General features: G+C 39.7%; 3 protein-coding genes across 3 annotated transcripts; 1 reads left to right on the top strand and 2 right to left on the bottom strand.

The window, feature by feature from the left end:
• Positions 1–1462: 1462 nt before the first annotated feature.
• On the bottom strand, positions 1463–4095 carry LOC135467176 (uncharacterized). Its single transcript, XM_064744942.1, has 2 exons — positions 3818–4095; positions 1463–3635 (listed from the first exon to the last, which is right to left on the bottom strand). Exons 1-2 carry the CDS (start codon positions 4093–4095, stop codon positions 1463–1465), a joined length of 2451 nt encoding a protein of 816 aa, XP_064601012.1.
• Positions 4096–9800: 5705 nt separating this feature from the next.
• On the bottom strand, positions 9801–35702 carry LOC135467923 (uncharacterized). Its single transcript, XM_064745852.1, has 17 exons — positions 35611–35702; positions 32414–32505; positions 31914–32098; positions 31113–31186; positions 30644–30762; positions 27696–27760; positions 27097–27188; positions 26365–26458; positions 25337–25493; positions 20302–20436; positions 17382–17511; positions 16268–16433; positions 13086–13322; positions 12547–12703; positions 11848–11940; positions 10766–10924; positions 9801–10286 (listed from the first exon to the last, which is right to left on the bottom strand). Exons 1-17 carry the CDS (start codon positions 35631–35633, stop codon positions 10177–10179), a joined length of 2088 nt encoding a protein of 695 aa, XP_064601922.1. The 5' UTR covers positions 35634–35702; the 3' UTR covers positions 9801–10176.
• Positions 35703–37424: 1722 nt separating this feature from the next.
• Positions 37425–51085, top strand: LOC135467175 (golgin subfamily A member 5-like). Its single transcript, XM_064744941.1, has 14 exons — positions 37425–37989; positions 38573–38812; positions 39866–40085; positions 41143–41266; positions 41837–41933; positions 42518–42624; positions 42966–43133; positions 44458–44586; positions 45122–45220; positions 46013–46162; positions 46751–46826; positions 47307–47403; positions 47923–47986; positions 50720–51085. The coding sequence occupies exons 1-14, from the start codon at positions 37425–37427 to the stop codon at positions 50819–50821; spliced, it is 2238 nt and encodes a 745-aa protein (XP_064601011.1). The 3' UTR covers positions 50822–51085.
• Positions 51086–55694: the final 4609 nt, after the last annotated feature.

The following is a 55694-nucleotide window of genomic DNA, read 5'->3' as shown; positions in this document are numbered from 1 at the left end:
TAAGGGTATATTTTAGTCTGGCCAATAGTTCATAATTTTTAGCTGAAGGAACTGATTGAACTTCATTTCCCTGATTTGTATATATTTACTCATTCATATGCCACAATGTGCAACATCAAACTCCATATCTAGTGATTTTTTACAAACTTTCCTTCCGCTTGAGATCAAAACTCTGTCAACAACGTTACCGACAAACTTCTACCTGAGAGAATGCCAAACGTCGATAGTGCATATTTACATACCCTATGATGTTAATAATTAAGTGTCCTTAGCACGATATCATATGATAATGTAACCTGGATTTTGGATGGTTTTGATATTTTGACTATTTATACCCAATTCAGGACCCCAAACACAATATATGCACCCAGTCAATGCACTCAGAAGGCAGACAATGTCAATTCTGACAAAGATGTTTATACAAACAAAGCATTGTACGGAGACGCTGTAAATGACACCAGAGCGTTCAATGTGCGCTTATGCATTAGTATTGAATAAGCGTTTTATGTGTGGTAACGTAGTGGACAGCTCTGGTAACATAGTTGACACCGGTAACGTTGTTGACAAAAGTAACACAGTTTTTCTTACCAAACAGATTTCAACATACAACAGGGTATTGATTTGACTGGTTGTTATTTTACACCACAACAAGAATTTTTCACGGAGTCTCACATGATAGCGACCAGTGTATCTGGAAAGTGGAGTTATGAACCACACGTGATGTGCAATGGACCTTGTTAAAGTACAACTCCACGTACAGCCACATGCAGAGCAGCGCCAACACATACATGTATATTGCGATTCAGGCCCAAAAATAATTTCAAGCAGAGGAACTTTGGACACTGAAACTGCGATCTTGTTCATGGTGGGAGTCTTCCAAACATTATAACACCGGTTAACATCGAAACGATATAAAAATAGCAGAATTCTACATTGAATGAATGAATGCTTAGGGTTAACGGCGTACTGGTACCAACAATATTTCAGTCACATGACGACGAGGAGTCATTAGGGTATGTGCACATGTTATGTACCTCCTTGTTGCAGGGCAGATTTCCACCGCTCTTTTATAAGGTGCTGTGTCACCGAGATGACTTGCCAAAGGCACCAAACAAACCCTCTCATCCGAACCATTATACTGGTAAGGCCAACCAGTCGTTTCACTATCCCCTAAATGCCGGGCGTTTGGCAAAGGAAGCTGCAACTACCTCTTTTAAGGTCTTAGGTGTGACCTAACAGAGGTTTGATCCTGGATCTCCCGGACCTGAAGCGAGCGCCTTTACCAACTGAGCTATCGGGGTTGGTAATTCCGCATTGAGGTTTCATTCATTTGAAGAGAATAAAAGAGAGTCATCATTTAATCTGTAGGTTACACATACTTTATTTCTGGCCAAAGACGACTTGTGCAACTTTACTAACACACTCAGAAAGAATTCAGATAAACTTATTAATAAATCATTGATCAATTTATCTTTGACCAGATTTCTTTATCAATCTGCAGGTGACGTGTGCCAATTTTACACGGTTCGGGAATGGTGCAGATTACGTCCTCGTGGCGATACCAGACGACATCGTCAAACCTTGACCAGAAGAATCTGTTTTCCCCAACTGCCGACATGCACTTCACTTCCACATCCTCCTCATCCACACCTGTCACAATACCCGGGTAATATTTCCCATCGTACATATACTTTACCACACACCATTTTCCGATAACGTCAGGGTCGGTGATGTCGAGAGGAGTCAGGCCGGTGTGTGAAGGCTCATGAGTCGGTTGTTGAGGAGTAGTCATTTCAGATGTCGGAAACACAAACTCTTTGGCATCATAACAAGAACAGCGTAAGGTGTCTGGATGGCTACAGAAGCAACTTATCTGTCTGTAATACATTGACCCCATCTTTGTTGTACATATCTGATGAATGCCCATTGTACCAGGAACGGTTACTATGTTCTCGGGAAGCATCTTTGTAGCATTGGTAACAGAAGAACTGTCAGTGAAAAACATTTTCACTTTGGTTTCTGACTTCGTTAGTTCACCAAACATTTTTTTAGCATCAGGGATATCTATGCCCGCATTAACAAGGCGATCTGCTGCTCTTTTGATGGACCCACCTACTCCATCAGGGGCGCCCTTACCGTGCCCAGCTTCAAAGAAATTCCACGTTGCTGATGAGAAACCGTGCTGGTATATTTTGGTACAGAAAAGGAAAAAGTTTTTCTTTTGTCTGTACTGGGTGGACGGGCCATCGCTGTAGAAGTGCAACGTGTCTACCTTTGGGAACTTGGTTTTAATGTACTGAAAAACAGGCTCTAGGTATGTCCAGATTGCAGGTGGGTCATGCTGCAGCGATGGGGACATAGTGCACATAGCTATTGCCTCTGGAATGTTTCCTACCTGAAGCACCACGTCATGTAAGGTAACTTGCTGGTGTGAGGCTCCAAAGTGTGCTGACTGTATTTCTGTGGCATATTGACAAAGATAATTTTCAGCGAAATCAAGCTGGATTATGCATTCATTATCCTTAAGGTTTTCCTTCAACTGTCGTAGAGAGGCAAACTGGTGACGTATGTTAAATAAATGGCGCTGAAATTGCTTCATCTGTTTCTGGAACAAATTAACCACATCCACCAGTCTTTCTGAAATTTTATCCTTTGACGTCACCCTCTGTTCCTTCACTTCCGAGGACTTTAGCACTCTCTCTGTCTTTTTGGAAACCCATTGCCAGTATTCTACCTGTTGTAACTCATCATAGTTTTCTGCCACTGGAACTTGAGCCGAGACGCATGATGCGCACTCGCCGTACATGCACGCCTTTTGATTTCTGTCACAAGCCATGTTGTCTGCCATTTGACATAAGTCGGATGTTTGTAAAAGTTTTAAGTCACGCAATTTTTGGACAAGTAGGTTCAAGTTTTCATGTGTTTTACACAGACAGGTTTCTCTGTCCTTTGAGGACGGTATAATTACCCAAAACGGTCGCAACCGACAGAAGAGAGAATATGATATCTTCATGTTTGGGCTCTCTGAAAGAAATTTCATGTGAAGCACCTTCAAGCTGTCGCATAGAAAGCGTTTCTGCATTTTCTGCTTATTTCGGGTTTTTGTCTCCTTTTTCCCAGCAGTTATACGTGATACGTCATCCCGGATGTAAAAGGATCGAACTCGTGATGCAAACTTTGAGGCCCACGCTGCCATCTTCCGTTTCTTAAAATCAAAAGGGTCTGCATTACACGTGGAGCCAGTGACTAGATGTTTCCATCTTCTTTGGGAAAAGCCAAAAATTTCTTCCGCAAATTTCTGGAATCGATACTGTTTGACTATTTTCCCAGTCAAAAGTCGTGCCACCATTTGTTTCCTCCTCTCATGATGCGACGCCTTGTATTTGGCTTTCAGGTCGCTGACTAGGGCAAAGTGGAAATTTAATGTTTGTCTGACAGATTTCCCAACATGAAAGTTCCTTAGTAACTGACGAGTTTTACTTCTAGGGCTGTCTGATGTGCGATTGAGAAGACGGTTGTATCGCTTTCTGTAGCGCTCTGCACGCCTCCTTTCCTGCTGTAATGCTTCTGTCAAGTCTTTCATGTCCTTAGAGCGTTTAGCCCGAGCCCTTCGCCTTCTAAGTCCACTTTCTCTTCTGAAACACAACCATGAGAAATAATACTTTAGCTTTTGTGCGCACGTATATACTAAAACTCTAACTGTAACAAAATCAAGAATTCATTTTGGATTGCCATATCTGCCATTTGTCAGCTTTTGTAATACACACGTTGGGCCTATCTCACAGGAAGACAATACAACTTAATCAGCTACACATACCTGCCGTTTCCATTATCGTCAGGGCTGCATGGAGGGGTCATAATATTTCGTGCTGACTTCTGCGTTGCCCTATGAGTTTGTTGTTTTTTTCTCCAGTACTTTCGTCTATTTCGCCTCTCCCTGTCAGTCAACTGATCAACACTCAGTCTGGATGCTGACTTTCCTTTGTTATCATGCCATCTCCGTCTTTCCTTCTGTAAGAAGTTATTCCTGCGCTCAGGATCTGCATCTCGACGTTGTCTATATCGACGCTGCTTTTCTGCAGCAGATAGAGGCATATTCCTGCCGTATATGCTTCTTGAAAAGTTCTTCTGCAACAAAAACAGACTTTTATGACGCACTGCTCTGATAAGAATAAATAGTATTAGGTTACGCTTTAGCTTTTAATCTAAAATGTCAACAACGTTACCATATGTCACCCACGTTACCAGGTACAGGGTAACGTAGTTGACAGTAACGTTGTTGACAGAAATGCACAAAAACAACAAGAACTCCGTGCTGTACACAGACAATGGAAGTTACTTAAGGTGAAAGGCATTTGATTACATCAGATATATTAGACTGTTAATTACTTTTTCAGGTAAAACCTTTGATTGGCAAAATATCATGGTAACATAGTTGACATATTTAAGTGACAGACCATTTAGGTTGAGCCATTAATCAACAGTTTTTGGCGAAAAATGCATAGAAACTTACCAAACCTGACTTTGAAGATCAGCAATTTCCCGCCTTTGCCCTGGGGGATCTGGTTGTCATCAAGGGCATGTAACTCTTGTTAAGCTCACCAGAAAGTGTCATGGTAACGTAGTTGACACAGCACTAAGGGACATCATTTTCACAGGCTGTATTTAATGCATTTGTACATTTTCAACGTAGTTTTCTTATAAAATATATTATTCAATGCTAACGGCAACAACTGATTTTGGCTGGAGATAGAAATTCCACAAAAAAAGAACATTTTAAGTAATGTTTTAATACAAAACTCACTGTGGGACATGTCATTTTACCAACACCACAAAACCAAATCAATGCATAAAGCATGTTATTTGCCTCTTTTTTAAAGCCAAACTAGTACATTTTAGCAGTTATTGTCTTGTATTTCATACTCCTGCAAATCTTCATTCTCATATTGAAGAAAATAGTCTTGTTTAGCGCTGTCTGAGCCTTAGGACATAAAATATACTGTTGTGGTAGAATGACCCATACATGTGGCAGGATACCTGGAGTCCCAGTGTTCCAAAGTGCTTTGGTTTCAACACCATTAATTTTGCACTGTACATCACACTGCTTTCCAGTCAGTCGCGCTACCACATGATTCTTGCGCTCAAACTTGACACTGCAATGAAGATTGCTCGTTGTAGTGTATACTTTCGCCTTCGTGCTCGGTGGAGACTGGGACCGTTTGTGTCCAGCTGCACTTGGTCTCCCCTGAACACCTGACCCTAGCTTCCCTAGTTGTTCACAGGATTTTGTGGCTTCTCCTATATCGACCAATGTTCTTTACTTCAACACCGAAAGCAATGGTCACAGTTACGGGGATTTTCAGCTTTTCTGCACCAAAAAACAACCGATTTTGTAACCTCTTTTCTTCTTACTTTATTTTCCACTATGGTTCTTTGGCACCTTGTATGTGTTTTGCAGAGAAATAAACACTGCTATCCAGCTTGTTGGCTATGACTTCTATACTGGTCAACTTTCAACTCCTGTATATGTGGCGGAAGGGAACTGTTTTGTTCCCCCCCCCCCCCCACACCTTTTTGTTTCCTGTCCAGTGATGGATGTTTCCATCGTCAAGACATCCTCTTCAGATGTTACAGCATGGACTTTCACCTTGCTTCGACCAGATTTCAACTTGTCGATGTTCAATTTCACGGGAGGAAACTTTGTTCAGCTCCGACAGAAGATCCTCATCAGCAGTTCCTCCAGCCTCCAGATGAATCCTCATCTCCTGACGCGCGACATCATCACGCACACCGGTAAGTACAGTCCGCCGGGAAATGCTGTCGACCAGATGATCTTCAGAACGAACGGATGCTAGGTCAGTCTTTGACGCCAATAACACTTTCTCTTTCAGGTCCACTGCACGTATCATGAACGTCTGAGCACCCTTGCTACAAACGTACATTCCTATTACAAGTCTTCACATTTACTTTAGTACTTTATATTTTTCGTTGATAATTCTGTCAGACTCACACAAGTGATATTCCGCTGCTACAGTGATTATTCTTGAATGCCTTCCCTTTAGATCCCATTTCTGCACCCTTAAGTAATGACACTTTGATTTCTTTATGCTTTTCAGAAGTAAAAACGTGTTTTCAGTCCTGTTTTCTGTTTTCAAAGCCGGTCAATATATTTCCAAGGCTGCTATCAAATAAAAGCATCGAAACCAACCGTTTCCCAATTAGTGTCAAATCAATAAAAACAACTTAATTTTCTTCTTTTTAATGAACTAAGGTATATGTTTAATTGCCCTTGGATTGGATGAAAATTGGCAAGATGGGAAGTTAAGGCTGGGACTTTGCTTACAAAGACTGGCATTTCACCTTTAATAATTCTTTTTCATGTGGAACTTTTAGAATCACAGCTCTTTATCGATTAAAGGTATAAAAGATACGCAGGGCGTGAATATGAGTGAGTGAATGAGTGAGTGCTTGGGGTTTAACAATTACTCAACAGTTTTTCAGTCATATGACGACGAAGGAATCCTTAAGCTGAGATTCCTTACATGCGGTAGCGGTATACGGTACGCGGTATGCGGTACGCGGCAAAAAATCGAAATAGTTAAAATAAGTTGCAATGATTCCATAGGTACGGTCGCGGATCCGTTTTTTCATGCGGAAACGTATACGGCAAAATCAATCGCACCATGTAGCGATCGGTGCGGTATGCGTTTTCAAAACCGGACAGAGTATCCCAAGAAATGACGTCACTGGTGGGGTGTTTCCCCGACACGTGGTCGGAACTTGTTTAAATTGTTCTCTGGTTAGACGAAAGTACTGTTGGAATTTTTCTCCATCCAGCTGCAATTCCGAGACCAAGTTATGTAAAGCTCCCTGCTGAGCCGCAAAATACTGTGGACCCACCATCGGTGTTTTCTCTTTTTACGCTTCTTTAGTTGCAACAACTTATATGACATTGCTATTATGGCAAGGTCTGAATCTTGCTTTAAAGCCACACGTCGTGAAATGGAGGAATGCGACATGTTTGCTCTGATAAAAACGCACCATGAATGAAAGAAAACGCATAGGTTACCGCATAAATGGAATCAGAGAAAGCGCATATCGCATGCCGTATCCGCGTACCGCGTGGAGTATACCGCAAACCGCGTGTATGGAATCTCAGCTTTAGGGTGTATGTTATGTGCCTCCTTGTTGCAGGACGGATTTCCACCGCTCTTTGATCAAGTGTTGCTTCACGGAGACGACTTACCGAAAGCAAGAAAACTGCAACGCCCGATCCATTCTAGTGATACGGGGCAACCGGTCGTTGCACTATCCCCATCATGCTGAAGGCCAGCGAGGAAGTTACAACTTCCTCTTTTAAAAAGTCTTAGGTGTGACTCAGTCCAGGATTGATCCTGGACCTACGGCTCCCGAAGCGGGCGTGAAACTGAAGACCACAGTACCACTACCAGGATCTGGCTATCTCCCCAACAACATTAGGCCGGAGTGCCCACTTGGAAACGGAAAACCAATTTCATTAAGAAATATTTGGCACCCAAACAAAAATTTCGACATCTTACATCTCCCCTTACAAGTTAAAATATTCGCTTTGCTCAAATATTGCAGGATTTTATCTTTAAACCTGAGGCGTCTGAGTTTTGGTTAAAATATTCGCTTTGTTCAAATATTGCAGGATTTTATCTTTAAACCACAACCCGTGACACGAACTGCTGGTGAAACTGTTGGACTGCACATCCAACAGGTCACCATTGACAAATTGGTGACGTCTTTGCGCAGAAGATGTAGCCCGAGCGCTCTTTGTGATGCTAACAGTGGAAACGCTCAGTAATGAAAGCTGTGAACTGTGATTACCGACAACTCTGTTTTCACGATGTTGCTGGATTATTGCTCTAAAATGTGAAAATGTGGTGGAAACTAAAGCCACAAATGATAATGAATACTTGCCCTAATTGTTTAGTAAAGACCTTACTTAATACTGAGAGAAAATTGCTTGGTGCGTTTATATTTTTGTAAGGAAACGCAATTTTGGCAATCTTCAAAGCTAATAAAGAACCACATTGGGTCATGCAAAGAAGCCAATGTGCTATTTCTGAGATATGAAGTTTGCCTCAACTGGTTCACCGCCATGTGGTCGATACACAGGATAACCATATCATACATTTATCATATACCTATGCTTATACCTCACTGGCCACAAAAATGTTGCAAGTATAAATAGTTACGCTGTTGCTTCTCACGGTATGCTGGAAAAGATGAGCAACATCATTCCAAATACACCCGTAACACAGCCTTCCGCTACGAGCGTAACTCTTCCTCCTCAACCTCCACAGAAATTGGTGCAGCTGTCCCACCATCTTCTACAGTGCAGAATGATCTGTTTGTTTTACAGAATTTCACACACAATGTAAACCATGCCACTACACCATGTACAACTGCCGGTATTTTCCAGGGTGCATCCTTCTCAAATTGCACGTTTAACCTCATTTCTGCCACAGATCAGCTGTTTATTAACTGTTTGTTTTTGACAAACTCTTTCAAGAACTTGTGTCCACTTCGGGTTCGGTCGATACGGCGACGCAACCGCAGAGAACTCGAGCAGGTACGACGATGCAGATCAACAGTGTAATGATAATCTCTATGTATATGATGTTCTAACACATCTACCAAATGCGTACTACACAGAGAATAGAGAGTCGACTGCATATACATCGAACCATATATGACGTGAACTTTTTCACGCGACCCAACACGTTGGTCATGGCGTTCACCAGGGTTGTTCCAACTACAGGGAGGATTGGTTGTTACGGCACACAGTTTGACCACATGAAAACAAACTATGCCACGTCATCAACATGAAACCGTGCAATCTATATGTAGGTCAACGTGTTTAACTTGATGGCGGATTACTTAATCCACAAAAGCTGACAGATCTATGTATACTTAGCAACCACAAAGTATCAACAACGAAAAGCAACAGCAATTCTACGTATATATATAATTAAAGTAAAAAAATTTATATATATCCATTAATTTATTTACTTTAAGTTTCCATCGAAATTTTGACGATCATGTCCAGTCAAAAACGTCCTTTTCCAGGCCCAAATACAAGAACCCTAGCTCTTTTCCGATGTTTGTATGGATCTCTGGGCGCGCTGGTGACGGGGCAAGTAAGTGTCGGAAACACCCAAGCCTGCAGGCCTTCATCTAGGGCTACATGCTGTCAGTGACGGCATAAGGCAGTTCAGACAGTTTACCAAGTGCATTCACTGCTGCTGACTGCCGTTAGCTTCGTGCTTAGAGTTTGTCACCATGTTAGCTTAATATCCCGTTCATGATTGCCGTCTGTCGATCTCTTTTTACCTTTATTTCCACATCTCAACACTCCCAATCAAAACTTTCGCGTGAAGACTTACTTTTGGGAATGTCTGAAATTCATCCAACAACCAGCGCGGACATGTCATGCGCTAAATGCGGTATTCTCATTGGTTCTCGACGTGTGGACCACATGGTTGTTTAAATTGGACTCTTCCATGGAGCGATCGATGCAAGAGAATTGTAATCAAAATAGGGAGATGAACAGGTAAGCATGAAAATCTAAAAGCAGTCAAAACTGAAGATTGGTGCAAAATACATGTGAACGGGTAATGCGTCAGGATAGAAATAATGGCTTCATTCATTGCGTATACACTGTGATAACTGCAGTTAAAAAGGAAGTGTCCATTGTTTTTGGAGGAGGCCTGCAGTCATTGTTTCTTAAATATATGATATAACATGACTCCAATACAATATACTGTTAACTTTAATTAGATAAACAGTTTATCAATAACACTAACAAATTTAATGACAGAAAGGATATATGGAGGTTCACATGCCATGTCATGTAAAATGCTTTCAAAGTTTTGGTGTATTTTGATTATTATGACACATCATGAACTACATAACTGTATTCCTTGTTCATTACACAACAGTGGTTTCCAGAAATATTAACTTGACTTGGGATATCCCCTCCTTTTTTTTGAACAGTGTACCTGTATGTTATTAACAATGGCACAAGAAGATCAGTTATATACCATATAATGATTATTTAATATAATATAATATACAGTGATGCTACCAAACAATAATGATATAACATGATAATGATTATCACAAATTCATCTATTTTCCTCCACATCATCAGTGACAAACTGTGAGAACAATATCAGGAGCAGACAGCTCTAGGACTGGCACCAGACTAACTGGCACTGATGAAACATCTGGATTTTCTACCACACTTGCCTTCAGTGCTGAAACAAGAAAAAAATTTAGTGTAAAACTGTATTACAGGATTTGATGATCAAAAGATTAATAGTCCACATGCATACACTTTCAGGCTCATTTGCCATTTTGAGACACACTTCTATATTCGTCACATTACTGTTGAATGCTCTATTCCTCACATTACTGTTGAATGCTCTATTCCTCACATTACTGTTGAATGCTCTATTCCTCACTTTACTGTTGAATGCTCTATTTCTCACAATACTGTTGAATGCTCTATATTCCTCACATTACTGTTGAATGCTCTATTTCTCACATTACTGTTGAATGCTCTATTTCTCACAATACTGTTGAATGCTCTATATTCCTCACATTACTGTTGAATGCTCTATTTCTCACATTACTGTTGAATGCTCTATTTCTCACAATACTGTTGAATGCTCTAATCCTCACATTACTGTTGAATATTTAGCTGGCATTTGACAAACGAACAATAACTGCTTACCATCACTGAGCATTCTGTGTGTAAAAATGCCGCACTTGTAAAACATCTTAAGTCCAGGCAGGTCACTGAGCTGTATCTCAAGATGTTCTTCAATCTCAGCATAGGCTTTGAAAATACTGTTGATGACCTCACCTACAGATAAGGTGTCCTTCAATCTACCTGTGAGACAGAAAATACATGGAGGGTAACTTGGGGGAAAAAGTCAAGATGGATAGCTGTTTCTAGTGTGCATAATCCAGGTTTTATTGCCAAGAGACAAATAAATCCGAGTTGAAATTTAGAAAAATACATTTTAAGAAAACTGGATTAGAGTTAAATTCTTGGCTGTCACTGAAGACTGTAAAGTTGTTCCATAGGCATTAATAACCTTGTGCTGATGTTAATCCCACATATGACACGTTACACACATACTGAGGTACTGAGGCACCACTTGAAACAGCTATCTGGCTTACTTTCTTCACAACAGTTAAACCAGGCAAAAGTACTGCTGAAGAAAATGCAATCAAGTGTTAGAAAAGTTTCATATGCAAATTAGGCAATGGTGATGTCATAACCAGGCACCACTGCACTAAGAATAAGTTAACATGGGAAATTTATATATATTCTCCATATAAATAACTTCTACTGTTCATCGCTTTATCATGCCAGGGTCATATTGTTTGCATGTGCCTGTGGTGGCATCACACTTCAGATTTACAACTGGGGAAGGTGACACTTGTTGACCAGGGCACTGGCCACACTGATAGCCTGATAAAGATCTACATTTATTCCAGCAGCGAGTGAGTGCTTGGGGTTTAGCGTCGTACTCAACAATTTTTCAGTCATATGACGACGAAGGAATCCTTATGGTGTACATAATGTGCCTCCTTATCTGGGCTGGTTTCCAGCATCGAAAAACAAAAGCTAAGAATGTGCTAGATTACACATCTTTTGTGTCCTGCAAAATGTGTCTTCAAAGTGAAGGAAAACACTGTCATCAATATGGTCCTATCAAATATTCCAGTGCTAGTCATCATTTGTAATATCTGGATATAAAATGGAATTTTAAAAGTAGCACTAATATTGCTACCAAGAAGACTTACAGACATGTCCTAACACAGAGAGAGGGGTGTCCTGGTGATGTCTGTACTGCAGGCACACCCTGAAGCTTTGTTGTACTTGAGTCACTTCCCCATCTGCAACAATAATTATTATAAGGTAAAATAATAAAAAAAAACATTTAAAAAATTAGAGCAATTCAATATATCAACTGATACGTAAGCTTTTCACTCTAATTTAGGCCAATCATATTGCCCCAGTTTTGATTGATTTATTTATTTATTTGATTGGTGTTTTACGCCATACTCAAGAATATTTCACTTATACGACAATGACCAGCATTATGTTGGGTGGAAACCGGGCAGAGGCCGGGGGAAACCCACGACCATCCACAGGTTGCTGTCAGACCTTCCCACTTACGGCTGGAAACCCCCAGTTTTGACTATTACATACAACAGCTCATGCCCGCTAATTACTGTTCTGGGGACGTGAGCCATTTACAATGATTTTTAAGGAACAGTAGATATTTCAGGCCCATTAATGATTACTAACGCACACAATGGCTTAACACCATATTCAAGAAATTTCCGCTTACATGATGAGGGTCAGAATTAATGTTGGTGGAAACTGGAGTGCCAGAAGTCAACCACTTCACCAGGAATTCACTGTCTTTACTTATTAAATCCACAGCCAAATTATCCAGAGCTGAATCACCCATGGTATAAAACATTGTAAAGGCTTACATCTACATGCTGATGTTATGGAGTCACTATCAGATTCCCCATCCGGTGGGTCAGCGTAGACCTGCCACTCCACCAGGGCGTGTCGGGGCAGCTCGGGGACAACCACACATGTCACTAATGGTTCTGACCCTGGGGAACCCGCATCACAATCAGCACGCTGAAACAGACAGGTTATTTGAGGAGATTTAATACTAAGATGCCTGAGTTATAGTGTGTCTGGCTAAGCAATGGCGACTAAGAGGTCCAAACTCAATTCTCCATTGTTCTCTTGTCATGTATGAGTAATAGCCAAACAAGATAGCGTCACATTCCACACATCTTCTAAAGGGCATGATGACAGTATACAACTTCTACATCCATTGTATCTCCAAAAAAGCTGAATGAGAGTAAATCAGTTCCAGATATATATATTTCAAAAGAAAGAATTTTTTCCAAGAAGCATTCTCTTTTCATGCACTATGGTTTGTTGCCATAGAAACTAAACCATTATGATGACCACTGAAAATCACAAATCTGACAAGTCTCTTGTCACTGATCACCTGTTTTTTCAGTGTGGCGTCCCAGACTTGTAGTGCCGGTGTGATATGGTTTCTGTGAGTTATGTAGCAGATTGATAGAGTTGTACTGGCCAATCCTGACTGAGCGCCCATGGCTGTTAGTATTCTGGTCACATGACGGAGAGCTAATGCCGTCTGGTGTAAAATCCCACCCCTCACAATCTTCATGGAGCCAGCACAGAGTGGTATCTGACCAGCAACATACACTCTGTTATTCACCTGGATTAATACATAAGAATTTATGGTTATTATGATGTTTTGGGCTTACGTATAACAATTACCACAATATCATACCTGTCTGCTGATTATGTGACGGTCATCAGGTTTGATAAATGGAGTACCAGACACCTGCACTACATACCTGACAAACCTTAAAGCATTCACACAAGTGAGCTCATTGGTCAAGACCCTGACAGTCACAGTAAACAAGTGCTTCAACTTTCTCAACCAGCCACCCACTAAGAAACAATAATAAGAAAATTCGCAGGTTTCGAGATATGACGTTATGACAACAGAGTGACGTCCCTTTGTTATATAACATCGTCATTTTACGGCACAGTAGAGCCAATCTGGTAATTTTAATATGCGGTCGTATATAGAATATAGAGTACTAATTAAAAAGCATTAGACTGATCTCCTGAATCATGTTTTTGGATGGATTTGGGTTCCCAATATTGCAAAAATAATAATGTTATCCCGGTACTTTGATCTAAACACGATCAGTACCATCTTACAAGATAGGCAGTTAGCCCTACCGTGCCGTAAAGTGGCGACGTCATTTTGCAATAGGACGTCACTCTGTTGTCGTAATGACGTAACTTGAAAACTGCGTATTGCTTGATTGGCTGGGCAGTGCCAGTCTTAGGTCACTGTAATGCCTTTAATATATTAAATACTCAGAGAAAATGGTTAAGCAAAACTGATTAAAACTAGTTAATTTTTGTTATCAGCCAACCATAATCAAAATCACAATCATAGTCGTTAATGTGCTACAGCTTCACTTTTTCATATCTCTGTCATAATTTCTCTGTTTCATAATTACTTTTTGTGTCTAATCTTAGCATTTGGGTTCAACACAACCTTCAAAGGATAGTATGTCCTCATTTGGTGCGAAGTTGCTAAGCAACATGACACTCTTTCTCTGTCAACTGTACTGAGCATTATTCCCGATGCAATTTCAATGTCAACCAAAACAGGTTTGGAGTTTTATCAAACTTCCAATTCAATCAAAACAAAGGATTTCTGGTCAACCCAAACAAATGGATATCATCAAACTGTAATGAGATCAGAGCAACACCAGAAATACCAGGAATCATTTCCCCTCCAGCTGTTAACTGGGAGTCCAGAAAGTACCAGTTTGTGAGTCCGTATAGTCAGACTTAAGACAATTTACTAATTGTTAGATAACAATCCAGCATTCTTATCACACATTTTACACTCAACTTATTTGTCTGTGAGAGATATTTGTCTGCAATTCTGTAGCCGCGTCTGGTTTCTTCCCACCATAATGATGGCCGCCGTCGTATAAGTGAAATATTCTTGAGTACGGCGTAAAACACCAATCAAATAAATAAATAAATAAATCAAATAAATAAGTTCGTTCATCGATGACAGTGTGTGGATCTACTGTAAGGAAACCATCCAGTAGACGGAAAATAGACTCAGTTCCGTATTTGTGGGTGGTTATCCAGCTGAGAGTTCTGGACAAGGAGTCAAAAATTTTGGGACTGAGAGCTGAAGGCCAAATGGACAAAACAAGTGTATGCACGCAAGCAGCTACCAGGGTGAAAACATTGCGGCTACCAAGGTGAAAACATCGCAGCTACCAAGGTGAAAACATCGCGGCTACCAAGGTGAAAACATCGCAGCTACCAGGGTGAAAACATCGCAGCTACCAAGGTGAAAACATCATGGCTACCAAGATGAAAACATCGCAGCTACCAGGGTGAAAACATTGCGGCTACCAAGGTGAAAACATCGCAGCTACCAAGGTGAAAACATCGCAGCTACCAAGGTGAAAACATCGCAGCTACCAAGGTGAAAACATTGTGGCTATCATCGCGGCTACCAAGGTGAAAACATCACGGTTACCAAGATGAAAACATTGCGGCTACCAAGGTGAAAACATTGCGGCTACCAAGGTAAAAACATTGCGGCTACCAAGGTGAAAACATCGCCTGCACAATCTGGAGTATCACACACATCTGACGAGAAAGCATGTGTACCTGTAGGTGGGTCTTGCGCGGTGCTCTGGTAGTGAGCAATAGTTTGTTCCTCAGAGCCTATGCAGACAGCAACATGATCGCTGTTAGGCTGCTCACGTCATGATAATGAATAAAGTCGGTACCTGAAGGGATGGATGTAGACGGCTGTAGAGATGGATGTAAACAGCTGCACGGATGGAAATTTTATGCTATTCAATCTGGCTGGACTTGTATTGCGATTCTTAAACATGGGCCAAAAGATCTCCTGTTGTCTCTTTTGATTTTAGCAATCTCTTTTATTACTTACAAATTTTAAGATCCAGTAGCCTACAGTTAAAGGCCCAACATGTCAGCCAAAGATGGTGAAATATTTCCTAAACTGGCAAGCCCCTTTTATAGGCTATTTTACATTACTGGACTAGTTTGTGATTATTAACCTTGTGACAAAATTTATATAATGTCACAACTATGACTGTGACTCATCGTATGCCATGGAGTTGTAAATCATTGTAGTGGTAAAATACACTGTGAGGATTTCATGCACACATTTACCACAGTGGACTTTTTCATTTCATGCGAATTTCGCGAACTGCGTTTGGCAATTCATGTACTATGCGTGGCAACTGCAACCCTGTGAATGGCTGAGGTAAAACAATTTTCTTGGTCTTCGATATGCAAGTCTCTACCAACAATTGGCTATCTGTATACTATGGGTGAGCACTGCAACCCTATGATTGGCAAAAAACCGTAACCAAACTGAACACCAACATTGCCACCAACAGTATCTGATTCCTCTTTCACAATACCTCTCCTTACTTCGTAATGGCGAGCTAAACAGTGGAAATATAATACAAACTGAAAATATAATACAGTATTTATTTCACAGTGTTTATAACACGATGAAAGACAAACTTTATTTGAGGAAAAAAGCCCTCTTTGTAACACGAAAGACCTACTCACCCGTACTGCTTGACTGTAGGGCCCTATGTTAGCCGGGGCCCAGTGGGATATGCCTTGCACATGCATAGTTTTTCGCCTGACCTCTGATGCCTGTTTACTGCCCGACCACCCATAACAATCAATCTGGAGGCTGACGTCTGAGGGGAGACAGGCTTGGACACACACTCTGTCATTGGAATGAAGACCAACATACATACAAGTGTTCGACTTGTATATATAAACAGTGCATCAAAAGTAATTTCCCTCCAAAGCTGTGTTTGACATTTACCAAGATATTCACTGTGAAATTTTGCACACAGCATCTCTGTAATCAAGTCAACACACAGTAGCCAGGGTTACCCTGTAAGTACAGATGTGCTTCTATGAGCATGCGCAAATGCAGATATCTTGGTAAATGTCAAAAACAGTTTTGAAGGGAACTTACTCTTGATGCGCGGTTTACACTAAAACAGGGAATATGGAAGTCTGAGAAAACACTACATGAAAACATTGAAAACTTCAATCTAATTGACCTGGTCAGAACTGGAAAACTTTCCTTTAGTCACACTTTTAAATGATCTACTGGCCCTGGCTCTCATGTAACACTGTCATGTTCATCTCATGAGATTTGAATCAGGAACTATAATACAGGTCAACAGCTATATGTAGCTATATAAGTAAAGTATTTAACTTAGCCACTATAGCCACATGTTTACGACCCTAGTAAACCAATTTATGAAATACAATTTATATTACCAGTAACCAAATCACTGGAAATTGCAGGCTTTTCAACACAGTATTGGTCAGATCATTTTAGTACAGACTCTCAAATTAAAATTTTAACAAGAATGCTTTTGGGGACTTCAAGTTTATGTTCAATGTGTTTTTCTTTATAGAAACAGCCTTGTCTGTTGCTAACAAACTGCTGCAGCAAACAGGATTATGTAACAATTAGACATCGCCTTTCCAGTTATGAAGGGAGGCAACTGTAGCAAAGTACAGGAACACAGACTGTGCCACTGATCTGGAAACCAGTGAAATGTACTGCATGCGGAATATGGTTTGTCATTTGATATGCAAGGTTAAACGTTAAATCGTGTTACGTTCGTTAATCTATCAGAAATCTAAGACTCACCTGCAAGGAGGGTTAATACCGAAACTTTGCTTGTAAACTGTGTTAATGGCAACAAAATCCGCTAAAGACTGGACGTACAAACACACTGTTACAACCTCAGTCATCTCAGCACCACACTGTCTCACGGATTCTGACAATTATAATGGAATAAAATAAATGACAGCATCACAAGCTTTTATACTGCTCCCCTATATATACAATACAAGATTTAAAAAAAGACACAGATCTGAATTTTTGAAATTTCCTGAAATTTGAAAAACTGAATTTTTGGAACCCCAATCAAATCTTTTGAATGTCAAATTAAGTTTGGAACCCTCCATTGAATTTTTGAGCCTCCAATGAAAATTGAAGCCCCGTGAAATCTTTGCAGGCTCCACTCAATCCAATGTCATAAAGATGCTGTTAGATGGAAATGGGTGGAAAGGAACTTTTTTTCCCTGAGAAAATGCCCGGCCCCGATGGCTCAGTTGGTAGAGCGTCTGCTTTGGGCGGTAGATACAGTGTCAATCATGGATTCCAGATCGTTGTAGATTCCACACTTGGCATTCGGCATCAACAGGACATGGAACGATTAGTTGACCCATATCACTTTAACGGCTCATATGGGTCGGCTTACTTGCCTTTGGTAAGGCATCTCAGTGAAGCAGCACTAGATAAGAGTGGTGGAAATCCGTCTTGCAACAAGGAGGCACATTAGATGCACTCTAAGGACTCCTTCGTTGTCATATGACTGAACAAGGCATTCAGAGAATCCTACCAGCTCGCCTGTTATAGCAGTCAACTTGACATTGGAATCAGAATAAAGATAAAAGTTACAAAGTGATGTGGTAATAAACACGTCATTGTGAGGAGTTCGTACACAAAATTTTGGTAGTAGTCTTTGATATCCAAACTGTCAACTGCATGCGTCAATCCGTGCACAATTCCAACGCTGTGAATGGCTTAGCAATTGTTGAGATCAGGTAGTAAAAAAACTTCATTGTGGGGTGTTTGATTACCAACTCGCTGGAGTGGTCTTTGATATGGAAATCGCTTCCCATGATTAGCCTCTGGCTGAGCAAATACTCAGCTGACAACAGTCACTGTCTGCGTGGATGGTTTAAACATTCCATCACAGTACAGGAATGCACATGCATCTGCCAGTGTTATCTGTGTATACGAGATAAACTGGTACACACCAAGGTAAATTCTTACACTCTACAAGTCTGGTAAAGTAGCTACAGAGACAAAAAGCTTATCTAGATAAGTGATTGCATAAGAAACTGTATCACTACAAGAAAGGCTTGTAGAAATCCATGTTTACACAAGAAGAGAATGAAGTTAATCTGAATGTGTGTCCACAAAACAGGAAAATGGTGACAAATCTGTTAAAATCGCCAGAGAAATCTGTCTTGTTTTCCTACATGTAGATAGGTATGTGCATAAAAATCATAGCCTTTTCTTGATTACCAAAATGGTAAATCCAAAAGTCCATAAATCTCATAAGCAATAAAGTCATAACGTTCACAAAGCCTATAAAACTAAAACCAGTAAAAAAAATTCAACCTTCCCTCAGTAGGCCTTTTGTAACTGTACACAGACGAAAAGAAACAACACAATTTTCTATTGCCATATGTTGGAGATCCATGTATGATTGCCATAATAAAGGAGCTAAAAAAAAAAAAGCTTATCCTGTCATCTTAGAATGTGGATTTACACATCATACCTTAAACTAGGGTGGGCCTCCGTGGCTCAGTCGGTTAGCGCGCTAGCGCAGCGTAATGACCCAGAAGCCTCTCACCAATGCGGTCGCTGTGAGTTCAAGTCCAGCTCATGCTGGCTTCCTCTCCGGCCATAAGTGGGAAGGTCTGCCAGCAACCTGCGGATGGTTGTGGGTTTCCCCCGGGCTGTGCCCGGTTTCCTCCCACCATAATGCTGGCCGCCGTCGTATAAGTGAAATATTCTTGAGTACGGCGTAAAACACCAATCAAATAAATAAATAAATTAAACTAGGGAGCAAAAAAAAAGCCTAACCTAAAAATCCATTGAAATAGCCCAATATACTAGAGCTAAAAAAAAGCTTAATCTGCCATCAGAGAATGTGCATTAACACACTATACCTTGGACTAGAGAGCTAAAAAAAAAGCCTAACCTTCAACCCATGTATGACAGCCAAATATACAAGAGCTGCTAAAAAAAAAAACAAAAAAACCCCTTAACCTTCCATCCGAGTATGTGCATTTACACACCATACCTTAGACTAGAGAGCAAAACAAAAAAGCTTAACCTTCAATCAATGAACGAGAGCCCATTGTACATGTACAAGAGCTAAAAGAAAAAGCTTAACCAGACACCAACACCCCCACTTTTCCCCTCCTCTCCCAATACCTCACCCTAATTTGCACATGCGAGCTAAAAATAGCTAAGTAAGATGTTAAACTCTCAGCACTCACTCACTCACTCATTCCCTGAGAAAATCTTTCATATCCAACAATATGAATACCCTAAATGACCTCAAATTTTACCCACACAAGTACATTTTTAGGGGCATATAAAAGTCACAAAATATTATTTTTGGTGTTGAAACGTAAAATTTTCCAGTAGAATATCATTCCATGTTCCATATTCTTGAGTACGGCGTAAAGCACCAATCAAATAAATAAATAAATAAATTCCATGTTCCAAGCAAATCTAACAACATCTTTCTAAACTCAATAGAGCTCTCAGAATAAGGAAAAATGGGCAAGTTAATCATGGACGAAATTTATGGTCATTTAGGGTAGTTATCAAATTTTGGAACTACCCGTATGCACCATAAATGAACGTGCATGTAATATTGCATACTCTACAAATAAATATTAGATATATTCTATTTTCAAGACAATTCTGCATCTAGAATCTGAATGGTTCAAAACTGGACTTGTTAACAACATCACCATACTGTTGAATAGGTCCATTGCTTCTTGGGCTTGCTGAGTGATATCTGTGTCCGGTTGTCTCACAGCATGGATACAAGAGATCCAGAACTGACCGTCTGATGTCACCTTCCTGACAACATCCACCTGACCACATGGGTCTGATAAAGGAATAAAACATTTACCAATTTTAATCTCTGATCAGTCAGGATCAGTAGTATAGTTCAAGAACATGCTTCACATATGGTAATGAGTTACAAAGGTTAAAGGATTAGTGTCCAGATATCTAATGTATTCATAATAAACTACCTCGATATATATATATTGTTAAATTGAGTGTAAAAAAAAAATACCAAAAAAATGTACATTAATCTGGGTAATATGGCACTTAAAATCACCAGATAATGAGGCTGGTTTTATGCATTTTTTTCATCAACACTCCAAAGTTTCTGCCAAATTGCGTCATACAAGTCCAACCTTTGCGAGCTGTCAGGGCTTCGCCATTTAGTCCAGTGTTAAATAAAGCTACAAGAGTGACAACAAGTATATCAAATTTCTCCAGAAAATGATTCGCTGTTCTGCATACAGTTGTAAAAATAGGTCATCAAAGAACCCTGGAGTTAGTCTTTTCAAGTGTCCAGGCAGTTTAACCCTCAGGGAGGCATGGATTTCCAAGAGGATGGGGGTTTGTACCCCTCAAAAACAGTCGTAACTGCTCTCGCCATTTTACAGCTGAAAGCCGTGGGAGAAATACAGTTGAATTTCAACAGGGCCACCTGCAAACAGTAGTTATGTAATACTATTAACTGAACTGAAAACTGACAGAGAGTAAAGGTCTGTACACTAACACCACCGCCCACCCTGATATGTGCATGAATTTATATTGTACTGGTACACAACTATAGGCCCCCATCACGCCTATAGGCACAGTCTACTCAGAATGTCAACAATAACCTGTACTGGTAGTTGTCATCATATATATGCATGAAATAATATTGTACCGGTACACAACTATAGGCCCCTATCATGCCTATAGGCACAGTTTACTTGGAATGTCAACAATAACCTGTATTGGTAGTTGTCATCATATATGTGTATGAATTTATATTGTACTGGTACACAACTATAGGCCCCCATCACGCCTATAGGCACAGTCTACTCAGAATGTCAACAATAACCTGTACCCGTAGTTGTCATCGTATATGTGTATGAATTTATATAGTACCGGTACACAACTATAGGCCCCTATCATGCCTATAGGCACAGTCTACTCAGAATGTTGACAATAGCCTGTACTGGTAGTTGTCATCATATATGTGTATGAATTTATATTGTACTGGTACACAACTATAGGCCCCCATCACGCCTATAGGCACAGTTTACCTGGAATGTCAACAATAACCTGTACTGGTAGTTGTCATCATATATGTGCATGAATTTATATTGTACCGGTACACAACTATAGGCCCCTATCACGCCTATAGGCACAGTTTACCTGGAATGTCAACAATAACCTGTATTGGTAGTTGTCATCGTATATGTGCATGAATTTATATTGTACTGGTACACAACTATAGGCCCCCATCACGCCTATAGGCACAGTCTACTCAGAATGTCAACAATAACCTGTACTGGTAGTTGTCATCATATATATGCATGAAATAATATTGTACCGGTACACAACTATAGGCCCCTATCATGCCTATAGGCACAGTTTACTTGGAATGTCAACAATAACCTGTATTGGTAGTTGTCATCATATATGTGTATGAATTTATATTGTACTGGTACACAACTATAGGCCCCCATCACGCCTATAGGCACAGTCTACTCAGAATGTCAACAATAACCTGTACCCGTAGTTGTCATCGTATATGTGTATGAATTTATATAGTACCGGTACACAACTATAGGCCCCTATCATGCCTATAGGCACAGTCTACTCAGAATGTTGACAATAGCCTGTACTGGTAGTTGTCATCATATATGTGTATGAATTTATATTGTACTGGTACACAACTATAGGCCCCCATCACGCCTATAGGCACAGTTTACCTGGAATGTCAACAATAACCTGTACTGGTAGTTGTCATCATATATGTGCATGAATTTATATTGTACCGGTACACAACTATAGGCCCCTATCACGCCTATAGGCACAGTTTACCTGGAATGTCAACAATAACCTGTACTGGTAGTTGTCATCGTATATGTGTATGAATTTATATTGTACTGGTACACAACTATAGGCCCCTATCATGCCTATAGGCACAGTTTACCTGGAATGTCAACAATAACCTGTATTGGTAGTTGTCATCGTATATGTGTATGAATTTATATTGTACTGGTACACAACTATAGGCCCCTATCATGCCTATAGGCACAGTCTACTCAGAATGTCGACAATAACCTGTACTGGTAGTTGTCATCATATATGTGTATGAATTTATATTGTACTGGTACACAACTATAGGCCCCTATCATGCCTATAGGCACAGTCTACTCAGAATGTCGACAATAACCTGTATTGGTAGTTGTCATCGTATATGTGTATGAATTTATATTGTACTGGTACACAACTATAGGCCCCTATCATGCCTATAGGCACAGTCTACTCAGAATGTCGACAATAACCTGTACTGGTAGTTGTCATCATATATGTGTATGAATTTATATTGTACTGGTACACAACTATAGGCCCCTATCATGCCTATAGGCACAGTCTACTCAGAATGTCGACAATAACCTGTATTGGTAGTTGTCATCGTATATGTGTATGAATTTATATTGTACTGGTACACAACTATAGGCCCCTATCATGCCTATAGGCACAGTCTACTCAGAATGTCAACAATAACCTGTACTGGTAGTTGTCATCATATATGTGTATGAATTTATATTGTACTGGTACACAACTATAGGCCCCTATCACGCCTATAGGCACAGTTTACCTGGAATGTCAACAATAACCTGTATTGGTAGTTGTCATCGTATATGTGTATGAATTTATATTGTACCGGTACACAACTATAGGCCCCCATCACGCCTATAGGCACAGTTTACTTGGAATGTCGACAATAGCCTGTACCGATAGTTGTCATCGCATATGTGTATGAATTTAGAATCCCTCAGGGAAACGAATGGTATGTATTGTGAAGCGGACAAAAGGAAAGAATAGTAAATAAGTATTAAGACTATGGTAAAGCGCACAAATTTTCCAACCCTCCCATTTTGAGAGGGGTCTGAAACAGAGAAATAAAATGATCCAGCCCCCATTTACCAACACCACTGGTTGTCTTATCCATTATGAACATATATAAACACTGGGGTGAAGAAGTATCAATTGAATGCACTTATCTACCATGTAGATATAAAATCACCAGTCATCACTGGCTACTTTTTAATTTAGGCCTCTTGAGTGCACACTTTAGATTTTTTGTAAACACTATGTGATCATACAAAATACCATGGCAACCAAAAGCACAATGCTAAACTTGTCAAAACAACTGTACATATTATCTAATTTACCTGAAAATGCAACTGTAATCACAGAGTCATTGCAATTATTCCAGCAGAACGATCACCTCGAGTAACTTTCTTTAAATGCATTATAAAACCAAACAACGTTTAGCCACTGTTTTCATTTTCCAAAAGTAAGGCCTGATGGAAATCACTCCGAACTGTTTTCAGATCTCTTCACTTCTTTGGTAAATTTGACTATACTTTTCTTCCAGTCTTATATTCAAATAACGTTTTATGAAGGCTTCCATAAATGTGTAAGAGTAATTCCATGTAAATCAATAACACAAACATTTGGCCCGATATACGGACTGTTTGCATCAGTGGACTAAGAAAAAATTGCGGGGGAAATGCCGGTCATGCGACCGGACTTTGACATGAGTATGTAAATGTTGACAAAGCTAAGCTCGGCTGGATCCTTTAATTTTTCTGTTTCAAACCCTTCTCAAAATGGGAGGGCTGGAAAATTTGTGCACTATACTACGGCCTTATATCTAAAAAGAGAAGAAAACATAAAGCAATGACACTGTAGGCTGAAAAGAGCACATTTTTTCTATCTGGTGGTGCCTGAAAAATAATTTTGCGATTTTTTCTCAGGCAAAGCTCGCATAAATAACGGAGTCCATTGCGTCCTCCATCTTTAACACCCTGTAATTTATGCTGGGTGTGCGTTGCCTCTCAGCCAATGAGAGTCATTAAAACTGCCGGCTTGTTCGTGTAAACTCGGAACTTACGTCCAACATTCCAGTTTCCCGATCGTCAAGCGGAAAACAAACTGGATTTTGGCGCTGACTTAATTTATAATGTATCAAGGTATTGAGGTACATTTTTTTAATTTTTTTTTTATGGCATGCACCTGAGAGGAAATACATACTCTTTTCAAGGATATTTGACTGATATTTAAATTTTCTTCTCCTTTAAGATAAACACATAAAATGTCCACATAGGATAAAGCTATGGCTCACCAGTCCGTATTGTTAGAGCCGTTGGAAATGCCTGGACCAAATTCAACACAAGAAAAATCAGAATCTTAAGTCTGGAGAGAGATGTAACTTCATCCGCTATAAGCTCAAATTAAGTATATTTGCTTCTTTGCAGCTGTAATCTATCTCCATACGAATTATCAGGTCATTGAGGCCGGCTGAGATCAGCTAGGGCAGTAAATTTTTATTTTTTTTTTTGGATTTGAGGTCATTATTAGGTTTATCAGCCCTCTCGATAACAAACTGTTTAAACAGCTTATTTAATCTTTATAATTAGGACCAGTACCTAAATCTGGACACTAATCCTTTAATGTTTCGTTAGAAACCATGGCACCTTTTAAAATGATGAATAAGTGAGTGAATATTATGTAACAATATGAGATCAATATGGTAAAAACAGCATCGTTCTTCAATTACTATGAAAGTCAACTTCATGATACACAAATTCTGTATCTGATAAATTTTGAGAATTCAACTGTAGGTGGATGAAGTTTTTTGACTTGTAAATTATTTCATTCAAGTTGTTAGCCCAGCAGTTTTTGAACAGATTACCACATACCTCCGTTCATGACGCTTTCCTCATGTGTAACCGCACTATATGGAGTGGTTTTGGTTACAACCATATCAGTCAACTCTGTTTCAATCTCCTGCAATACATCCTCGCTTCTCAGCATAGGCAATCCTTCAATTCTCCTCTTATAGGACAAGGATGCATCCTGTGAAACACAATCAACAGCAGGCTAAATACTTAATTCCGTTCGCAATGCTAATAAATTTATATAGATTTACTGATAAATTTATTTCATGCTTTTGAATGCTGCACCTACATGTATTCGATGTCAGTGAGGTTTTTGGGCAGAGGAAACCAAGCTCGGGGAAAAACTACCAGGTACCCGACGAATGGCCCATTACAAAGTCATGGACAACTCGCAAACACACTGCATGATTTTCTTAAGCTTAATCTTCTTGGAAAACCCATATAACAGCATGGCCAGCAAATACGCATGCCTTTTTCTTAACACAATGTAGTGCTGTTGTAATGCTCAAAAATTTGATGATAATGCAGGTCATAATGCGAACATCTTGGTGGTAATTTTTAAGCTCAACACCAGTATGCTCCATCAAACCAACTTCAACTGAGATTCAGTGGGGGAATGTGGCAGAACAAATCTTAATCAGTCACAAGGACAACAGGAGGGAAGGTAATAAATATACATGTGAAAGTTAGCACCGATGGACACAAGCTGAGGAAGGACATGTACACAGAGAGATCATGCTTGCAGATCAGGCATGGGTGTATTCCATAAAGGTACAGAGTTTCATCCAATGAATCTATTATGAAATGCTTCTGCTTACACTATTTGGGACATGCACTGAAGAATTTAATGTTTAGGGTTTTATTTATACTTTTCTATCATAACTAGATTTACAAGTTTACAAAAAGGAAAACGAACCAGATAATTGGTTTCATTTTGGCCAGCAGAAACAAAACTGCATTGTCCACTCCAGAAACTATACCTTATAATATTATATGATTCTCTGGCTTTTTGTAGTACTACTGTACATGCAGAAAGAAAAAGCACCTACTATGTTTTTTTCCTCCAAATGCAGCTTAACCAAATTCAGATAGCCCACTGGGGCAAAGGCATCGTCGGAGTGCAACACTCTCTCCGATTCATCTCTGGAATGAAAAAATATCTGGGTGAACTAAAGCTCAATGAATTGTCCATTTATTATCCGTGTTTATAAAATGTTACTTTTAATTGTATCCGAAGTTGTATAATTAACCAGGGTAAGGCCATTAACTATTTCTTCTTCAGAGTGAGTGAGCGAATGAGTGCTTGGGGTTTAACGTCATACTCAACAATTTTTCAGTCATATGACAACGAAGGAGTCCTTAGGGCGTATGTAATGTGCCTCCTTGTCGCAGGACGGATTTCCACAGCTCTTCTGTCTAGTGCTGCTTCAATGAGACCACTCACCGAAGGCAAGTAAGCTGGCCCGCCCGAGCCATTATACTGATACGGGTCAACCAGTCATTGCACTATCCCCTTCATGCTGAACGCCAAGCGAGGAAGTTACAACTTCCTCTTTTTGGAGTCTTAGGTGCGACTCGACCAAGGATTGATCCTGAATCTACTGCTCCCGAAGCGGATGCTCTACCACCTGTGCTATATGGGCTAGTCTTTACCTTCAGGCATCAGGAATTCAATTTCTTCTGACTTCAAGATTTAATTTATATGAAAGATATCGCTCTGTACAATACATAGAGATGCCATGACTTGCCAAACATCAAAGTTATTCCTCTAACCTACTCACATGACTATTTTCCGATTGAACAGAGGACAGTCTAAGGTAAATGTCTCGTACTCGCCTCCTTCTCCACAGATGTTCAAGCCATATCTTTCATTCTTAAATCACAAAATAGATATTTGATTTTTAACCTTGAGCAAATATTTGTCACACTGCAAATAAAACAGCAGGATGCAGAAATGACATGCTGTACATATACATATATTCTGCTTTCTCAATTAGTTTTGTCAAACCCAAATATACGGCCTACACATATTTCTTTAGTTTTTTTGACTAAAAGCATAGTCAAGAATGTTTCAATACTTTGAACTTCCACATTTTTTCAAATTGGTAAAAGGATGGAGTGGAATTACACCCATGGATTCACAGAACAGGCTCAGATTGTAAAACTTTCTATTTAATCACTGGTCGCTATAAAACTAACCTTTGTCCATATATAATTTTCCTTATTTCGTAGACTGTTTTGCTAATGAGATCACACGAGGGATCAAGTAATAATTTAAAACCACATTTCATTTCATTCATTTATAATAATAGATAATATATAAATAAAATGTATGTATAAATAATAAACAGTTCTGGATATGGATATAGATTTACTCAACCATTTGAACCATATGGGGGTATATTTCTCCAAGCGTCTTGCCAAGATGTTTTTTGGGATCCAAACCTAAAATTGAAAAGCAAAGTGTTTGTAAAAAGAGGACATAAAATTAATCTGTTTGTTTCCTTTGGGGTCCAGTTTTGTTTAAATACCAATGTGTGTCTTTGTAACACAAATGTCTACAAATTTATAAAGCTGCCCCACTAGGACACAAATATCAGGCAACACCATGCTCCAGCAGTCAAAGCATACAGATACCAGACATGAAACTTCACTTGGTCATATTGTACTAACACCTGACATGACACCCCATCCAGGCACAGCATGCTTACACCAGACATGACATCCCACCCAAATCACAGCATACTAACACCAGACATGACACCCCACCCAATCACAGCATACCAACACCAGACATGACACCCCACCCAATCACAGCATACTAACACCAGACATGACACCCCACCCAATCACAGCATACTAACACTAGACATGACACCCTATCCAATCACAGCACACTAACACCGGACATGACACCCCATCCAATCACAGCATACTAACACCAGCCATACACCCATCCAATCACAGCATACTAACACCAGGCATAACACCCCACCCAATCACAGCATACTAACACCAGACATGACACCCCACCCAATCACAGCATACTAACACCAGACATGACACCCCACCCAATCACAGCATACTGACACTAGACATGACACCCTATCCAATCACAGCATACTAACACCGGACATGACACCCCATCCAATCACAGCATACTAACACCAGCCATACACCCATCCAATCACAGCATACTAACACCAGGCATAACACCCCACCCAATCACAGCATACTAACACCAGACATGACACCCCACCCAACCACAGCATACTAACACCAGACATGACACCCCACCCAATCACAGCATACCAACACCAGACATGACACCCCACCCAATCACAGCATACTAACACCAGACATACACCCATCCAATCACAGCATACTAACACCAGACATGACACCCCACCCAATCATAGCATACTAACACCAGACATGACACCCCACCCAATCACAGCATACTAACACTAGACATGACACCCCATCCAATCACAGCACACTAACACCAGACATGACACCCCACCTGGTCACATGACACCTCATCCAGTTACAGCACACTATCACCAGACATGATGTCCCACCCAGTCAAAACAAACTAACATCAGACATGACGCACCACCCAGTCACAACATACTAACACCAGATATGACACAGCACCCAATCACAACAAACTAACACCAGAAATGATTCCCCACCCAGTCACAGCGTACTAATGCCAGCCATGACACATCAGACAGGCACAGCGTACTAACACCAGATATGACACCCCACTCAGTCACAGCGTACTAGCACCAGACATGACATCCCACACAGCCACAGTATAATAATGCCAGATATGACACCCCACCCAGTCACAGCATACCAACACCAGACCAGACATCCAACCCAGTCAAAGTATATTAACACCAGATATGACACCCCACCCTGTCACAGTATACTAACACCAGACACGACATCCCACACAGACACAGTATAATAATGCCAGATATGACACCCCACCCAGTCACAGCATACCAACACCAGATCCGACATCCCTCCCAGCCACAGTACACTAACACCAGATATGACACCCCACCCAGTCACAGCATACCAACACCAGACCAGACATCCAACCCAGTCACAGTATATTAACACCAGATATGACACAGCACCCAATCACAACAAACTAACACCAGAAATGATTCCCCACCCAGTCACAGCATACTAATGCCAGCCATGACACATCAGACAGGCACAGAGTACTAACACCAGATATGACACCCCACTCAGTCACAGCGTACTAGCACCAGACATGACATCCCACACAGCCACAGTATAATAATGCCAGATATGACACCCCACCGAGTCACAGCATACCATCACCAGACATCCAACCCAGTCACAGTATATTAACACCAGATATGACACCCCACCCTGTCACAGTATACTAACACCAGACACGACATCCCACACAGACACAGTATAATAATGCCAGATATGACACCCCACCCAGTCACAGCATACCAACACCAGATCCGACATCCCTCCCAGCCACAGTACACTAACACCAGATATGACACCCCACCCAGTCACAATATACTAACACCAGGCACAACATCTCGCCCAGCCACAGTATATTATCACCAGATATGAAATCCCACCCACTCAAAACATAGGCTCCTTACACCACACATGATGTCCCACCAATCCACAGTGTACTAGCACCAGACCCGACATCCCACACAGCCACAGCATAATAACACCAGACCCGACATCCCACTCAGTCACAGTATAAAAAACGCCAGATATGACACCCCATCCAGTTACAGTATACTAACACCAGACACGACATCCCACACAGCCACAGTATAAAAACGCCAGACATGACACCCCACCCAGTCACAGCATACTAACACCAGACACAACATCCTACCCAGCCACAGTATATTATCACCAGATATGAAATCCCACCCAGTCAAAACATAGGCTCCTAACACCACACATGATGTCCCACCACAGTACACCCCAGTCACAGTACACCCACATCAGACATCACACCCCACCCAGCCATAGCACACTAACACCAGACTTGACACCCCGCCCAGCCACAGTTCATGAACACAAGACCTGACTCCCCACCCAGCCACTTTTTACAGACGACCAAGATTGGATGAACAAATTCTGTTTTAGGTATAGCTTGACAGATAGGCTGAACCGGGATTTCCTGTTCACCAGATGGACATTCTTAGGCATCAAAATAAAGTTTTCAAATGCCATAAAACTAATGGAGGACAAAAGAAGAAACAATGAAATCCAGCCATGAAAAGATGATAAATTGTCTTAACAAACCTAATCCAGCCACCTTGATAAGAACAGCTACCACTCCACAGTTTATCATCTCTTTCAAAAGGTCACTTTGATCTCGTCTCCACAGGTAAGCCAAACAAGTGAGGCCGAGTCTGCAACACCTGAGGGTTATTAACAACAGTATATGAATTACAACATACAACTTGTTTGAAATTATCACATTTTAATTATATAAAGTGTCTAAACCTTTCTGAATATTTATTTGATCAGTGTTCTATGCATTACTCAAAAGAGAATATTTCACTTTAATGACTTTATCTGGTTTATGGGCAGTTAAGAATAGGGCAAGCCCAGAAGCAAAGATCATGGGTACCTGTCGAATCAAATTTCATTTTTGAAGTCTTTGGTATGACCCGACCCACTATATATTTGTCAACATGGTCCTAGTTCTTCAGATCTCAACACACTATTACAGTTTGACTTGTAACGTGTAGATAAAATATATACTCACACATTTTCCACCCTTACCCTCTGATAGTCTGATAGAATAGCCCCTACAGACACAGCTTCTATGGACAATTCTTCCTGGTTCACAAAACACAGAAAGCAACATTGTAGAATGCATCAATATGAAGATGTGAAAGCATTCACCAAAACATTCTGAATGATTTATTGATTGCGTTATTGAAGACGATTAAAGTAAAACCACCAGAAGCATGATTCAAACCCGTGACCTAACTGGAAAAGGACAGGTTCACCACGAGTGTAGTAATAAAATCATATTATTTATTTGCACGTTGGTTAAAGCCGAACTGAGGAATTTTTCACTTTGGCAATGACAAAATGGAGTGCCAATGGTAACCCACCGACCTTTGGCAGGTTACAGTAACAAGGTTATTTATTGATTTATCTATTTATTTATTTGATTAGTCTTTTACGCTGTACTCAAGAATATTTCGCTTGTATGACACTGGCCAGCATTATGGTGGGAGGGAACAAGGCAGAGCCTAGGAGAAACCTGCCACCATCTGCATGTTTGTGACTGAGTTGGACTCGAACTTACAGCAATCGCACTGGTGAGAGTAAGACTATTTAACAGGAAGACTATCCGTCATATGTTATTAGTTACATGGTTACCCATGTGACAGGATGTGGAGATAACCATTATTGTCAGTAACCATTACTGACACTACATACATGCACTTCTATATCCTTTCAATGAGTACTCAATGCAACGCAGAAAGTAGATGTTGCAGCAAATGGCGTCAGTAATGTAACTGTTTTCCAGATTCACCAATCAAAGCCTCCATACCTTGATTTGTCTGAGCAGACAGACTAAGTCTTCCACTTCATCATTGGCCGTTGGCTGATATGAATCACCAATCATCTTTGAACTACCTTCAATAACTCTCCTGTACAGACGCAGTGACATAGCCTCTGCGTAGAGTTCAATGGCCTGGTGACCAACAGTTTGATACATGTAGCTATCCAGCTCATCTGTAGAAGAACAAATACATGGCACATTTGTACATCAACATGACCAACTTTTAAATTTATTGCATGTATCTTTATCTTTAAAAGTAACGACAGAAAACAGAAGAATCAAAGCCATTCTGATAGCACCTGTCTGAATTTGAAGTATGAAGGCTGGTCTAAGTTCTCCACTGGACAGTTTTCAACACAGTTCAGCGAAAAATTTGTTCAGAGGTCATTTATATGTAGTTTCTTTGACAGACAGTAAAGACATTAAAATTTAAGAGGTATAGCTACTTTACCATGTCAAAATATTCGTGCTGTGCTAATTCCTGTTACCTTTATCCTTGGGTTTGAGATTTGCAAGAGCCACAATATCATGTCCCTCAGCTACACACTGCATCATGTTGTAGCAGCTGTCTTTCCCTCCACTGAAAAAAATACAATGCTCAAATTAGGCCTAATTATTTACCTGATTGATGTTTTACACAGCGGTAATAAGGTTGACTGTAGCCTTCCTATTTTATATATGGATATAGAGTGAAAGCGTCAGATAATGTTAAGATCCTCATGGATACAAAACGAGTGATTTGTTTATTTTTTTTTTTGATTGGTGTTTTACACCGTACTCAAGAATATTTCACTCATACTCAGACAGGCAACATTATGGTGAGAGGAAAGTCAAACCGACCAGAGCCCAGGGGAACCAAAATGCATGAAAATGGCAGCTTTAAGATGCATGGAGACGACTGTACCTTGCATTGGGCATAAATATTACAGTCTATGCCTGAAAATCCACAGTTTTATTGAAAACAATGGGCCTTATGATCAATCTATTTATACCATTCAGCATTTGTTTTTAAACAGCTGCAGTTACCATGTAGTCCAGTTATGTTAGCTTTCATTCTTCAAATCTCTGTCTATCAGCATAATATTATTTAAAATCAAAGGCTACTAACAAAACTGTATCTAAATGCCCAGTTATGATGATGAAATTAAACATGGGGAATAGTAACTTGACCAGATAATTTTCAAGATGTAGGCCTACAAGCAGTTAGAGTATGACTTATCTTGTGTCTTTTTTTTTCCCTCATAAACCTGATCCATCTTCTTTATGTTGTTTAATTCATCTATGTAATCTCAAACCTCTGCCTGAAAACCTAGACAGAGTAGTTACTGCTCTCCCATTTGTGTAGTGGTGTAACTCTTTAATCGAGTAACATAAAGTGTTACACAAGTTACGGCCTAATACAGCCTCAAATGTGTTGAAATGACAGTAAGGAACAATTAAGGCTAAACTTTCCCAGCGTAAATGGATGCCAACTGAGTGGTCAACTAACCTGTTCTGAGTTTTGCCAAACCAAAAACAATCCATGATAAAGGCACAAATTCACAAAACAAATGTAACATCTACGGGGCCGTCATTAAGCCATCTGTCACCATCTTTATTACTTGCAAGAACAAACCAGACTGGAGTGATTAGCGCCATCTGACATCAGGGAGAGGTAGCCAGTCAAATGGGCCACTACACTTGCCTAGTGTTACAATATTGATTACCATAGGGAGAGGGAACCAGTCAAATGGGCAACTACACTTGCCTACTGTTACAATATTGATTGCCACAGGGAGAGGGAACCAGTCAAATGGGCAACTACACTTGCCTAGCGTTACAATACTGATTGCCATAGGGAGAGGGAACCAGTCAAATGGGCAACTACACTTGCCTACTGTTACAATACTGATTGCCATAGGGAGAGGGAACCAGTCAAATGGGCCACTACACTTGCCTTGTATCTCAACATTGACTGCCATAGGGAGAGGGAACCAGTCAAATGGGGACTACACTTGCCTAGTGTTACAATACTGATTGCCATAGGGAGAGGGATCCAGTCAAATGGGCCACTACACTTGCCTACTGTTACAATATTGATTGCCATAGGGAGAGAGAACCAGTCAAATGGGCCACTACATTTGCCTACTGTTACAATATTGATTGCCATTGGGAGAGGGAACCAGTCAAATGGGCCACTACACTTGCCTAGTGTTACAATATTGATTGCCATAGGGAGAGGGATCCAGTCAAATGGGCAACTACACTTGCCTAGTGTTACAATATTGATTGCCATAGGGAGAGGGATCCAGTCAAATGTGCGACTACACTTGCCTATTGTTACAATATTGATTGCCATAGGGAGAGGGATCCAGTCAAATGTGCGACTACACTTGCCTATTGTTACAATATTGATTGCCATAGGGAGAGGGAACCAGTCAAATGGGCAACTACACTTGCCTAGTGTCTCAATATTGACATAGGGAGAGGGAACCAGTCAAATGGGCCACTACATTTGCCTTGTATCTCAATATTGACGGCCATAGGGATTATCTCCCATGAATGACATTTTTTTCTATGCTCACACTGATCACGACTTGTATTTATTTATTTATGTGATTGGTGTTTTACGCCGTACTCAAGAACATTTCACTTATACAATGGCGGCCAGCATTATGGTGGGAGGAAACCGGGCAGAGCCCAGGGGAAACGACCATCCACAGGTTGCTGCACACCTTCCCATTTATAGCCAGTGAGGAAGTCAGTATGAGCTGCACTTGAACTCACAGCGACCGCATTGGTGAGAGACTCCTGGTTCATTACGCTGCCCTGGCGTGCTAACCAACTCACATGACTTGTATATATGACTATCAGGACAAGTGGTGGCCATAGAGGGAGTCGTGACTAAAAATGGATTTATTTTGTGAATTTGTGTGGTTGTCATAGATCATTTTTGGTTCAGTATGACTCAGAACAGATTAGCTGCTTGTGGGAACCACTTGGTGGACATCGATTTATTTCAGGGAAGTTTTAATGCACATGTGAAGACACAGAAAACATTCCTAGTCATCACTCTGACACATTTGCAGCTTTACTCCACTGTAACTCTTGCAACATTTTGTGTTGCTTGATTTAAGAATTCTGTCATTCTGCAACAACTGCTCTCATATCCCGAGATCATCTTGTCTGACTCTCAGTACAATTAGCCGAGTCGGAGTTTCAGGAATCTTGCGAGTTCAGGAAGATTGAGAGGAGATAAGGTGAGGGCTCTTGCGAATTAACTCAGGCGAAACGGTTAGTTCTTACGGCAGTTGGGCTGACAGACCATGCTATACAAGATGTGTATTCAGTCCCGCAAGTACTCTAAAATCTGAAATTTTAGCTGCGTTAGTTTGCAAGACCACCCTCCCTGTCTCGTCCATATATGTGTGAACTCTCCTGAAATCCAACTCGGCTTATAAACTGCATAATTTTCTCCATACGTCTGTATATTCACATATCAATAGAAGACAGAGTAGGCTACATTACTCTATAAAATGATATGCATGTAACAACTAGTGTCTAAAAAGCTTAATTGGGTCACATAATTAGAACAGCCACAGAGTAGGGCCTGTTGAATCTCATCAGGTGACACTGACAGAAGTGGCCCATTGTTTTAACACGTCGAACAACCCCACTCAACTTTTACGTGTAATGTAAGCACTACCTTATTAGTGCCACAACTTTCATCGCGGTAATATAGTAATGTCTTCAGCTTCTTGTACATGTGTCTTTCATTTTCCTTTTGAGTTAAGCATCGCACCGAGACACCACATGTGCATCTCCTAGTGAGGTCAGCAGCTTATAAATCTAGTTAGGGCCCTGTCAGGCCTGCGGTGCATTGTAAATTAGTGTCTTATTCATAGCCGCCTAAATAATTCCGTGCTTATATATTTGGCACCATTTTTGAATTTGATAGAAAAAAAGATTGGTGTTTTCATGTTTGCTAGAGATTTTTTTGATGATTATTCATTTTGGTTCTACAGTTTCATGTAACGAGCTTATAATGAGACTTGCCTCAGTTTTCCACCACCATTCTTGTTAATAGTTTTCACTGGTTTGCTTAATCCTATTCTCTTGAATCATGGAGCCTAATGGATGCTCGTAAATGCGGCTAAGAATGTGTTTTATTGTGATGGAAACTGACCCAGTGCAGGATGAGGTTCATACCCTTACTCTGTTCTGTTAACCTTGTTAGAGTGCCTGTCACGTCACCGTGTTTATTTGTTGAGCCTGACTTGAGGCAAGAACTTGATGGATGTGAAAATGTAAGTTTGATGTGTCAAACTTTAGATTGTCAGAATAAGTTGGTAATCAGAGTGTGCAGAAGAATAAAGCTTTGGCTCTTGGTCACAACTCTAGACAACTTTTTTACCCTGATGTACTTGTTTTTCAAGATCATCGAACTTGTGTTATGTTGTTGTTGTAGCGCAATCTAGGTTTGTTTCATCTGTATGCAGTTGTAGGCATATGTGTATGCACCAGTTGCAATGAGATACAGTGAGACATTTCATGTGTACAGTAGGAACAATATATAGCACGTTTGGCGATGAAAGTGCTTTTCTGCTACAATTAAAATATTAGATGGCAGCCATCAGTGTTTTCTGTTTTCACATCTGTGAAATTTCCTTTTACTTCAGTGATAATATTGCTGTCATTGCCAGTCAAAATAATCTGGCCGCATACAACTGCCAGTCAAAATATTGATACTCTGTAATTAGTTATGCTGCCAGTCCTATACAATATTACTCTGTGCTTTGTAGTCTGGCGTGTCAAGTCAGACCAGTGAAACACCAAGCAAATAAATAAATAAATAAATTTATTAAAGCGCAGTCATATATTGAGGGACTACATTTTACCCATCAGACTAAGCCTGAAATGAAGAATTTCGATTAGGAACACAGCTTGTGGGCATGGTTATTATATATTGTTTTGTCAATCAGTGAGCATATCCTTGACTCGAGGCTTGACTTAAACGTTTTACCAATAAATCTGACATGTTATGTAGTAAGCCATCTAGGAGAGAAATTAGAGCACCACAACAAAACAGTTATTCCATGTTGCTCGAGAGAGTCTCATTGCCAAGGTGAATATCAAAATTATTTGTTAGTATAGCATTAAAAACAGCTGTGAAGACATGATAGGCTGTGATAGGGAACCTGGGTGTGGGTAGCAGGATGAATCACATATTCAGTATCATGTAATATCATTCAGTGGGCACAGAAATAGCTTAAAATAGCTGCGAATGCTTGCTCAGCATACACAAATTCTGTGGCCTCCAGACCGTTTGTTATTTTGGTTTATTTTACCTCACTACGCTGACTGAAAATAAATTTTCCAAAAATTCAGATAAGGAGAGGAATACAAAAACTCTTGGATCCAGCACTGAATTTTTTATATTGATGATTCTGCTTTTGTTTTCATCATCCACACCATCTTTTAGCCCAGTCCATCAGTTGCACTGCTAGAGGACATTAGAGCATGTCGTGGCTGAGCGGCATAACGGATAAAGCTGGGGATTTCTTGAATCGCCTCGACCAGTCAGCTGCAGAGGTGTTCCACAATGATGATGATGTGGAGAGCAAATTACCCAGCCAGTTGGGGGAGGCATTTGCCTCGTCAACCCAATCATCTGCGTACTCCACTCCTTCAGGACCTCAGTACCAGGCCTCCCTAACGCCGTCCTTCAGCGTTCCTACCGACCTGAATAAGCTGAAACAATCGCAGCTCAGCCCGTCAACGTCTGTGGTGAGCTCGCCAGTTCCTAAGGTATCAGCCCCAGCTCAGACACCAAGTTCTTCCTTGAAGAAGAACTGTGAGGTTTTTCTTCCAAAAACCTCACAAAATGACACAGATGATGCCCTGTTTGAATTTTTGAACAGTAAAGAGACAGTCAGCAATTCCAAAAAGAAATCTCAGACTCCACCTCCTAGCCGCAGGAGAAATTCTCACCAGCGAAGTGGCTCGTCTGCATCATCGGGTAAAGGAAGCCAGGAGAAGCCCAAGTCAGATGTTACAGGTGGACCAAACCCACCAGAAGGCTTTGGTAGGGCCGTCTTATTTCATGACATTACTGTATATACATTTACATGATTTATTCTTGTTAGATTCCCTTTAAAGTTTGAGTTTTTGTGTTTTTATTCTTTTTTTTTAGGTGGCCTATGATATTACAGTTTTAACAAAAAATTGTCAGATTCAGACCTCATCTCATTTTGGCAAAGGAGAAATCTAACCTTCATTTGAATGTAATACATGCAGTCTGCTTGATAACCTGAAAAAAGTTGTCATGTAAAAAAGCTCAGTGTAAACACTTTCAGATCAATAAAGCCCCGGTCGAGACTATCCAATATCACTCAACTTTTGTTGACTCTTGTGTAGTCAACAAAAGTTGAGTGATGTTGGATAGTCTGGACGGGGCTTTACTCAGCCAGCTGCCATGCAGAAGAAATTTTTTGCTTGAAGTACATGGACACATGGACAAATTAGAAAGTCTTGTTTCGGAACGCTCCATTATCCACACCTGGATATTTGAGTTCAGACTTTCATCAAACTGAAGCTTTTTGACTGTTATTCAAGCAGGTAACCTCTGAAAGAACAAATTTCAATGAAACATTTTATATTTGAACCAGAAAAAGAGATGACCCAGAGTGTTGTGTCACAGATGACAGCCTCCGGTGCCTCTGCAGATGACCTTAACCTTGACCTTGGAGATGCAATGTCAGAGAATAATGATGGTAATGAGGATGGGGAGCAGTCCAATAAGGCTGTGTCCTCTCTGGAACTGGAAAACCGCTTACTACGCAGCGAGATAGCGTCCTTAAACGTTGAGATGGCAGCTGTGATAAAGAGAGCTAAAGATTCTCAAGATGGTGAGATTCAAAATTACATTGGAAAGTTTATGGAGAATTTTCGCCCGTCCACATAATTTAAGGTTTGAATGAAGAAAACCAGTTTTCACTGAATTTTAAGGTTGACAAACCGTATGAAATTAGACATTGAACTGTATTTATTTCACAAGTCAGCTTGAAGAACCAAGACAATATTATAAATATGTATGCCAACACTCCTTAAAAATGCATTACATAGAAGTTGGTGAAATTTTTATATAATTCACACAAAAAAGATATTGAGACAAATATAACGTGTGAGTGCTGAGCAGAATGAGCAGAATTAATAATAAATGCCTTTCAGTTCCACTTGTGGCTTGTCAGAGTGTTTCATGTTTTTTTTAATTCATAGTTGTCTCTTTTAGTACCTGGCCCATGTTATTTATCCGTGCTGTTTAAGGTACAAACACCCAGTGTATTCTGAGATTGATATTTCGTTACACATGTTGGTCACACCAGTCATCTGCTCGCTGACTCTTTTTGTCAGCTTGACCTGGGACAATGACTGGAATGGTGACTGGAATCGAGACATCCTAACAGCAAAGTAGAGAAGCTAGCAATGCTCAATTATTGAGGGATCCCTTTTTAAGAATTGATAGAAAGCCGTGTTGGTTGTTTAAAGGCTGGGTTAGAATTCAGAGACGAATGTGCTTCACAAGGAATTTCGGACACCTCAATGTACACTGAAACTGAAACTTGGTGTTTTACGCCATACTCAAGAATATTTCACTTATACAATGGCGGCCAGCATTATGGTGGGAGGAACCTGGACAGAGCCCGGAGGAAACCCATGACCATCCGCAGGTTGCTGGCAGACTTCCCACATACGGCCCTTTATTTCAGGAAGATCTTTTCATAATGGACCCTTGGCATTTGTTAAAAGAAAAAAATGTTTGCATGTCCAGATTTTTGTTCTGACTATTGTAGTTCAGATGTCTTTGTTATATGAACTGAAATACTGTCACCCATTAGTTGAAATTGTCAAAATTCCTCTGGAGGAGTTATTAAGTTTTAGTAAATCATTTTCTTTCTCAGAGGTGAACAAATTGCGACTGAGTTTAGATCAGTACAACAACTCAGCCTCTCGAACGGACCAGATTATCCGGGAGTTACAAGCCCGGGAGAATGACCTTACCCAGGCGATGACAGCCAAGGACTCACAGCTGGCTGTATTAAGGGTACGTTTGGAGGAGAGTGACCAGGAAATGAAGGTCAAGGAACACGAGATACAGAGCCTCAAGGTGGAGAGGGAGAGGTATGTGATGAAGGTGATGTGAGAAATTATAAGAGGCTTTAACATTTGTTTTTGATGAATAAACCAAATTTGATCTTTAAACTTGCCAGGTAAGGCATCCAGTATGATATGTATATATGCTTGTGGTTTAATATCATACTTAAAAATTTTTCAAGTTAACATCACAGCGAGAAGTCATTTGGTGCATGTACATATACTATGTCTTCTTGTGGCAGGGCAAGACACCAGATATGACACCCCACCCAGTCACATTATACTAACACCAGACCAACCAGTCCTGTTTCCGTGCTCTTAACCACTGAATTCTAGGCAGAGGCTCTAACAATTAGGCGATCAAAGCAGTCATCCATTATGGATTCACTGTAGATGAATAAAATGTGTTTTATATGTGCACATCATTATTGTTTGTTGAAATAATATCCTTATTGAAGTGAAAGAGAAAAGAGATTTTTTTTTGTGAATCCCGATTGTGTACTTAGTGTCACTATCTGCATTAATTCTTCAACTTTTGTACATCTATAAGTGTATACATGTAATAGTAATTTGAAATAAATGTACATCCACATGGACATGTTACAGTAATTTGAAATAAACGTACATCCACATGGACATGTTATAGTAATTTGAAATAAACGTACATCCACATGGACATGTTATAGTAATTTGAAATAAACGTACATCCACATGGACATGTTATAGTAATTTGAAATCAACGTACATCCACATGGACATGTTATAGTAATTTGAAACAAACATAAATCCACATGGACAGCTCAAACACAAGGAGGTAAAGACGCATTCATGCTCATTTGCAGTTTTGATTCAGGGATGAAAGACTAGCAAATCCAAACTTCAAAAGAAATTTTATCAATTCATGTAAAAGAATGCTCTTAAACTATGTGTTCGGTATATTGGAAGTTTTAATATTTCATGAATAACTGTCAGTGTGCTACTTCAAGGTTCTGTTGCTGTAATGTTCCAATCTTTTGGGAAACTACTGCAGCTCTCCCCACAATGCCTGCTGTACCTGTACCTAAAGACACATACCTGATTTCAGAGTACTGAAGGATCACACAGACTCCAGTGGAGTTCACAGCCAGGCTCTAGACTCTGTCCGTGCTAAACTGGTAGAAACAGAAACAGCCCTCAAGCGAGAGAAGGAAGCCTTCCAAAAGGCACAGGTAAGTAGGTAATATTTTTACCAATGAGGGATTTAATTATCTGTTTAGTATGCAGATTGAGGCTGTAAAAAAAAAAAAAAATCACAGGTAAAATGTACTAAATATGAGTTTTTAGAGCATCTGTTTAGTATACAAAGATCAGGAGCAGAGAGTCTCATGAGGTTGTAGAAAAATCATAAATTATGTGACAGTGATTTTTTATTCAACACATACAGTGTTGATCTTGTTTTATCGCAGTACTTAAATCACAATTTCACAGTACTGAAATCGCGCATACACACATGACATTTGTAAGGAATCATCATTTGTCAGTTTTAAGAAATGAGTGGCATTAGTTTATATGTCATCGCAGATGTCTGGGTGCTGCACATATCTATTTCTCACGAGCTTATATCCTTGATCTTCACTGTAGATCGTCGTATAAGTGAAATTTTGTTGAGTGCAGAGTAAACACCAAACAAATAAAATTAAATAAATCACTTTAGAAAAGAAGAAAGAAGACTGTGTGCAGTTCTTTTGTGTTGTTTGATATGTTGTTAGTACACCTGTTTTCTTTTGTGTGCTGTGCAGGAAGAAGCCAACATGAGACAGGCCAAGTTAGAAGCTGAGGTACAGAGTATGGTGGAGAGCTTGACAGCTGCTCAGAGGAAAGGATCAGATGAGAGAAGTTAGTAATACGATTATTATACTCAGGTGCTCATGCAGTGTACATGTCAAGACTATGTGTTAATCTCAGAGCTTCTGATCACTCATTCATGTCATCTGTTGAAGTTTATGGAAATCTTCTGTGTTTTTGGTTTTGTTCATCCTGTAGCTAAAATACATCTTTAGGATATTCAGTATCCAAAATATCTGCCCATTGATTTCAGACAAAAGAGTAGCTAAGTAACTCTGTGTGAAGGCAATGTCTTCAGTTTGGTTGTCAATTGTTGAACATTAACGTCATACCTTTTTCAAGATACAGATACAGTATTTCACCTAATGTTTAGCATTTTCGAGAGAGAAGTTTTGCTTGATTCTGATCGATTCATCCACCTTAAAGGGTCAATCAAGAATTTTTTTTTTGGAAGATTGATAAATTCCTTATTGGAAAAGCTCAAGTGTTGGTATCAAAAGTCTCAATGTAAGGCATTTTTATGCTTCTAAAAGTGCATTGTTACATACCACACATGGGGTGAAATATAGTGTATTAAGTATGGTGCCTGAAAATGAATCCAGGAAATGTTTGTTTGTTGTGTTGTGACTTGTCAGGTAAGTTATCAGAGATGAACACCCAGCTGAGGACGACCAAGGCCTCCCTGGACGCAGCCCGACAGGAACTGGCAGACTACAAGGATAAGGCAGCCAGGATTCTCCAGGTAAGGACTAGAATCATACATTCTCCCAAGAAGTGGAAACTTATGAGCATTTCCTGTACTGTGTACACCGTTTATTAAATGTTAATTGTATTAACCAGCTGATTTTGTGTAAGTATAATGAAATTTTACCATTTCTGACTTGGTTTCTGAATGGTGTATCAACATCAGTCTCTGATACAGTATTGAAATCTTGCCTGTAAATAATTTGTTAAGACCTCAAGACATTTCCCCAGTATAAGGAAATATTAAAAGTTTTCTTTGTAACTTGCTTAGGTTGTTTGGTTACATTGAAGTTCAGACTGTTTATTGTTTTTTGACTGGGTCTGTTTCTCTCTCATCAGTCTAAGGAACGCCTGATTGCCAGCCTGAGGGAGGGGTCAGGAGCCTCAGGTGAGGCAGTGGGCGTGTCCAGTCTGGAGTATGACGCTGTCAAACAGGAGCGTGACATGTTTAGGGAGGAGCTTCAGCAGAACAAGATGAGTATGGAGAATCTGAGGATAGAACTGCAGGTGAGTATCCAGGTGTGGAGGAACACAGTCGCCATAAAGCTTTAGCGTACAAGTATACATGAGACTGACTTAGCCAGTCGGCACCAGATTTGTTATTATATCTTGCTTGATCACATAGTATTTTATTATCTTTTATAACCGCCACAAAGGAGGTTTCATGTATGTTTTTGCTGTTTATTTGTCTGTTAGCCAATTAATCACAACTTAACTGATAAACTTATTTAAGGATATGGAGAAAAGTTTGTATACAATCAATCCATTAAATTTTCTTGGTGATCTAGATTCAAGAATTTTTTAAAACAATTTTTCATTTATTGGGTATGCACACATCCCTTCCTCTGTATTGTAGATGTGTGTTGTATATCTGTATTGGGTATGCATACGTCCCTTCCTCTGTATTGTAGATGTGTGTTGTATATCTATATTGACTATGCATACGTCCCTTCCTCTGTATTGTTGATGTGTGTTGTATATCTGTATTGGGTATGCATACGTCCCTTCCTCTGTATTGTGGATGTGTGTTGTATATCTGTATTGGGTATGCACACATCCCTTCCTCTGCATTGTAGATGTGTATTGTATATCTGTATTGGGTATGCACACATCCCTTCCTCTGTATTGTTGATGTGTGTTGTATATCTGTATTGGGTATGCACACATCCCTTTCTCTGTATTGTGGATGTGTGTTGTATATCTATATTGGGTATGCACACATCCCTTCCTCTGTATTGTAGATGTATGTTGTATATCTGTATTGGGTATGCACACATCCCTTCCTCTGTATTGTAGGTGTATGTTGTATATCTATATTGGGTATGCACACATCCCTTCCTCTGTATTGTAGATGTATATTGTATATCTGTATTGGGTATGCACACATCCCTTCCTCTGTATTGTAGGTGTATGTTGTATATCTATATTGGGTATGCACACATCCCTTCCTCTGTATTGTAGATGTATATTGTATATCTGTATTGGGTATGCACACATCCCTTCGTCTCTATTGTAGATGTATATTGTATATCTATATTGGGTATGCACACATCCCTTCCTCTGTAATGTAGATGTGTGTTGTATATCTGTATTGGGTATGCACACATCCCTTCCTCTGTAATGTAGATGTGTGTTGTATATCTATATTGGGTATGCACACATCCCTTCCTCTGTATTGTAGGTGTATGTTGTATATCTGTATTGGGTATGCACACATCCCTTCCTCTGTATTGTAGATGTATGTTGTATATCTGTATTGGGTATGCACACATGTACTTGTACCATTTCTATCTCAGTAATGACGTGTTGTATAACTGGCTTTAACCCTCAGGACCTGGAGGCACAGCTACAGCAGGAGAGTGATACGTACAGGGAACACCTGAGATCTCTGGAGGAGCAGATGAACGAGGAGAAACGGAGGAGAGAGGATAGCGATCAGGAGCTGCTTAAACAGAAACAGGTCAGTTACACTGGCACAAAACAGAAACAGGTCAGTTACACTGGCTCAAACAGAAACAGGTCAGTTACACTGGCTCAAACAGAAACAGGTCAGTTACACTGGCTCAAACAAAAGCCGAACAGCTGTTCTGCAGCAAAGGGATTTTATGGTCAGATTGAGGGCACTTACTTTACTGGCCCAAATAATATTGGGTCAGAAATGTGAGCAAATATTTTTGATGCAAACAGAAATATGGGCAGATGTCTTGACATAAACAAATATAGGGGCACAAATAGGGGTAGACATCTTGACATAGATATCCATTGGAAGAAAAATAGAAGAAGATTTGCTGGCACAATGATGGTTGTTCTCAACAATCATTTTTGAAAATATTCACCATTTCAGAAATGTAGTTATATTGTCGCATGTGTTGGGCTTTCTGAATCCTCTAAATGCTGAAACATGATGACCAGTATTGTTGTGGTGTGAATTAATTAACTTTACCCTTTTAATATGAGGAAAGTTTATATCATTTGATTTAATGGAAATGCTGCAGGAGCTCCAGTACTCGTCAGAAGAGCTTCATCGTCAAAAGGTTGCCATGGCGTCTCAGGTGGCTGACAGGGAGAAGGAAATACAGAAACTGCGGACACAGGTATGATGTGTTGTTAATCAACATAGTCTTTAAGTTTGAATTGTACCCTTGACTTGTGTTTGGTCTTTTTTTAAGAAGAGTTTCAGGCAATGATTGCTTCATATGTATGATGTTAACAGCTTTAGTCTGTAGCCAGGATGAATACAATCACTTTGTTGGTCAACTTGGTATTAATTGATTATTTCACACAGGTAGTAACCCATACTTAAAATCATCATTATAATACAGGACTTGTGCTTGTTGGGGCCTCCGTGGCTCAGTTGATTAGCACACTAGCGCAGCGTAATGACCCAGGAGTCTCTCACCAACGCGGTCGCAGTGAGTTCAAGTTGGGAAGGTCTGACAGCAACCTGTGGATGGTTGTGGGTTTCCCCCGGGCTCTGCCCTGTTTCCACCCACCATAATGCTGGCCGCCGTCGTATGAGTGAAATGTTCTTGGGTACGGCGTAAAACACCAATCAAATAAATAAATAAATAAATAAATTGTACTTGTTGCTTGTCATAAAAGAGATCTTTTTTGAATATATAAGTGAATAATTTATCGTTAGAAAAGGATATATTTGGTTCATTATATATACATGTGTATAATGAAATAAGCACAGTGTTGTAGAGATGGTTGTCTATATGTATAATAAGATATTCAGTCAATTTGTATATATGTGTGCAGTGAAGGGCATGTTGTGAAAGTAATCTTTCACATTTTTCTGATAGAAACATTTCTCTGTATGTATTCGAGCAGTACTTTATCTTGGAATGATGTTTTCGCTTTAACATAATTTTGGGGGTTCACAGTTGACCACCAAGAAGATGGGCAGTACGTCTGAGAATGAATTAGAGGCTCGTGTGAAAACTTTGACTGAAAGTTTGATACAGAAACAGACTATGTTAGAGTCACTGAGCACGGAGAAAAACTCCCTGTCTCTCCAACTGGAGAGGTTAGAGGTAAGTGTCATGGCGCTCCATACCTAGATCATGCGCCACCTACTGTGATTCAGAAAAAGGGGAGAAAAATAAAAAGAAATTCTCAAAAAATTCCCAAAATATTGGGAATTCTCAGATATTCCCAAAATATCTGAGAATTCCACTTACCTGTAATTAGTACTTCTGTAAAATACAAGGTATGTATAAATAATTGATAAATTGAATCTACAGTTGGCCTTATAAGTGTGAAAAGGTGAAGAAGTCAGTATAAAACAGTGTTAATTTAAAGACAGTGACGTAGCATGACACATTGCAGCTCAACTTAGGAATATCTTCCATAATAAGTACAATGTTGAAGGATACACTTATCCTACAAGCAATACATTGGTCAACTCTAAGGAAGGGCCACAGAACGAGAGACTGGTGATGAATTCCCATCACATCAGACTTAACGATAATCAGTTTGTAGCACACGTGGAGCCAGTTTGCACCCTCTTGTAGTTGTTGAAGTCCACTTGTCTTCCAACACTTGAAATCAAGTGTATCTATAAACAGTAAATTTAATTTTTGAAATTGCCTTTATTAGGATCGAAATTTTCATGTTCACAGCAACAGTATCGTGATGTACAAGCCTCTGCTGTCAGATCCACATCAGCTGTGGTTAATGTACACGACGATGAAGACGGTAAGTTTTAACTTCAGTTTCTTTCTTAATGAAAATAAATATCTGAATTGATATCTATGAAAGTTTGCTGGTTTTGACTGCTCGATATATGCTTATTAAGGACCACCAAGATGATGTACATATCTGTACATCGCACATGAAAAAGCTTGTTTGTAAATTGTCAAAGGTTGGTGGTTTACTTCACTCACTGCTGGTTCTATAACCCATACAACTTCCATCAGTCACATAAATGAAAAAATTTTGACTATGGCTTTAACCAGAAGTCAAAAAAAAAAAAGGAAAAAATTTTTACTGTTTGTCTTGGGTAGCACCACCAGGTGATCATTTTAATTTTTGCAAGTATATAACAATTCACAGTGTACCATCTCACCTTTGTCCTCAAACTATGCCTTGTTTATATTCCTAGAAATTCTGCCAAATTTTACGAACAGCAACCAACTGTGTTTAAATGCTAGCTACCATGGAATCGTGCTGTTGTAGTTCGTCAGCGACTGCCAGCTTTCATGAGGGAAGGTCCATCTGATACAGAGGTGACCCGCAAGATGAAGAGAGCCGCCAATGTCATAGACAAGTTCAGGTGTGTATTTGTACGTCAACTTTGTGTTTGATACTGGGTTTGTGTGAAATCTCTTTTGATCAGACTGTGTTTGGTTACAGATAATGAAAAAAATTTCTAAGTAATGTCAAAACGTATCCTTGTATCAAATCCACAAGATACCAAGTTATCTCTATGGAGACTAATGAAACATAAGCTCTTAATGAATTGTATGTACACAGTTATTTTGCTGTATGTGAGAAGGGCTGACAACAACCTGCGGATGGTCATGGGTTTCCCCCAGGCTCTGCCCGGTTTCCACCCACCATATTGCTGGCTGCCATCGTATAAGTGAAATATTCTTGAGTATGGCGTAAAACACCAATCAAATAAATAAATAAATAGTATACAGTTATTTTAAGAAGAGGGTTTCAAATCTGCTGTTTGGGTGCAAAAATTAATCAGCTTTGTACCTGAAAATGACCCATTTATATATTAGATCATTTGTCAGATGTTGACACAGACAGTCTTGTAAATGTGATGTTGATGTTGCCTTTGTAGCATCCGTCTGGGAGTGTTTCTGAGGCGATATCCTATAGCCAGGGTGTTTGTGATCATGTACATGGTAAGTTATCCCCATGTACACCTCATGGTAACTCATGACATCTGCCAACAGGCCTACTGTGAAGTACTTATTATTCGATGGAATTTATTTTGCAGATTTGCTTCAAAAATGGGTTCGCTGAATTAATTTTCGTGCATTTAATCTAGGCAGTACTGAAAAAAATCTTAAAAATGTTTAATTTTTATAGTTTTATTATGGCTGAAATTACTCAAGCACATCAAAAGTGTATTATCAAAGTTGGCTCTAATCCCCTTTCTCTTCCTGGGGTGGAGCTAATCCTTGTAATCTGGATCACAGATTTAAACAATGGGGGACGGATTATCAGAATCCAGGACTAAATCCCCAGCGGACAAAACAAAGGCGGACAAAATCCCTCGCGGACAAAAAAACCTGCGAAAAAAAGCCCTGTCGTCTTAATTGACGAACAAAACATATCTGACAGTCTGACAAATACAATGTTAAATATTTGTTGATAGGAATTCATATAGTGTGACTTCATCTAAAAATTTATGGTCAAGGTGTATCCCAGTCTGTCACTTGGGTTCAACAGCTTTCTTCTCACAAGTGTTGTACACATACACATTTTCACAACAATATTACCAAAAATGACTGTCTCTGATATTATTGTCGAATGCTTGTCATCGACCAAAAGTTTATTCTATCACTATACTCAGTTTGCTTGGCTGAAATATTTCAGTATGGCATACAGGTTATGTCTTACCACAATTCACAGTATCACCTCTCGGCTGCCGTAAGGTATGCATTTTGAGTCGGTTCACAGGCATCTTTTTCAAATTTATGTGTTCGCTATAACAGATGTACTTAAAAATTTTGATTATTTACAAATTTAAACCAAATCATATTATAGTCCATCAGGAAAATATTATTTTTGAATACTTTTAAAAAAATATATATATATATCTTAATTTTATAGGTTACTGTGTATTTTTTTTCTATTTTATATGCCTTACATAGATGTATATGATAAGTAAAACGAATCAGTGAACTTAACTTTAAATCGGAAGCATTCTGGATTAATTGTGTAAATTAAAATTTATATATTATTTCCCAGCATCAGGAAAAATGAACGTTGGCTTTGAAAGATTTGTGTTCTTAGAATAGGGAGAATAAAAGTGCCACACAAGCTGCATTACACCAGTTGTTTACCACATTTGTAGACTTCTTTAGTTTTCAGATGAACCTGGAATGTAGGAATGCATTCATTATACCGCTGAAAGATAAATACATGTACCACTTTCCGGTGTCATCAAAAATGGTTAAAATACATGTTGATTGAATGAGTAAGAAGGGGTTCTATTGATTCCAAAGGTATATTGAAATCTGAAACGTCACTTCAGGGAGAATGTTTCAAGTTTCTCAAATAAGCAAACAACTGATGTCAAATACCATGTACACTTAATACTGATCAAGGGGCTTATGTCCACCAGAGGTGTCACTTGTTTTCACACTTTCGATGAGTAATTTTAATCAACAACCAGCATTTCAACCAGTCATTCATTCTCGATTAATCCAGTCAAGCAACGCAAATAGTTTTGGGTTGTTTTTGGTTTAAATCATTCTATGTAGCTGGTAACCTTGCTGTAGCAGTGAAACAGCCATTGGGCTGTTGTGCACAGTTCATAATTTGTTAGAAGCTCACTCATTGGTCCACAGCAGAGACACAGCCAATGGGATAGTGTGTATCAGAGTGACATTCATTGGAAGCCAGCACATGTTTGCATCTACTTTTCTTTCTCTTTACTGGCAGACGGAAGATTGAGCAAACTAAAGACGAATGAACTCTCACTTTGTTTGTAAACCCACAGAGCCCTATCACCAAAGTTTGCATACATTTAAAGCCTAAGTTTTCCTGCCTGCTGTTAAAATTTAGGTTGTCTGTTGGGCTTTCTTATCCCAAGTCCTGCCAGCCCTAGAGAGATCTCACTTCATTAATACTACTACTACCTGTAATATATGATTTAATAATGGAATTTTTTCATGCTGGAATTATTTTTTGCGGTAAATTATTGACTGCCAAATCTGCAAAAATTACTTCCGTGCAAAAATTAAGTACTTCACAGTATTAAGGATAAATCTTCCAGTTGTGACTAGTTGTGAAAGGGATGAACTCCAGACTGATGTTAAAAGTTAGACCAAATCTGTTATATTTACATCATGTTTGTAACTGTGTTATGATATGTTGTCAGTCTGTGTGTTTGTCCATCTAATTTTTGGCATTACCACAATATTTACAGAACCACTTCACTTTTTATTACTTATAATTTCTTTTCACTTTTTATCTCTATTTAAAAAAGTAGAAGCATATTTAAAAAAGTGTAACATCACATTATGTCCCTTTTTGGGATGTCTTGGAAGAAATGCTTCATTTAACATTTTGACATGGAAATATCCAATGTATGTTGATCATCAACACCAGTATTGATGGCATGGCCTGTTATGCACTCAGCCATGCAGGGCGTATCTTGCAAAAGAATTGTATATGATTTTTGGGCCATCACTCAGGTCTTATTTGAAAATTTCAGAATCAAAAGAACTTCACATATGAATTAAAATCCTAGCCTATTTGCAAGTTTAGGTCCGTTTTGACATGTAACTTTCAGGATTTATCAATACTGGAGTGAGTGCTTAGGGTTTAACGTCATACTTAACAATTTTTCAGCCATTTCACAACGACACTTGACATGATATCCATGCCCTACTGGTATTTTTCAGGCCTTACTTCACCTGTGGGTGATGGTTGTACTGCTGACATACCAGCCAGAAATACATGGCGGCAGTGATATACAGTTCCAGCCTAAGGCACCTGAGCACTGAGCTAAGGAAAACATACCACAGTACCAGTGCAAGTGACATCATCTAGCAGTAGTAACAGTTAACCTTTCCAGCCTTATCTCTGGCTTAATCTGTGTGGGCTAGTGTTCATTCTGGTCTTTGCAATGATGATTTGTAGGTAAATTGATACAGTAGCACTCAAGTATTATGAGAGAACAATGGCCAATCTGGTTTGAGCCTGAGACTTCGTTGTGCAGGAAAGGGTACTGCATTTACACATCTTAAGACTGGACACTGAAAGGATTTATGATTTATGATTATAATTTTTGTTCTACTCTGTATTTAATTTATGGTATTTCTTGGGTAGGAATACACTTAAACTGGTTGCCTTCTGTTACAGTGTTAAAATGGATTTAAATATAAGGCTTCATCAGCCCTCAGCTATTAGCCTAATACATGTAGGTCATGAGCTACATTTTAGTTAGTGGTGTACGTTGTGTAGACTGTCATGAGCTACATGTAGGCCAGTGATGTATGTTGTGAACACTGTCATGAGCTACATGTAGGTCAGTCATGTATGTTGTGAACACTGTCATGAGCTACATGTAGACCAGTCATGTACGTTGTGAACACTGTCATGAGCTACATGTAGGTCAGTGATGTACGTTGTGAACACTGTCATGAGCTGGCCAGTGATGTACGTTGTGTAGACTGTCATGAGCTACATGTAGGCCAGTGATGTACGTTGTGAACACTGTCATGAGCTACATGTAGGCCAGTGATGTACGTTGTGTAGACTGTCATGAGCTACATGTAGGCCAGTGATGTACGTTGTGAACACTGTCATGAGCTACATGTAGGCCAGTGATGTACGTTGTGTAGACTGTCATGAGCTACATGTAGACCAGTCATGTACGTTGTGAACACTGTCATGAGCTACATGTAGGCCAGTGATGTGCGTTGTGTAGACTGTCATGAGCTACATGTAGACCAGTGATGTACGTTGTGTAGACTGTCATGAGCTACATGTAGGTCAGTGATGTATGTTGTGAACACTGTCATGAGCTACATGTAGGTCAGTGATGTACGTTGTGAACACTGTCATGAGCTACATGTAGGTCAGTGATGTACGTTGTGAACACTGTCATGAGCTACATGTAGACCAGTCATGTACGTTGTGAACACTGTCATGAGCTACATGTAGGCCAGTGATGTACGTTGTGTAGACTGTCATGAGCTACATGTAGACCAGTGATGTATGTTGTGAACACTGTCATGAGCTACATGTAGGCCAGTGATGTACGTTGTGTAGACTGTCATGAGCTACATGTAGACCAGTGATGTATGTTGTGAACACTGTCATGAGCTACATGTAGGTTAGTGATGTACGTTGTGAACACTGTCATGAGCTACATGTAGACCAGTCATGTACGTTGTGAACACTGTCATGAGCTACATGTAGGCCAGTGATGTACGTTGTGTAGACTGTCATGAGCTACATGTAGGGGCCAGTGATGTATGTTGTGAACACTGTCATGAGCTACATGTAGACCAGTCATGTATGTTGTGAACACTGTCATGAGCTACATGTAGGCCAGTGATGTACGTTGTGTAGACTGTCATGAGCTACATGTAGACCAGTGATGTATGTTGTGAACACTGTCATGAGCTACATGTAGGTTAGTGATGTACGTTGTGAACACTGTCATGAGCTACATGTAGACCAGTGATGTATGTTGTGAACACTGTCATGAGCTACATGTAGACCAGTCATGTATGTTGTGAACACTGTCATGAGCTACATGTAGGCCAGTGATGTATGTTGTGAACACTGTCATGAGCTACATGTAGGCCAGTGATGTATGTTGTGAACACTGTCATGAGATACATGTAGGCCAGCGATGTACGTTGTGTAGACTGTCATGAGCTACATGTAGGGGCCAGTGATGTATGTTGTGAACACTGTCATGAGCTACATGTAGACCAGTCATGTATGTTGTGAACACTGTCATGAGCTACATGTAGGCCAGTGATGTACGTTGTGAACACTGTCATGAGCTACATGTAGGTCAGTGATGTATGTTGTGTAGACTGTCATGAGCTACATGTAGACCAGTCATGTACGTTGTGAACACTGTCATGAGCTACATGTAGGGGCCAGTGATGTATGTTGTGAACACTGTCATGAGCTACATGTAGGTCAGTCATGTACGTTGTGAACACTGTCATGAGCTACATGTAGACCAGTCATGTACGTTGTGAACACTGTCATGAGATACATGTAGGCCAGCGATGTACGCTGTGAACACTGTCATGAGCTGGCCAGTGATGTACGTTGTGAACCCTGTCATGAGCTACATGTAGATCTTTGATGTACGCTGTGAACATTGTCATGAGCTACATACAGGCCATTGATGTGCACTGTGAACCCTGTCATGAGCTACATGTAGGTCTTTGATGTACGCTGTGAACACTGTCATGAGCAACATACAGGCCATTGATGTGCGCTGTGAACCTTGTCATGAGCTACATGTAGGCCAGTGATGTACGCTGTGAACACTGTCATGAGCTGACCAGTGATGTACGTTGTCAAAACACCTACTGTATTTGACCTAAAATTGAGCTGTTTTCAGTTCACACATTTTATTTGATTCTGATTGATTCATTGACCTTATAGGGTCATTAAAAGAGTTTTTTGTGAAGTGTGGTTAATTTCTTATCAGAAAAATGTAGTTGTTCATTTTAAGGTCTTTGTGTTTCTGAAAGTGCATTTTTACATAACATAGGCTTACCAAACACTGTGTGTCCAGTGTTGCAGAAGGTCTGGGTACTAGCTGATGTCAGTTTAGTTGTGATTAATAGTGTATAAAAGCAGTAGGCCTACCATACTACATGGAGCTGTGGGAGTTATCGATCATTTGGAACATTTAACCATATCAGGTTGCCGTTTTTGTTATTTTACATATTGTACAACTAGATTAAATGCCATTAAGGTATACAGTTGTAATTACTGGGCATATGTAATTAACTTACCTTGTATAGTATAGTTTTATGTTCTTTATGTTTTTACCTTCCTTATCATTCATGGTGAAGTAAACTGGACCCAGTGTCACAAAGTGGTGTGCACATTTTTTAATTGTACATATGTTGTATGATATTTTGTATTTGTTTTGTTTTGTTTGTTTGATTGGTGTTTTACGCCGTACTCAAGAATATTTCACTTATACGACAGTGGCCAGCATTATGATGGGTGGAAACCGGGCAAAGCCCGGGGGAAACCCACGACCATCCGCAGGTTGCTAGCAAACCTTCCCACGGTCTGCATGGAGAGGACAATATTTTGTATGTCACTATTGCCCTACCATTGTTCTAAATGTACGATTATCGTACATGTACGACATGAAACTGGGTCATTTGAATAGGGCAGCATCGACTTACCTCCCTTGAGGTCACTCTCCTGTTTTAAACATGCGTTTTTGGGAGTAAACTGTGGTTTGGTGGGACCTCAATATTATTTTACTGATGACAGGTTTTGGAAGCTTGATAAACTAGACCTAGCTTTAAGATAGATTTTTATTTTGTGAACTTAGTTGGAAAGCCTAGAAAACGTCATGTATTTTTTTAATCAGTGTGGAGGTAATTTTAAAATCCTGACCCTCTTTAAATACAATAGACAGCTTTGCCAAACTCTTTCAGACTTAAAAACATGGACTTCATTCAAGGTATCTCAACATCTGTGACTCTCAACAGTCGATATCATGTTTTTTTTTTTACATTTTGTTGCCTAGAATATATGTCTCGGTCGTGACATAACCTACATGCTGCATGTTTTAACATGCACGGTCCCACCTCCTGTAGTTTCACTCCTCAAAAACTTGTCTCATATTACATCATAGTCGCTGTCTGGTAATAAGGGAGGTAATTCAGAGGAGGCCAATCATTTCATCCTTTCCACAAACCAGGAGATCTTGTGGACTTTGTGTTGGACTGACCAGATTGCATTTTCATGTAATTCTGTTTCACACATTTTTACAGCCATTTTGGTAAAGACTGGATAAATAATGGTATGTAAGCATGACATTTTTTGGAATGCAGTAAAGCATGTAACTGTGAAAGCACTGTAAGTCGCTCTGTGTACCTTGAAACATTTTTGAGAGAAGCACTCTTGCTGAAGGCCAGCCTGGTTTAATTCTGACAACTAAGCAAATCAATTTTGTTTGCCTGCATCAGTTAATTAAACCACTGATCCTTGAAGTTTTTGAATGCAGAAATGGCGTAAGAACTAAGTACATGTAAATGTAGTAAAAGAATGGAAATTATCGAAGTCATTAACTTTTCTGACCTTTGAAGTTTGTCATATCATGCCTCCACTTCTGATTACCTTTTTTGCATGTTTACAAGGAGGGTTCTTTCATGTTTTCACAGAAAATGCCACTCTGTAGCAATATTGTGAACAGCGTAAATATGATTGGTACATGTATGTACTCAATATCTGTACATTATTCATTTCTTTTTTGTGTTGAAGACTGTGTGTGTAAAATTTTAGACTAGATCAGTGCTAATGTTATCACACTGACACATGCACATGTAAAATATATGGGTGTAAAATATGCATGGTTGCTGAAACCTTGTACAGTTCAACTGTTGAACAAATTCTGCTTCGATTTAATAAATAAAATAAAGACACATCAGTGGTTTTTATGGGGACCAACTGAACATTAAAATGGTGGTGTTTTTTTACTTTAAGATTTCTGCTTTCAAATTCAAGGTTGTTCTGACAGCTTATGGACATGTAGTGCTATGTTAACATACCTAAGAGTGGTTACCATTCCGCAAAGAATTCATCTCAATTTGATGTGCTTGGACATTGAATTTATAGTATCTCTTCCATCCTTTGGGGACACAATAAGGGATT

Source organism: Liolophura sinensis, chromosome 6 (genome assembly GCF_032854445.1).
Source record: "Liolophura sinensis isolate JHLJ2023 chromosome 6, CUHK_Ljap_v2, whole genome shotgun sequence".
NCBI classification, from domain to species: domain Eukaryota; kingdom Metazoa; phylum Mollusca; class Polyplacophora; order Chitonida; family Chitonidae; genus Liolophura; species Liolophura sinensis.
Note: the sequence above shows the minus strand (reverse complement) of the source record. Positions and strands in the feature narration are given on the sequence as shown.

Bases quoted from the DNA above. Each gene is read 5' to 3' on its own strand.
- LOC135467176 (XM_064744942.1), bottom strand. From the start codon at position 4,095: ATGCCTCTATCTGCTGCAGAAAAGCAGCGTCGATATAGACAACGTCGA. The intron at 3,636-3,817 runs GTATGTGTAGCT...GTTGTGTTTCAG, and splicing joins GACGATAATGGAAACGGCAG to AAGAGAAAGTGGACTTAGAA.
- LOC135467923 (XM_064745852.1), bottom strand. From the start codon at position 35,633: ATGAAAGTTGTGGCACTAATAAG. The intron at 32,099-32,413 runs GTAACAGGAATT...GTTCTTCTACAG, and splicing joins TCTCAAACCCAAGGATAAAG to ATGAGCTGGATAGCTACATG. The intron at 10,925-11,847 runs GTAAGTCTTCTT...TCTGTCTCACAG, and splicing joins CTCTGTGTTAGGACATGTCT to GTAGATTGAAGGACACCTTA.
- LOC135467175 (XM_064744941.1), top strand. From the start codon at position 37,425: ATGTCGTGGCTGAGCGGCATAACGGATAAAGCTGGGGATTTCTTGAAT. The intron at 41,267-41,836 runs GTAAGTAGGTAA...TGTGCTGTGCAG, and splicing joins AAGCCTTCCAAAAGGCACAG to GAAGAAGCCAACATGAGACA. The intron at 41,934-42,517 runs GTTAGTAATACG...GTGACTTGTCAG, and splicing joins GAAAGGATCAGATGAGAGAA to GTAAGTTATCAGAGATGAAC.